The sequence below is a fragment of the Delphinus delphis genome, chromosome 8 (genome assembly GCF_949987515.2).
Source record: "Delphinus delphis chromosome 8, mDelDel1.2, whole genome shotgun sequence".
In the NCBI taxonomy this organism is placed as follows: Eukaryota; Metazoa; Chordata; class Mammalia; order Artiodactyla; family Delphinidae; genus Delphinus; species Delphinus delphis.
The window spans coordinates 39,983,249-40,055,337 of NC_082690.1; the positions used below are offsets into that span (position 1 = coordinate 39,983,249).

Below are 72,089 nucleotides of genomic sequence, written 5' to 3' on the forward strand. Positions count from 1 at the left end.
TCCGACTTTTGGGGAACCCTCAAATAGGAGAGAGAAACTGATCAAACTTAATCTCTGTGACTCATTAATGTGAAAGTACTTGTTGAAAAGCAAAGATTTATTACCTGCAATTTGGCAAGATCCTAAAGATGGTCCTGCAGTGGCATCCAGAAAAGGCGCCGTGACTCACAGGAAGTAAATTCAGATCTCCTGGGTCCCAGGAGCGCCCTCCCCTTTGACCAGCCTGCTGATTCCTCACTCCTGGAACTTTCACTTCCCTGGAAGTTTCCTTCTAAATGCCATGAAGAGGATACACCTGGATATGCCTCATTAACAAATAGCTTGGGAAATCAGAGACTTGAGACAACCTCCAGAATCATAATCCCAGGAGCTGCTGTCTGGTGTTCTTGAAGACAGTGACTCAGGCCCGGGCTGACGGCAGGCCCGGGCTATCCTCCCATTGGCAGGCTGCCGGGGAGGTCTGGGTGTTTCCGCCGGTTCTCAGAGACTCCCCTGGGACTTTTCACTCTCTGGCACCCATTTCTTGTTCAGCTCTTATTATTTATTACTCATATGGTGTCTTCTTTTTAATGCCTAATATTTCAGGGACTCGGCTTACTCATATGGGAGGAAAGCAAACAGGCATGACGTGAGTGCAGAGCAGTCTACTGAAGACGGATTTCACTGACTTTAAGAACATGGGACTTGGGCTTCCCTGGTGGTGCAGTGGTTAAGAATCTGCCTGCCAATGCAGGGGACACGGGTTCAAGCCCTGGTCCACGAAGATCCCACATGCCACAGAGCAACTAAGCCCCTGTGCCACAACTAGTTAGCCTGTGCTCTAGAGCCTGAGAGCCACAACTACTGAGCCACGTGCCACAACTACTGAAGCCCGTGCATGCTCTGCCACAAGAGAAGCCACCGCGCTGAGAAGCCCATGCACCGCAACGAAGGGTAGCCCGCACTCACAGAAACTAGAGAAAGCCCGCGCGCAGCAACGAAGACCCAGTGCAGCCAAAAATAAATAAAATAAGTAAATTAAAAAAAAAAAGAACGTATGACTTAAGGATAGACAAGAGGCAGAATTCTGAGGACCTGAAGTTCAGAGCCTTATCAGGGCATCGTGTACAACGCTTACCGTCAAACCCAATTTTTGGCTAAGCCATGTACACTTTCTGGATAACTGCTTTAATTTTCATTTGTGTCTACTCACCTTTTTAAAAAAAGAACTATACACTGATTTTTCAGAAAAAAGAACCAAACCTGGAGCCTTCTATAATAATAAATCTTTATATTTCTGTGATACTTTATAGCTTACAAAGCATATTATCTCATTTGATTCTTTTTTTTTTTTTTTTTTTGGCCTCGCCTCGCGGCTTGCAAGGATCTTAGTTCCTGGACCAGGGATTAAATCCCGGCCCTCGGCAGTGAAAGCGCCGAGTCCTAACCCCTGGACCACCAGGGAATTCCCCTCATTTGCTTCTTACATAAACCTTTTGAGGTTGATACTTTTATTATCCACATTTTACAGATAAGGAATTAAATTTCACAGAAGTTTGGAGACTTTCCCAAAAGTGTCGTAGGAGAACTAAAAGTTGAACCCGGGTCTACAGAATCCAGAGTGCAGGCTTACAAACAAACAACAAACAAAACCAACCCCAAGCCCTATACCGTAACTCTTTGTGGAAGCACTGAAGTGCAGAATTCAGGGCAAATTTGATCTGGAGCTCCTTGTTTTTCTTCCAAAGATGCCTGAAATCCTGGAAGCTCTTGTTAGGACATGGCCTCTCCTATAACACGGAGTCTTCAGGATGGTTCTAGATAGTGATGTTCCAAATCAGGGTAGCACTGATCCATACAGTACTGGATGGAACTTCTCTCTGCACCCATAAAGTAAAAAGTAAATAAATAAACCTAAAAAACTTTTTTTTTTAACTGAATATTGTTCCATCTTAGCAAGTGTGCCCTTTCCTATCCAAAAGAGAAATACTCCCTAAGGAACTCTAGACTCCTGCTGTCAAAGTCTAGACGACTGTGGGTACACCTGTCGATACTCCAGTGTATGCAATGTTTGGGAATATCAGACAAATCCCTGCAGATGAAAGTACCTCTGAAAACTCTAGGGTTCTATGTAGGTGAGTCTGCCACCTTCACATGAAAAGAAAACCAATAAACTTGTTTAGATGGGCAAGGAGTGTCCAAACTTATACTTGTATTTAGGAAGGACTTATAGACATACATGAGAATCTTAATGAGAGCTGGTTTGAAACATCTCTAGGTATCACCTTATCCCAACCACCACCAAATTATTTTACTCTCAAAGCCCTTTTCATTAAGCATGAATTACATTTTTCTATACTTTTTTTTATTTCTCAAAGCTATTATTTATTCTGTACAAAGTTCCACTATACATCACACATTCCTCTCCTCTTGCTTACAGAGTAAACAAGTGTACACCAGCCCTTTGGATCAGGTTCACAGGTCTTCCCTGGAGAAGGGTGTCAGGCCAGTTCGACTCATATAAGTTTAGCTCTGGGTTGTTGCATGAGCCAAAGCCCTTTTGTTACCCTCATGAACCTCTCCCACTGCTCAGGAGCCTTCAGGTTGTGTAAGTGCCCATGAGGCAGGACCCCTCCTGGCTAGGGCTGCCCGAGGAACTGTCCATCGGAAGGCGCTCTGGTTGGAAAAGTGATCTCGCTGGGGATGTAACTAGATCAAGATCAAATGAAGGAAGACTGGTCCTGAAGGGTCAAATCTTAGAAACTCGGAAGGTACCTAATATGTGCATCAGTTACAGCAGGAGGCGGAGGGATGAAAAGATACCTGGCAAAGTGGTCAGGAAGAGGGGTGGAACTTGCCAGTGAAAAGGGTGGTTCAGGAGCTAAGTCCACAAGCTCTGGGCATCTGCCAGCATGACCCTTCTAATTTTAATGTTTGAACCAGAGTGATCCATTAAGTGGGCCAAGTTAGGACACAGAGAATAAGTAGACCTCTTATAATTTCTTAATTATTTATCAAAATTATCTTTTGGTTCATTTAATTAGTATGGAGTCTTCTTTATAAAAATAATCTCATTTTTGAAAGGTATGCCATCTTCAGAGAGAGCATGCAGTTTTATATCATACTCAAGCCTCCAAAGTACGAACGTGTTGTCAGCATCTGCTTTGGATGGGATGAGATCACCCAAGGATGGCACTGAGGCTGACAGGCAGGGCCTCTTGGAGGCTGTACCTGGCGAGAGCGAGTTGGTGGAGGAAGGAGGGTGGTCATTCTAGTGCAAGGTCTAAGGATTAACTATGAGGGCCCAGAAATTCTATCCAATCAATACTCCAGGATCAGTTAGTCTTCGGGCACTAATTCATAATGTCTTAACTCATAAGAGGCTGAAGAATAAATAGTATTGACTATTTACAGGGAGGGTCATCATCCTTTTCAGCCGCGAATGTGTACATGCTCTCTGTCTAGTTAACTCTCTTCCAAGTAATAGTGTTCTTGGGAAGCTGAGTCTGTTATAAAACTATGGACTTAGCAAGGAAGGGTCTGGAGGGGAAATGCTTCTCTACTCCAGAGACAGACCAGAAATGCTCATGCCTCCCTTCCTGAATAGGTGCTAAAAAACATGCAGAGTTCCTGTTCTCAGAATCTCCTTTCTCTAGACTCTAGGTCCAGCCGTCACCTGTCTCTTCAGGTATCTTGACACCACTGAGGCTCTGGATTCCTTCATTTGCATTCATAACCTCAACTCCCAGACCGTACTTTAACCCTTCCAGCTCTGATCTAGAAACATCCTGAGGTCTAAGGCAACTTCATCATTTCATCCAAGGTGTATGGATATTATGACCAATAGCTGTATCGACAACAGTTAACATTTACTGGGCACTCGCCATGTGACAGGCATGGGGATAAATGTTTTATCTTCATTAACTCATTGAATTTTCATAACAACTCTCTGAGGTAGGTACTAATAATTAGCCCCATTGCATAGACAAGGAAGCTAAAGCTTTGGGTGGTAACTTGCCCAATATCACATGGTTGTTGAGCAGGGAAGCCAGGATTCAAGCCTAAGTCATTTGGACTCCAGAGCCTGCGCTCTTAACCATTAGGCAACACGGCCTCCAGGAGTGACCTTGATCCCCTCCTGAGAGCATCTCTCTGTGAATTCCTAGTCACTGCATACAATCAATGAAGACAAGTGGTCATGAGTGCTTTCTTTGTTGAAATTTAAGCTTAAAAGCAATAGGTTTGGAGTGTAATTATTAGAAATCAAGCCATAATCTGGGAGCAAATAACAACAGAAAGAGACAATGAGAATTCTGTCTTGAGAACCCATTTATAAAGGTCAAGGAGTCCACACTATATGGTTCATAGTGTAACATTTTGAAAAGCTCGTACTGTGATGAGTTTAGGTGAAATGCTGAACAAGACACAGAATCACACATAAGACCCTGCCCACACTGGGAAGGCAGCCAAGAATTCCTGCCACCTCCACCCCAAGGTTGGGTGCCCTAATAAAGGCCACAGAGAGGACCACCTCCCTCCAGAGACTGCTTGTCATTTCTCACACTGGTGGGGGGGGGGGTGTTTCCTAATGAATAAACAAATCAGAGTGTTTCTATAACTTGCTATGTGATTCAGAGTCAGTGAAGCAATAAGCCCCGGGTGCTTCAAATATTTCATGTTCCAGATAGTTTTTCAGAGAAACAACATGGAAAAGAAGTTCTAGGGCTTGTTTCACTGATCTAACCTTCTCTGTTTTCTCACATATGATTCAAAATTTAAAAAAAAATCCAGATGGGAGTGGAAACAGCTTGAGTTAATGTTGATCAAGAAGAAAATGGGAAAAAAATTAAAATCACAGATAACCCCCCAAACCTCATTACAGCCATCAGGATTCTCCCCCTTTAGATATCTTCCAGAATGGTTGATGCATGGTCAACAATTACTTTATTGAGCATTGTAAGGTGCACAGCATTGTACATAGCTTTAAAATGTCAAATTGACTTTTGTCACACCCTCTGTAAAGGATTCCCCAGTGTCCACGGTTTCGTGGTCTTTCCTGCTGTGCTTCAGGTTCATGCTGTTAGTACCATTGCAGGCTTCCCATGATGTGGTACATGGATCAGCTGCACCATGTCCTCACCACTAGATGTGTGAACTCCTCAAACATGGGGTCCGTGTATCGTCGACCTCTGCAACTTTGCTGTCCAAATACACGTTTGATGGATGAATGACTGAACGAATGACCAGGGTTTCACTCTAGTTCCTTCTCCTGACACCGTCGTCTGCATTTAGGGGCAAGTGCTGATGCCGAGAAGCAAACACTCAAAAGGCACAATGGAAAAGAAAAGTGTCCAAAGACATGTCTGATCCAGACTAGAAAATCAGCTCCATAGTGATGAAGAGTTGGCTGACGTCCCCAAAGGCCTGAGAATATAAAGGAGCCACAGAAAAATCTTCAAGCCAGAGATGGGGCTCGTCAACCCAAACTCCCACCCCAAAGCCCAAAGTAGATCACTGGGAACAGGCCAGCAGTCCAGCCACCTGCTGGAGCCAGTGAACCAGAGGCACAGCCAATACCAGTGGTCCAGAGCAAAGGGTCTCAGCCACCTAAACTCAGGGATATTTTTTCCTTTCCAGATTTCAAAAAAGGCCACACCATAATAAATAAATAAGACGCTAAACAACTGGAACTGAAAAGGAAGACATTTTCAAATGGTTCTCAAGCAGCAGTTCAAATACCTTGCTCCATCCATGGTGCCAAGGGACTCAAGCTACCATGGATGCCCTCTTTGGGTCTTTCAGTATGCAAATAAGTACTCTGAGGGGATATCGAGTCCATGGGAGGCAGTGAGCATGACGTTATGCATGGATGGCTAGCTGTTTCATCATATAGGCCAAACCCATTTGATCCATCAGAGCCTAGTCTGTTTGACGGATGATGGAGAAAACTCTGCCCTGGCCCAGGCAGGCAGCTGGACCACAGATCTGACATCCCAGGTGTGATGGGACATATGCAGAAGACCTTGGCTCCTGATATGCCATCAGCTAGCATCAGGCCTCAGCTTCCTCATCAAATGAGGCTTTGCTCAGACCATCTCGCTGGTCCCTTCTGAAATTCCCTTTCTTTCATCCAGCAGGATTCCTGACCCATCAGTACCAAGGCAAACCCTTGCTCCTCGTGTACTTTCATGCTGCTAAAACGAAGGAAAGTCCGACTACAGGTTTTTATGCTAACAGAAGTGTTGGTAAAATACTGCTTCAGAGTCTTAGGTAATCTGGTGCATAGCTCCCTATGACACGTTCGCAGTCTGGTGTCATACTACCTTACCTTGCATCACAAATTGATCAGGATGGCAGCTTGCTCTTCCACTCTGGGTCCAATTCAATTATTTTTCTACAAAATGTAACTCTCACTACAGTCACATTTCTTGTCCACCGACTTGATGCAAATGGTTGACCCACCCTTCTCTCCTTGTTGCCTTTCTGGACCCCAAGTTTCTGCATCAAACTTTCAGATGCATGGTGGCCTGCAATCCCCAAATCAGTAGTTTACCCTTGGTCCTTTTCTATTATACCCCACAGCAATTCTTTAGAAAACTCAGAAAAATCCAGGTGATTCCATCTCAGCTGTGGAAGGCAGAGCAAAGTCTGGGAGCTTCAGTTTCTTCCCGTCAATCATTTTCAGTGCAAGATTTAAAATGACAAGTGCTTAATCAAAAAATTGGGGATTAGCTCTCACATAGAACTTGAATTAATGGGAGAGTTATGTTTTCTAGCCTCAAACACACTAAAAAATAATTTCCTGAGATAATGATTCTGAATCAAGGTTATCCATATGTAAACTTATATATATGTATATGGATTTTTTTTTTCCGAGATGGCCAGAAAAGTTTTTAGTTGGGGGCTCTTTTTTATACCTTTATACCAAAGCAATCATTTAAGGACAGAAGTCAGAGTGTTTTACTACTTTCTACTTTTGGTATTGGGTACTCGTTTGAAGTGTAAGAAAGAATGATCTAGTATGTTGCAGAATATGAATTTTCATATTAGCTTAACATGTAGGTCTTTGAGCTCTGTCTTCTCAGCCAGAGATTTAATATATGTCAAGTTAATCCAAGCTTGGCTAAGGATATCCTCGGACCTACAGCACCTACTCAGAGCAGGGGTCTGACCTATGCACTCCCTTTTTCTTTACCTGGGAGGGCTGTACTAAAGCATTCAAGGGGCAAACAACCTCAGTCCTTGCATTCAGAATTTGTTATGCCACGTTTGCCATAAAATGCTTATCATTACCTAAAAGAAAAAGTGCAGTGAAATTCAACTTTGAAGGAAAAAAACAAAACAACCTTACAGGTCCTTGGGAGCCATGGAAAGCTAAGAGATATAGCAGATTCTATGTCCTAAGAAAGTTATTTCAACAGGGAAGCATGTCTTTACCTCACCAGGTCAGCTGAGTTGGGGAGAAAAAGAAGCAAAATGATAACAAATTGGCCAGGAATATTTATATCAGTTTTGCCTTAAGTCTCAGAGATTAATAGGAGGAACAAGACTCCTTTCTACTTTTCTTGGAAAGCCTTTGGTTTAAAGTTGTCCTCCTTTCCTGTAATTTTTAATTATCACAGATGAACACCTGAGTCTCTCACATGGTCACCTGTATCAGAGTGAATAACTGAAGGTGATGGCTTAGAAGTTCACCCACATCACAGCAGGTGACCTACACATAATCTCACCTTGAACACTTCTCTTGGGTGAAGTCAAAATTGTATCATCTTCCTTTGCAAAAACAGGCAGACACCCCCCACCAAAGGCCAAAATATTACAATAATTGACAGTGAACAGAAACCCATTATATAGGCAAAATATTCCAGCTTTCTCTATTAAAAAAACAAATCAAATTCACTGTGACTGGGCACTCAGTTTTTTTTTTTTTTTTCTATAATTCCCCAGGATTGTCAAAAGTAATCTTGTAGCCAATCTGCTTGCCAACAGTAAAAATGACCTGAAATAGGCCACCCATGGTGCCAAAAGCAGTGTCAAAGAACAGAGAGATGATGCCACCAAGGCCCATTGCAATGTCCCTGCACACAATTGGAACTGCGCCTATGGTGTACACAGGAAAAGTGGCCACGTCCACAAGGACTCGGACAGGGATGCCCACGATACGGCAAACAACCTTCAGCAGGCAACAAAGGATCCGGAGAATGGCCCTGGTGATCCTGACCATGACTTTGAGTACCTTCCAGGGAATGCTGGCCAGCTCCTCCCCAATGGTCAAGAAGTAGGAGACGGTGGCTGACCCCAGGCGGTAAAGACAACTTTCTAGACCACAAGTCACCTGTTTGGTGACATACCACAGGAAATACACAAGGTACTTCAGGATTCTGACTGCAAGGAAATAAATTAATTGGCAAAGCTTGATGAATGGGGTAGCAGCGAAGCCCAAGAGTTTTCTCAAAAGGCTACTCCTTTCCCCAGATGCCTCTGGAGGCAGCAGAGTGGACCTGGTACTCCTCGTGCTGGAGAGGGTCCCAGCGTCCCCTTCAGAGTCTACCCTTCGCTCCTCATCCTGGACTTGGTTGACCATTTCCAGGATTTTTTTCATCTTCTCTGTGTCTTGTTCACTTTCCCCACAGTTGTTCTGGAACAGCTGAGGCGTGAATGGAAGCAGTTTCTCAAGTTCTTTCACCATCACATCTTCTATGACCTCCCGGTCCCCGGTGTGCTTGACAAAGCCCATGGCCCAGCCTCCTCCAGGGACAGCACAACAGGCTGCCAGCCAAACAAACTCCGGGATGGTCACTTTGTCGTTGACCTTGAGGTCTGAAGGCACGGCACCTGCGATGATGTAGAGCTCTTCCCCATCGCCACACTGTGGGCTCAGGGCCCGGTCCATTAGGCTGTTGAGATTCACGTACCACCGTTTCTGGAAGGATGGGGTCATTGGAGCTGCATTTGTGAGAGTGAACGTGGCCGTGTCGGGGTCACTGCTGAGGGAGAACGGGTACAGCTGTCCTGTCTGGTATTCAGAACCCAGGTAATCTGCATGCAAGGCTTGCTTGCTTCCCAGATTGTTCACAGAGCTGATGGCATCAGCCTCGTCCATCACCTCCTCAAGGCTGCTGTTGGGGTCATCAATCTGAAAGAAGAAAGAGAGGTTGAGATGCGTCCCTGTTCACAGCAGACAGGGTGTCCTTGGATCATTCTGCCAAGATGCGAGCAAAGTTCCTATCACACCAACACTTGCAAGGCTTAGGTTTGGAAGGGTACACACACTTCATTTGAATATCCCACAATCCTGGTGTCTGAAAACATCTTTCAAATGGGCTGTTTCCTATTTCACTCTCTGTGTACACTCCACTCCTGCCCTGCAGTAATACCCCATCACACACTCACAAATACACCATCAGGACATTGGTTTTCAGCCTGCTGTGGTTTTATAAATTTCATAGCCCTTTTTGGGAATATTTTTCCATGAGATTCAAATCGATTTTAAAAATGAAAACAAGGGGAAAAGTAAATCTCAGCAGGCCCATAAAAATCATAACTGTAATTCAGATAGTCAACCACCAATGTTAGCTGCAATTTAAAGAACATATTCTTAAATGAAATTTACATACTTTGAGATATACGAAAAGCATTCAACTCTAATCAGAGCATTTAAATCAGATGCGGTGGGGGGGGGGGGGGGCTTCCCTGGTGGCGCAGTGGTTAAGAATCTGCCTGCCAATGCAGGGGACACAGGTTCAAGCCTTGGTCCGGGAAGATCCCACATGCTGCGGAGCAACTAAGCCCGTGCGCCACAACTACTGAGCCTGCGCTCTAGAGCCCGTGAGCCACAACTACTGAGCCTGCACACCTAAAGCCTGTGTTCTGGAACAAGAGAAGCCACTGCAATGAGAAGCCCATGCACCGCAATAAAGAGTAGCCCCCGCCCGCCCCGACTAGCGAAAGCCCGCACGCAGCAACAAAGACCCAATGCAGCCAAAAATAAATAAATTTAAAATAAATAAATTTTAAAAATAAATAAATAAATCAAACAGGGGAAAATGTATAGATTATTGTCAGTTATTAGATACTTCCCAGGCCAAGCTAAAATTAGACCAAGTTCTCTTTGAATTTCATCTCCTCATAATATTTGCTATCATTAACAATGCATCTTCTGTCCAGGCCAATCTAGCTACGTGTTATATATCAATAATGATCAATATATACATCCCTCTTGGTTCTGGTTTTTTTTTCTTTTCTTTTAAAATTCAGCAGTATAATACATATTTTCACTTTGCCAATCTGAAAAGATGAAAGGAAGGAGCTCAGGATTAACCTAGAACTCTATTTTTTGCTCCCAAACGAGACTGTAAATTCCTTGACACCAGGGACCCTGTATATAGGACGCAGTCAAGGACTGACACCTACTAGGATCTCAAGGCACTCTTGTTCATCCGAGATGGTCATCAGAGCAGTATTTATAATAGCAGGAAGTTGAATCAACCTACATTTTCAGAAACTGGGAACAGTTAAATAAATGGTGTTATATCCATTAAAGAAATATCTCAAAGCCATTAAAAAGCACTTGTAATAATGGGGAAATATGTGCTATAATGTTGAAAGGAAAAGGCAGATTATAAAATTAAATGATAACAATTTTTTTAATTCTAAAAATAGGCATGAAAAAACTTTGGAAGGAAACACATGAAAATGTCCACAATGGTTGTTTGACTCCTGAGGGTGAAAGTGATACTTTTTTTTCCCCCTATTTTCTTGTTTCTCTCCCTGTACCTCTCCTACCCACATCAACCCACAAATTATTTATATGTTATTTTCAAAAGGAAAAAGAACAAAAAAGAAACTAATTAAAATAAGTAAATTCTTACTAATTGATTCCCTAGGTTTAGACTCGCTAAACCTGTCTCTAAACCTAAGGGAGTCCAGGTCATGTGATCGTTGCACCTCCTGTCAGGAGGGCAACCAACTCTGCATTTCTCCAGCTCTGCAATGGCAAAGGTAGGCATGCTCATGCATGTCTGTGTAGGGTTAGCAGGGCAACAGATGAGCAAGTTGGTATAAAAGCAGGAATATTCACTGAAGTCTAATGATGAAGTAAGCCAGAGCCTCACCCTTCAAGGTTGTTCTGTCCCTTCCCCCAGTCTTAGAAGTAGAAACGCTCCTGGACGGTCTCCACTCCTACCACATCCTCACAGGACAGAAATAAGAAGCACATTCATTTTGCAGAGCGGCTGCCGCTGCTCTTCTATAGCTGAAAGATACACCCCATGGAAAGATCAACTTCATTCCTGAATCATGAGATCGAGATATGGCAGAGCCAAGATTATGGAGTCTTGGGTGGAAGGTCAGGAATTTTAGGATGCATGCTTCTCCATGGTTACTAGGGAACTGTGTCTGCATTTAGCCTGGTGTAGCTGCTTTATTCCATCTAGCGGAAGTCTGGAGCTGGTTTTTTCATTGGCAGCTGTGTGACAGAGCACAGGTCAACACAGTGGTTCGCCTTCTGCCCGAGAGCCACCCAGGGATGAAATAATGCCTACAAGGACAGAAGGTAGGCTGGAACACGAGAAAAGAGAGATTCTTGGATGAGCAAGGGGAAGGAACAAAAGAGAGTCAGGCAGGAAGAGAAAAGGGGAGGGAAAAAAGACAGGGGGAAGACAAAAAGAAAGAGAGAGAGACTCGTGTGTGTGTGTGTGTGTGTGTGTGTGTGTGTGTGTGTGTGTAAGAGACAACACAATATCCTGCTCTTAGGCAGAAACCAGGACTGTGGGTTGATTTACTCCCAAACTTCAGAGCACGGTCTCCCAGCTGCCAAGGTCAGAGGAGACTGAGCTGGTTGCTTCTGCGTCTTCTCATGCCACTTGAGTTCAAGGGGCTGCCGTGGTTAAGCCTTTTCTGCCCACAGTTCGCAGGTACATGGGAAATGGGCCAGTATGAACTGAAGTGGTTAGGAAGGCCAGGGCCCAATTCCACAACGGGCCCTGTGCACCTCCCTGCCCTGGGCCTCCCTAGGCAAAGCAGAAACTAAACAATAAGCTCTGGATGTGCAGGCAGAAGAGAGCACATCTTCCCTCCCCTTCCCCTTGCTTTCTTCAGAACCCCATATCCATGGTCACTGTATTCTTATGAACCCCAAATTTGGCCCTATGGTTTGATGACAAGGTAGACTATAGTGTTTGAAATCAAGACAGAATGCTTGAATTCTGTACCTACATAGTGATATAACAGGAGGTCAAGAACTAATTTTTTTTTTTAACTGCCAAGTAAATGCTTTCAATATAACATTCTACAGAAGGTATTTTTTAGCTGATTTTACAAACGGGGAAACTAAAACACGGAAAGATGAAGTAACTTTTCAAAAGATATCCAATAATTAGCAGGACAGGATCTGAACAGAGGTCAGTCTTTTTATTCCTAAGGTACATGTTCTTTATTACTAAGCCATATTTTCACCCATCTTAAAGAACACTGCTGTACCAGTTTTCTCCAGCAGAGAGTAAAAAATAACCACTGAAGTCTCCTTTTCTCTCTGTGTCACAGAATAAATGAAGTTCCTTAAGGTTGCAGGGAGATAAGCTGATGTGTGAGCCCCTGGAATTGCAGTCCCCAGAATGGAGAGAGAGTGGAAAGGAGAAGGTAAAAGGGAACATGTACAGGCTGGCCCTCATGCTTCCTTTCTGCCTTTGCCCGGAGCACATGGAAGCTGAGCCTCTAGCTTCACAGTCTAAGAAATGTGGCAGCACAGGCAGCAGGCAACTGGCCAGAGTAGTTTCCAGAGTACTACTACCCTTAGAAACTGGTCAGCTGGCTGGTTCCCCCAGAAGCACTGTTCCTGTTAGCACCTCACTTGGCTACTTGCTGTTTTTCTCTACATCAGCAGCTGTAACAGAGAACAGTAAACACAGCAAAAGTTCATGGAGGAAGACTGTGTCAGGCATTCTAGGCTTGTCTTGTCTGGCCATAGTTCAATACACTAATGTATATAATGTATATAAATTAGTATGGATGCTACCAGTCAAAATTAAAACATAAAATAAATAATAGAGAAACTTCCCAAGGCTTGCCTAATACAGTCTTAAATCTCTGACAAAAATACCAAAGAAGGTTTTATGAGACCACATATTGATCTTCAATGAACCCTCTATTCTCTCCTTTGAGGATCCAATTACATCAAAGCCTCTCCTTCTATCCTTTTTTGTGATTTATGTTCTTTTTCATACTTTATACCTTACTAACTTTGTATATTGCATTCCAGGTGAGTCCCTAGATCTATCTTCCAATTCACTAAATCTCTCTTTAGCTATGTTTAGTTTACTGCCTACTTTGTTGAGGTGTTTTTGTTTTTCATTTCAATGAATCTTATTTTCTTTTCTAGCATTTCTATTTGGTTCTATTTCATAGTCTCCTTTTTTATTTATTTTTCCTCTCTTGAGGAATTCTTTTTTATCTTTCAATAGTTTAGACATTCTTAAAGTCCCTTTAAGATCTGTCTATTTTATTTGGTTTTTCAGTTTATTTTGTTGCTTCTATTGGTTGACTTCAAGGTGGTATGTATACTTAAGTGCTTAGCAGTTTTTGCTCATAAGCTTGTCTTCATAAGAGGTCCATGATGTTTTGTTGAAAAAAAAAAAAGGCAAAAATGAAAACAAAAACAAATCTAATAGGATTGCTTTCACAGTTGCCTCTGCCAGAGCCCTAAAGAGTTCAATGATTCTGGACTAGTTTCTGAGTTATTTTCTCAGTTCAGGGTTTCCACATGGAGAAAGCAGTGCACATTTGGACCCATACAAAAGAAAGATGATGGCTTTAAGCTTATTTCTGGAGGGTGACTATTTCCACTAATGACATGATGTGGGCAGCTACTCCCTATAACAACTTGCAGGTAGTTTTCATGCCTGGTTCACCAGTGCAGCAACAGTTTGCCAGCCCCCAGCTTTACCTGGTGAGCCTAGTTCCAGACCCATGTCATGAAGAGGTTATGTAATCTTGATTCCTGTCCCCAGGCAGGTTAGCGCCCTAGTCCCTACCATCCCTGTGGCTTCCCACATATAGCTTTGGCTATTGATTTCTTATATATTTCTGGCACCTGAAAATTCTTCTTACTTTTTTGCTGAAATATGAATTTAATTTAAATACATACATATAATATTTTTTAATACAACATTTCTATGTGTTTGTAGTGGAAGGAGAGGCATTCCACATCTGCCCAGAAACTTGGTTTTTCCCCATCTAAGGTTTATAAAGTTTCTCCTAAAGTATGCCTTGTTTCCTTTTATAACTTATTATGGATTTATCATACCCAAATTTACTTACTTCGCTTAAATCTCCTTTTTTCTATTTAGACCACCTACTGGATACCTGTTTGGTGTAAGTAGAACAGTATCTTCCAACACGTTTACTGATGTGTCAAGAACTTTACAGGCTGAAATCTCTCACTAAGAATAGGATATAGGGACTCCCAGATCTTTGCCAAATGACATCAGCCAGCGTACAAACAATCTGATTCTGTCTGGTTTTTCTTTGTTTATTTTTACCAATTCCTTTGCATTATCTATCACCTATAATTCTCTTGTCTGTTCATGTAGGCATTTCTGTCTTACTGAAATTTATTTCCATTGATTTTGTATTTGCAACTTACAGTCATTAAAAAAATGGATATTCCATTATGAAATCACTTTACCATATAATTTATAAAACATATTAAATCCCAGGCCCTTATAATAGTCTGCTAACTGATCTCCACTGAGAGAAATGCCCATGATGATTTCCACTTCCACCAGTTTTTTAACTTATGACAAAACTTTCTTTTGATCTCAAGATGACTAATGTTCTAATGTCATTTGTTAAAGAGTCATCTGAAAATCTAAATAAAATTGGTATAACAGCTCCCCCTCATCATCATGCTTCCTAACTCTACAAAACAACCATTATGTCTTGGTAGGCTCTCACTTTCTGAAGGAATGGCAAAGTGTGTCTGTAACTAAAATACCTGATTCGTGTATGGAACACTGTACTAAAAATAATAAGAATATTTGATTTAAAAGTCTAATATATTCTTTGAGACACTGTCACATAAAGGGCAGGTGTTTTTTTTTTCCATGCTCTCTGCAGACATAGTTTAAGGATCTGGTTATAGTAATTACAGTAAGTTACCGACAACACTGCTCCCTAAAGACAAAAATACAACTATGATGTAAGATGTAATTTCAGATTACAATTTCTGGGTTGCACTTGCCCTTTTGCAAGCACCACTAATCTTCTCTTTGGTTTCCCAGCGGAATCGCTGGATGAAGGGACAGGCACAAAGCTCTCTGTGTAATCCACCTCCCTGTGGACCTAGTCCTCCGGGGCTGCCGATATAATCTGATACAGTTCCTGGGTTTAATGGAAAATTTTTTTTCCTAATCACAGCATGCTAGGTAGGTTTTAGAAGAATGAGTGCTCCCCAGCCACCAGCATCCTGCCCCATAAATAATCTTATAAAAAATTCCTCTTCAAATTTAGTACCAAAAAACAAAACAAAACAAAACAAAACTGTTTCTCTCTCTCAACGAGTTGGTTTGTTTCCTTTAGCCAGACAGCCAAAGCTATTTAAACCCATGGGATTTCTTTTTTGCTTTGGAATTAAATGAAAGGAGACTTTCAATTTTCCTGCTAATATGCATGTAAGAAAAGTGGACTAATAGAAAATTGAAGAGAGCTGGAGGGAAAGTAGGCACCCATTCAACAATATGTATTAAGCATATTTATGTGTGATCACTACTGTAGGAGAAAGCAGTAGGACTGGTAATAATAACACCACCAACACTTATCAGGTACTATATGCCAGGCCCTATTCTAAGAATTTCACTTGTACTAAATCAGTAAGAGGCTGCACTAAGTATTCACTCATCTAAACTCATGAAAACTAGGTACTTTTATTGTCACATTTTGACAGGTGGAGAAACTGAGGCACGTGAAGATTAAGTAGCTTACTCAAGGTCACACAGTTAGTGAGTGGTGATGTCATGGCATGAACTCAGGAAGTCCATCCCCACAGCTGCTGCTCTTAATCACTGCTTCACATGCCTCAAAATAGGCCTCCACATCAAGAAACTCACGCTCAACTTAAGGAAACAAGATACGGATACATACGAAGTTAAGTAGGAAACCAAGAAAAAACAACAGTGCAACGCAGACAAAGTTAAGTGCCAAATAAATGTGATGAAGAAAAAGAGCAAAATCGGATCCAGAGGAAGGAAGGGCACAATAAATGAGGTCAAAGAAGATATCTTACTTTTTGGAGAAAACAAAAGCTGAGGCAGGGTTAGAAGGATGTGCAAGATTTTGATAAACTCAGAAAAATAGAAAGGTTAGTAAGGCTTCACGAGACGTCTACACAAAGGCTTGAGGGCAGAGACGAGCAGCCTGTGAAAATGCGACTCTGAGTAAGGAAAAGTGAAAGGTTTAATTGGAAGGGATAGCCGGGGGCCAGACTATAAATGATCTGACATAACAGATAACTAATCATAGGATAATTATAACTGCGACTCATAGAGCGCTCTCTATGTAGCAGGCACTATGGTAAGTGTTTTACAGAACATATCTTTTTAAATCCTAACAGGAGCCCTATGACCTCCTTTGTAGAACAGGTAACTGAGGCTCAGTCCTTGAGTAGCGTGAGGATGTCACACTTTCGGTGAGGGAGGGTGAGGTCGCAAACCCACATGGTGTGACCTCAGCGACCTTAACGCACTACTGCTCCGTTCTGCTTTCTGTGTGTTTTCAATGCTATGCTTTCAAGTCTAAACTTGACCTGTACACAGGGGACATTCCCTGATGGCTTCTGAGGCTGGAGCGTCATTAGGGATGTATAATTCCAGGGAGATATACACCTGCTGGCACTGGCCAGGAAAGCCTGGACCACAAGGCAGCTGAGGGAATGGATAGGGAAGGACATGTGCAAGATTCTGGAAGGAAGGAGCGTCGGGATGTGAAGGCTGATGCAGGAGAGTCCGTGGAAGGTAAAAGATGATGTCCAAGGCTGGATCCAAGGTCACCCGGAAATGAGGGGCAGTGGAGGGAAACTGGACAGGCTGATCTTTAGAGGAGACTACATTGACAGGCAGAAATATTTGATAGCAGCTGGAGATACAGAACTGGAGCTTGGGCACAAAGGTGAGATTGGCCACAGAGGAGTTACAAAGGCTCAACCTGATGCACACGCTTTCTGGGGTCCAGGCACTGTGGTGTGACTCACATGAGATTTGCACTGTAGGGGACTTCCCTGGTGGTCCAGTGGGTAAGACATGCTCCCAATGCAGGGGGCCTGGGTTCGATCCCTGGTTGGGGAACTAGATCCCACATGACACAACTAAGAATCCACGTGCCACAACTAAGAAGTCTGCATGCCGCAACTAAAAGATCCCATGTGGGACTTCCCTGGTGGCACAGTGGTTAAGAATCCGCCTGCCCATGCAGGGGACACGGGTTCGAACCCAGGTGTGGGAAGATCCCACATGTTGCGGAGCAACCAAGCCCAAGAGCCACAACTACTGAGCCCGCGTGCCACAACTACTGAAGCCCACATGCCTAGAGCCCGAGCATCGCAATGAAGAGTAGCCCCTGCTCACCGCAACTAGAGAAAGCCTGCACGTAGCAACGAAGACCCAATGCGGCCAAAAAAAAAAAAAAAAAAAAAAGTCCCGTGTGCCTCAACAAAGATCCTGCATGCCACAACTAAGACCTGGCACAGCCAAAATAAATAAATAGGTAAAAATAAATAAATCTTAAAAAAAAAAAAAAAAGACTTGCACTGCAGTGCATGTAACCCCATGGTGCCTTGTGGACAATGAGAAGTGAACCAATGGATGTTTCTATTGATATTTTAATAGTTATGCATTTATGTTTAACGTGTTCTGGGAAAGATATAACCAGCATTTCCTACACATGATTTCATGGATATGATTATTTAGGATAAGACTAAATTTATTTTCCAATGAGTTGATTTAAAGTCAATGCAAAGACCAAATTTCAAGTAAATGCTAGTATAGGATGACTCTTGTGAAGCAGGTCTGCAAATGACTATCATTTAGAAAACACTGCACTGCTGCATCCCATTGGCTCTTCATACAACCCTATCACGTAAGTATTATCATCATCTCCATTTTACACACGGGAAAATTAAAACTCAGGTAAGTGACAGCTACAAGCTCACCCAATTCATAAGTGGCAGAGCCAAGCCTATGCCCAGCATCATCACAGAATCAAAAGCTCCTAGCCCTGCCCATGCCTCTAAGTGAAGAAGAGAGGCCAAAAGCCACAGGGAAGCCAGGCTAGAGGATGGGGGGGAGGGGAGGGAGGGGATGAAGGGGCAACTGGGAAACTGATGGAGCCTAGGAGAATTAATCTTCTAGTGTCACATGAAAGTCAAGGGAGGACAAAGCTTCTCCGAGAGGAGGATCAGTGTGTGGCAGCTGCTCGGAGAGGAAAGGGAAGGATGGAGACAAAGCCTGGGGGCCCTGATGATTAAAGTGTCATTAGTGAGGCTTCAAAGGGCGATTTCCACAGGGGGCTCAGGAAGGAAGACAGGTGGTGGAAGTGACTGGATATGGGCAAGAGGAGGCTGCAGACAGACCTCCGTTTGAGAAGTTTTTACGTGAAGGCAGCCTTAGCTGGAGAAGCAGGGCTTACAGGTTTAAGCGAAGATTGTCCTCCAGCCCCCCACCTGCATCCAAGGAAGAGGGGGCATCGGGAGGGTGGGGCTACCTAGGTCTCCGTACAAGGGAGCATCTTGGGGCTTGAGAGCATCTCACAGGGACGATGACAAGGTGACGGGCTGGAGGGGCAGGGGGCCAGTGAACAGAAGCCCCTGTCCCTGAGGGTTCCTGGGCTGCGAAATCCACACACACCTCAGGGACCAATGTCACCTGGTACAGATTTGCAATGGGGGAATTTGTCACTGGTTGGGGAGGGGGAAAGGAAGCTGCTGTGGACAGGGGCAGTGCTCTGCAGGACACAAACATGAAGCTTCGGCACTTGTCGGTGTCCGGATGGGACGGGGCCAAGGGTTGCAGGTGACAGCTAATGGCCCTGCTGATGTGAGGGGACCAAGCAAGTGCAGTGAGAAGCAAGTCTGGCTCGGGGAGAAGACTGGGTGCGTTGTGTCAGCAGCTGGCAGGTGCAGGGGTCGAGGGGGGCCCTGCTGCTGATGAGCGGCTGCCAGGAGTGCGGACAGTGCTGAGGACTGTGGAACATGAGGGAACCATCCTGTTGGGCAGGCTGATCTCCAAAGACAAAGTGGGGAAGGGTCTGCCCTTTACACCAGTGAGCTAATTGCGACACATTGAAAGAATTATCTCCCTTGAGCTCCACAATAACCTACACATGAACATATGATTTCCTCCAATTTGCAGACAAGAAAAGAGGGGCTCCAGAGAAAATGGACTGTCCTCTAGTTCTGCTCCAGGATTTCCCCCTGGGAAAGTTGGTCCTCAAGAAGGATGATCAAAATGGTGGTGAGGGGCTTCCCTGGTGGCGCAGTGGTTGAGGGTCTGCCTGCCGATGCAGGGGACACGGGTTCGTGCCCCGGTCCGGGAAGATCCCACATGCCGCGGAGAGGCTGGGCCCGTGAGCCATGGCCGCTGAGCCTGCGCGTCCAGAGCCTGTGCTCCGCAACGGGAGAGGCCACAACAGTGAGAGGCCTGCGTACCGCAAAAAAAAAAAAAAAATGGTGGTGAAACTTTGCACTGATTCGCCCTGGGAAGGGTGGAGTTTCCTTCCTCAGCAGAATCTTAGGCTGCAGCTAGATAAGCACATGCTGGGAATGATTCAGACAAGATCCTGTGATGGGGGAGACCTAGTGAGCTCCCATCCAACTCTGTGGGGACAGAGAGGCTATTCCCTTTGGGGTCTGTTTTATTTTTCAACCAGAGTTAAATCATTAGACGAGTGGAACAGCGGGTGTTCCAATTTTGTTTCTGCTGTGTGAACTGTGATACACACACACACAGACATTTAAGAGTTGCTGTCACCCTGTTGCCCATCACCAGGTGGGTCAGAGGGCCCCCCCTTACAAGGAACTAAAACTGCAGCTGAAATCGGAACATCAGATAATCTTATCAGAGCTGGAGCTGGACGCTGCAGACAGGCCCTCTGCACACTCCCACAAGTAAGAATGAACTAGATCTGAGGACCCACCACGAAAAATACCCAGCTTGGGAAAGAGCTGCCTTTCAGAAAAGAAACAAGAGGCCAGAGGGGCCACAAGAGCCGCGGAAGGACGTTTGGGGAGGAATAAACCACCAGGCCTTTCAGCTCTCAGGAAAGAAGTAAGCAGAGTTCCGACCCACCCATTTCAGAAAAAAAAAAAAAAAAAAAAATCCTCCCTGCTTGGCATCTAAAATATTCTTTATCCTCTTAGGAACAGAAACAGCTTTAGAAGAATTAGAAGGATGCTTTTTCCTTTTTTTTTTTTTTAATAAGGAATGAGAAATGCAGGGCTTTCCATTTCCTGAACAGCCTTCCTCCCCCTGAATCACCCTTCCTCTGGGCTCCCCAAGCTGCCCACACACCTCCCTGCCTTTGGGGAGGAGGAAGCGTCTCCAGCTGTCCTTGTGCTGCGCACATCGTAGGCGCGTGGCGCATGTCTGTGTGGGGTGAACCGTGCAGAAGGGAGACAAAGGGCCTAAGAGTTCTCTCCTCCTAAGTCGGAAGGTGGTGTAACAGAGGAGGGAATGAAAGGATGCTGCACTTCCATTTCAGACCTTCCTCTGTCTTCAGAATTTGAAAAAATAAAAATGAAAGGGGGGAGGTTCAAAAAAAATGCCCCAATCCTAAACTGGCACTGGGTACAGGCAAGGGAGGCCTGAGAAGAGGCCAGGGGGCGGCCTCGAGAGCAAACAAATTCCCGCGGAGCACCTCCAGTTGCTCCTCCCGGGAGCCTGAGAAAGTGCGCGGGCGCCTTTAAGACCTCTCCAGACCTCCGGTACCTTCTCAAGTTACAACACCCCTGGTCATCTTCCTCTTCACTCACTGAAGCCAGTTTTCCATTCTGTGCTCTTGTTTTCTTTTCCAGAGCAATTATTCTTAGCATTTGACAATGTGTTACAGAATTCAAACAAGTCAGTTAAACTGAGACATCTCCACTTCTAATTTTTTCCACCTTCTGTGTTCAGAGATCAGAGGTTCTTAGAATCACCTGGAAGCTTTAAAAAGCTTAAGGTGGGGGGGGGGGTAGTGCTTGGAGATCAGCACAATGTGGTTTTTTTTGTTTTTGTTTTTGTTTTTGCGGTACGCAAGCCTCTCACTGTTGTGGCCTCTCCCGTTGCAGAGCACAGGCTCCGGACGCGCAGGCTCAGCGGCCATGGCTCACGGGCCCAGCCGCTCCGAGGCATGTGGGATCTTCCCGGCATGTGGGATCTTCCTGGACCGGGGCAGGAACCCGTGTCCCCTGCATCGGCAGGCGGACTCTCAACCACTGCGCCACCAGGGAAGCCCCACGATGTTTTTTAAAAAGTTTTCCAGGTGATTCTAAATGGAGAACCCCTGGTCTGGATCCCTATCAGATTCTCCTTTGTGTCTGGTGGAATTAAGCCCCTGCCTGGACAGCTATTACAACAAATTAGTGATATTTCCTTAAATCTAGAGTTCTCCAAATTCAATCTGTATTAGAAGCAACTTGGTCCCTGGTCGGAGAACTAAGATCCCTCATGCTGCGCAGCGCGGCCAAAAAATAAAAAATAAATCATTTAAAAACGTAGATTTGTGTACTTCACACCAGAGGTGTATTCTGTAGGCCTGGGGTGGGGCTCAAAAGTGCATTTAAAAAAAGTTTTTTATTTTTATTTATTTTATTTTTGGCTGTGTTGGGTCTTTATTGGTGCGCAAGGGCTTTTCTCTGATTGCGGCGAGCGGGGGCTACTCTTCGTTGCGGTGCACGGGCTTCTCACTGCGGTGGCTTCTCTTGTTTCGGAGCACGGGCTCTAGGTACGCAGGCTTCAGTAGTTGTGGCACACAGGCTCAGTAGTTGTGGCTTGCGGGCTCTAGACTGCAGGCTCAGTAGTTGTGGTGCACGGGCTTAGTTGCTACGCGGCATGTGGGATCTTCCCGGACCAGGGCTCGAACCCGTGTCCCCTGCATTGGCACGTGGATTCTTAACCACTGTGCCACCAGGGAAGGCCCAAAAGTGCATTTTTAACCACCACCCCAAGTGATGCTGATGCAGGGGGCCCATGGACAGCAGTGAAACACAATTGCTTACTACATCCTTTCTGGCAGTGGCCCAGCTGGGCTTAATTTATTCACAGGCTATTAATACTTTCCAAGAGGTATTATCCACAAAGCACAAGAGCTGGGATGATAATGCCAAGAAAGAGAATAAAGTACTACAGGGCCATTTGGATCCTGCACCCATCAGAGCAGCTAATATTCTGATCCCCAAGATGGATAACCATGAATTTCCTGCCTTATTCCTATGTGAAGTGAGAAGTCTCTTTTTGCTGATTTATACTTTTCGGGTCATACCTCACTGCTCTTTCTAACATCTTCAGTAGCATCCTATACTTCCGGGTTAAATGACAAACTAGCATAGTCATGACTCCCCCCACCCCCAATTTCTCCAACCTCCTCTCTCAAGTCTTCCCTTACATTCAACCAGAAAAGGACAATCCCTGTCCCCCAGCCGAGTCAGTTACATGGTTGTGATGTAAATGCTGCCCTGCTTCCCTCTGTACTGCTGCCCCTGTCAACGCTGGTGGAGGGGGGCCTTCACCATTCCACTCCGCTACTTATATGCTAGCTGGGTGCCCGGGCCCAGCTCCAACCTCACCGCTCCTGTGTTGGGTGGTCTCCTTTGGCCCCCCCAGATCCACTCTCCACTCTCCTGTGCTCTGCTCTGTGTCCCAGGAGGCTGATTTCTCGGGACCACATCATCTGAGCTCTCTGGCCCTCTGGCTTCTGACTGGGGCAGCCCGTGGGAGCAGGGAAGAGAGAGGATGTATTCCCTTGCTCCCTTCCCACCTGGTTGCTGTGGTCCTGGCTCTGGCTGAGTTCCTCTGCAGTCACAGCTCTCCCCAGCTCCCCGCTGACCCCACAGGCCTGGGATGGTGACAGCTTCCTGCAACGGCTAGGCCCTGGGTACTTCACCATATCTTGTCGCCTCCCTTAATTCTCGGCAAATAGTTTCTTCATTCAATTCTGTCAGTTAAACTACTTTGAGAGTTCCACCTGTTTCCTTCCCAGACCCTGGCTGATATAGCCTCAGTAAGAGCCTTCCCAAAACCCCAGCTCACCCAGTCCTAGGAGATCACACCCACCCCGGGGCCTTTCGTAGCATGAATTACACACATGGTTGGTATGCAGAATGGGTTCTGTTGAGTAGTGAGGGTCCCTTGAGTAGTCTAATCTGGCTGCCCACTCTGGGCTCTCCCAGCCAACCACCAGGTATGCCTACCCTGTCAGCCAATGCACCACATTCAACCCCTACTTCTAAATTAACCAAGTACTTCTGACACTATCTCTAAAAGAGTGGTATTTCTTAGCACATGACCCTCTCCTACCCACCTCCTTGCCAGGCATAACCAAGGGACAGCCAGCCTGGTAGGGACAGCAGCCTACCAGATGGCTCTCTTGGGTTCTCGATACAAGAAGCTCAAAGCCTGACAACAGTCAGGGTGTGAAGGTTGCTAGATGGACGTTAGGACTGGCAGCCAGCCTGACCCATGGGAAAGCAGAAGAACTCGTTAAGAGAGAAAAGACAGAGGAGGGTGGGAGAAAGATCCTGAAGACTCTGTGGGGCTGTTTGATTTCTAGAAGCTTCCCTGTTCTGGATCCTTTGAGGCCTGTTCCTGTGCCTGTGAATTTACCAGTGATCTCGTACAACGGTCCTGCCCTTCACCCGGATAAGCCTGGGTAAGCTTATGATTCATGGATCAAAAAGCCTGACGGGCTTCCCTGGTGGCGCAGTGGTTGAGAGTCCGCCTGCCGATGCAGGGGACGCGGGTTCGTGCCCCGGTCCAGGAAGATCCCACATGCCGCGGAGCGGCTGGGCCCGTGAGCCATGGCCGCTGAGCCTGCGCGTCCGGAGCCTGTGCTCCACAACGGGAGAGACCACAACAGTGAGGGGCCCACGTACCGCAAAAAAAAAAAAAAAAAAAAAAAAAAAAAGCCTGAAACCTCAGGAGTCTTACTCTTATGAGAACCCAAGTGAATCGGGGCAGGGACTTTGCAGGCCAGGAACCGAACCATCTAGACACCTGGATTAAATCTCGGGCACAAAGGAAGAGACACGTGTGCCTTGGTTGCAGAAGATCTGGAACAGATCAGAGGGGCACCCGGGGACTGAGAGAAGGCACTTCTACTAAATTCTTCAACAGAGAGTATCAATGGGAAAAGGAACACAGATGATAGTGCAGGAACAGCTGAACTCAGAAAAAGTGGAGACCTGTCACAGGCAAGGCAGCAATGAAGCAGGAGTACGGGGGAAGTAAGGGCATTTCAGCAATAACACTGGGTCAGACCTAAGGGCACGGTAACCCTCATCCTGGTTGTCTCCAAGGCAGGCGCTGGCTGGGAAGCAAAGGTTACTTATTCATTCCACATGCTTAACATACACGTATTGAGAGTGTAGACACAGCGCAATCATACTGAACCGCCCTAACTCATCCACAGGGTAGGAATGATTTATGAGCTCCAGGCCACAGATGAGGACTGAATCCATGAGATTCAGTAACATTTCCAAGGTCAACCAGCTGGTAACTGACAGAGCTGGGACTCAGCCCAGTTTTGTCTCACTATAAAACCAATCTTCTTAACAACTCCATATGCCCAATCCTCGCCCCTTCAGGCCTAAGAGTCTGGTGGGAAAGAGTTCAGTAAACCACTTCTTATGCCTGGTCTGCCTTCCCGACTACGTTAACAAGACACCTGAGGGCAGGGCACATCGTGGGTTCCTATTTCTGGGCTTAGACCCAAGAACTCAATAAATGGTTGTGATGCTGACGACAATAACAACACTGATAAAAGGATCAACAAGCAGCCGAGGTCTGGGGACTCAGCCTTTGCAACGCTAACATTCTCCCCCTGCTGCCCCGGAATGAATAAAGGGATGAACAGATAATAAACAGGGTGAGCTTGTTTCTGCCCCTGAAGATCCCTCTAATTGCATGCCTACCTCTTAAACCCCAATTCATTGACAGAGAAGAGAACAAATTGATGATGAACTCTTGTTGCTGATTGGCTGTGACCACATTTATGATGTAAATAAGTGAAAGGAAACTCCTAGGCTCTGACTGGCCTGGGGCAGGAAGCCCCAGGAGCAGAAGGGCATCCGATATGGAAGCAGAAAAGCAAGGGCAGTGACAAGCCTGGTCAAAGAGCTCCCTGGGTGCAGAACGGCAGCCTATGAGGTACCACTCACTATCAACTCAGTTATGCATCACCCTCATCTGAAAACTGGGGAAGGCGCATAGATAATCTCCACACAAGATAGTAACTAACTATAAGACATGGCCCTTCTCCAAAGCCAACAGGCAAAACGTACCCTTCATCTTAAAGATCATTAGAGAAGGGGACTTGATAGCCCTTGGACCCTTTTCCACAGCATCATAGCTCTCATGTCAGGAAATGATTTATTTGCATCCAACCTCAATCCTCCTCAAGCTGTTGAAGCTTAAGACCTCTTGTCTTTAGCACAAAAGAGACAGCATCTGCTTCTCAATGTTGTGTCACACATATCCTCAGAGGCTAGTAAATCTGCCCCCAGGCAAAATCATTTCCATTTCTTTGACCTCTTCTCTTGGGTTTCGTGAGCTTTTCAAGTTCCTGTAAAGGTGAGACTACTTGGCAGCAGGGTTTAGTGACCGAACAGAATACCAGATTAGAAATGAGGAGATCTGTCAGCTCTGTCACTTACTGGCCTTGTGACCTCGGGCAGACCAGTGACTCCCCGGGCCCCCGTCTCTTCTATAAGAGGAGAAGGATAACACCTCCTGTGCTCAGGAATGAGGAGAGGGGGAAGAAAGCAGGATTATTTCAGGCCATCAGTCAGTTATACATGATACAGACTTGAGAGAAAAAGCTGATGAAATAGACTTTGCATTTCAAGTCCCCAGGCCTTCTATTTCTAGCGAAAATGCTTAATGAGACCAATTGTTTATGTTTCTGTGCAGACTTGCTCATCAAAAAGTGTGCTGTTTGAGAGGCTCGTTAGATGTGGCTTCACAGAGTCCAAAAGGGTGCTAAGCCTTGACTACAATAAAGGATGTGAGAGTGCACATCTCTCTATATGTAATGGAAATTTCTGGAATGTTACACACACACATACACCCAAACACACAAACTGTGAAGATTGGCTATCTGTGAAAAGCGGATCTTTTTCTTTATATACTTCCAAAATGCTCAGAAGAATCTTTTTACCATAAGCACATATTACTTTTATAATCCTAAAAAAAAACCCCTAAATATGATAAAGAACCACCACCAGCACCCCATTAAAAAGGTTCAAGGAAACTGTCTGTAGGTCTAGATCTAAGGCTGCCATGCCATGATAGGAATAAGACTGCAAAGCTTTCAGATTTCACCGCTGGTGTTCAACCCATATCTGCTGGATGCTCACAACTCAACAACATTTATTAAGCACTTACTCAGTGCTGGCATCATGCTAGACCAGGAGTTGGCAAACTACAGCCTGTGCACCAAAGCCGACCCACCACCTGTTGCATAAATAAAGTTTTCTTGGAACATAGTCACACCTACTCATTTACGCATCGTCTGCAGCTGCTTTTGTGCTAGAACAGCTGGGTTGAATAGTTGCAGAAGAGACCATATGGCCCCAAAGTCTAAACTATTTACTATTTGGCCCTTTACAGAAAAGGTTGCTGGCCAGTGTGTTAAGCAATGAGGATGCGATGGTGAGTATGACAGGCCTGAGCCCTGCACTCATGGAACTTACAGTCTAATCGGGGGCACTCAATCAGTCACGCAACAAATGTATTACTGTACCACACTAGCAAAGAAACGTGTGTTTGGTAGAGAGTATTATGGGCAGTTGACCTAGGTGGGAATATCACGGAAGACAAAAAAGCCCAGCGGGTACAAGGGTCCTATGATGGGAGAGAACATAGAAATAAAAAAACAACAAAAACAAAAACAAAATAGAAAGAAGCCAAAGTGGCAGGAGGTTAAGGCCTGGCAATGTGTGACGCCAGATAAGGCCAGAAGGGGAATGGGAGACCAACCACGCAGGACTCTGGAGACCCTGATAAGGACTTGTCTTTATCTGAAGAGAAATGGGGAGCCCTGAAGCGTTTCCAGTGAGGCCACTGGAGATACAATGAGATGAATGTTTTGAATTTCTCTGGCTTCCAGGTGGAGACCTAGGTGGGATGCGTTAGCCAGTCAGGAAGCTGTTTTGCAGAGGCCTGGATGAAGATGGTCGCAGCTTGGATCTCAGGGTGCAGACGGTAGGGATTAGAGGGGTGAAGTCTGTCAACGGAGGAGCAGAAGCAAGACCATCAACCACCCCGAACGGTCCACTTGGTTGTGAAGGAGGTGTCCAATGTTATCATGGGTTCCATGGTTCCAGATACAACACAAATATCCAAGAATGACAAAAGATCTTTTTCTGGTTCATAAACCCAGTTTTCCTTTCCCTGTGTTTCCGTGTGTCCTGAGACTATGATGGATGCCCAGTCTTTCAGATACATAAACAGTGGCCATTTCCTTACATGGTCCCTGTTCAATCATGCATCCTGGGCAATTCAACCGCACCTTGCAAGTCAACTGGAACATGTAATCTAATTTATGTTTTCAAATCCTATTTCATCCAACTATTTACTCTGCAAAAGGTGAAGTACTCATATTTTCAGTTTTGATTAAAAATATTAAATGCCCTCATTTGACCTCCTTTGAATGAGCCACACGTCTGTCAGGCACTGGGTAAATAAAAGCATGACTGGACTACTAAATGGTGCTTCTATTTTGGGTTCACCCTATGAGTTAGTTTCTTTTTTGTTTCTCCTTCCTTTCAGTGGCCAAATAGATATGTCAGCAGGCAAGGAATTATTGCTGCCATAGATGTCAAGTTCTACTAACCAAAAGGGTACGTGACCACTCAGGAGACATGATACACAACATGAAGGAAAAACATTTTTGAACTAACAGGAATTCTAGGAGCGAGATCAGATCACTGGCAGTGAAAGCTACTGGCAAACGGGAGGACTTATTTTCTCATATTTCCGCTTGTACAGCTGACAGTTTAAAAGGAAGAGGAATTAAAGCCCAACAAATAAAATCTTTATCCCTCAAGGAATGCTCCATTCAATCACCATGAGCTATAACTGAGATTTCCAGGATGGTGTGTTAGAAGCCAAGCCAGACATCATCCAAAGAACTGGATTAGTTCAGTAAAATAAAAATAAAATAACAGGGCTTCCCTGGTGGCGCAGTGGTTGAGAGTCCGCCTGCCGATGCAGGGGACACGGGTTCGTGCCCTGGTCCGGGAGGATCCCACATGCCACGGAGCGGCTAGGCCCGTGAGCCATGGCCGCTGAGCCTGCGCGTCCGGAGCCTGTGCTCTGCGACGGGAGAGGCCACAACAGTGAGAGGCCCGCGTACCACATTAAAAAAATAATAATAATAAAATAAAATAACAAATCAGTCAATTTGGAATCCGGAGAGAAAATACTGATATTGTCAGTGGAAAGCAGCATGGTACAGCAGAAAGAGAGCTAAGAGCTCTGGAGTGGGACAGCCATAAGCTCCAATCCAGACTTTGCCATCTAGCAGCTTTGTGACCTTGGATAAGTTATTTAACAATGCTGAACCTCAGTTTCCTAAACTATAAACCATGGGTCATAGGACCTAGAGTTGTTCTGTGAATGAGTTAATTTGTGAAGATCCTTGCACACAGTAAGGGATGAGTAAATGATAGTTCCTTTCCTGGATTGTCCAAATTTAAGTCTGGGCTGAAAGAATGGTGCACAGCTCCATCACCACTAGACTGTTCCAGGACAAAACATCACTAAAATGTTCTGCCGATACAGGGCAAGTACCCTAACTCGCTTCTGAGAATGACCACGAATCAGATGGAAACACTAAATTCAAAGATGAAGAAAAAGCCAGAAAAGGAGAAAAATGGAGTGAAGGGTAGCATGTATGACTGCTGTTTTTACTATCTGCACTCCAGTAAGGAAGAAATTGTGAGCAATTGATTTTGGAACCATCCCTGTGAGCCCGGCGCTTCCTGGCCCTCCTCGGGCTTAGCAGAGTAGGCTGGAATGCAATTGCTCACTGTTCGTCTTATGACAACACCCCTCTTGGTTGCTCAGGTCTAGGAGGGTGGAGGTGCCTCTGGCACCTGTTTTGTTTTTGTTTTTCCAATCACCTAAATCCATCTACCCATCCACCTGTCCATTCCATCGTCCATTCATTCAATCTCTCACCATGTACCTTCTGAGCACCTATCATGTGAATGTGGGACATATACCGAGCATTTGAGAAGATACACAGTTGGATGTTTTAGGTTGTTGGCGAGATCTGTGGAATTGCAGGAGTTGCCTATCTAATCCAACATTGCATTCATGTGTGCGTGTTTAACATCTATTAGAGTAAGACCTTACTAGTGTACACATTACTATTTATTAAGACCTCACCATATTACAGGTTCTATGCTGCGTGCTTATGTGTGTTATCTCGTTTATGTGTCACGACCACTCTGTGAAGTCAACACTGTTATCATCTTTAATGAACAGATCAGAAAAATAGGACTGGAAGAATCTGATCACACAGATTGTAAGTGGCAGAGCAGGGATCTGAAGTCATGTTTTTTTTCTTTGTTTTTTTTTTGTTTTTGTTTTCGTTTTTTTTTGCGGTATGCGGCCTCTCACTCTTGTGGCCTCTCCTGTTGCGGAGCACAGGCTCCGGACGCGCAGGCTCAGCGGCCGTGGCTCACGGACCCAGGCACTACGCGGCATGTGGGATCTTCCCGGAGCCGGGCACGAACCCGTGTTCCCTGCATCGGCAGGTGGACTCTCAACCACTGCGCCACCAGGGAAGCCCCTAAAGTCACGTTTCTTAACGAGGAAGGAAGAATCAGAATTGTCCTGTTTGCTGTGTCCCTTACCCAGAGATGTGTATGATATCTTCTTTATATCTGTTCTCTGACACAATTAAAAGAGGGCTGATGTTAGAACAAATGAAACAGTGTGTCAAACAGTTTCAGGAAGTGCAAGCAAGAAGCCACTGATGGAAATTAAAAATTAAGGACTTAATCGAGGTTCTAGCTGTGACAACTGTTCACATACATTTACTAAGATTTGAAATATGACTTCATTGGGCCCTTTAGGAAAATACTTTTGCCGTTAGCAGGACTATCTGCTTCTCTCCGGAGCCACTGACACCTAAGCAACATTCACGTGGCCAGATATGTGCTCTGACTTGTCCTACGACTGTTGGGAAAGAGAAATGGAGTAGAAATTAAGATTTCCATATAAAAGATGAGAATTGAAGTCCTATGACCATTAATGCAGTGGATCCATGGGAAGTCAAAGATCTCCATGGTTCATCAAAAGAGCTCCGGACTAGGAGCAACTAGTCATGAGTTCAAATCCAAGCTGTGTGGCCTTGGGCACAACAATTAACCTCTCTGAGCCAGTTTCCTCATTTCTACAATGAAGAGAATAAGATCTACCTCACAGTATTTTTGTAAGATTAAAGAAGTATAAGCAGAATATAAAACCAGTTCCTTCCAATATTCACGTTTACAAAATGACAGGGTCTTGAGGACTTCCCTGGCGGTCCAGTGGTTAAGACTCTGCACTCCCCCGGCAGGGGGCACGGGTTTGATCCCTGGTCGGGATACTAAGATCCCACATGCCACATGGCATGGCCCCCCCAAAAAAAAACTTTTTTAAAAATGACAGGGTCTTATACGTTCGCTTCTAGCGTGAACTGACAACATCCTTCGCAAAGGCATCACTAGTACCTTATCCAAAAATTCTTCCATTAAACAGAAATGAGCTGAGCAACTAAAAGGTTTGAGGCTCCCTGTACTAAGCCAGAACCCAGTTCTCAATTTTGACTGCAAACCCTCCGGACCATCTCTGTCCTGCTAATAGGGACACACTGTCTCATCTCTTTCTTGCCTTCTCCCCATTCTCAATTTAAAGGTGACCACATTCCACATAAAACCCACAACAGCCCTCTGTCTCCTCTGTTTTCTTTTTTAAAAATTTTTTTTGATGTGGACCATTTTTAAAGTCTTTATTGAATTTGTTACAATAGTGCTTCTGTTTTATGTTTTGGTTTTTTGGTCAGGAGGCATGTGGGATCTCGGCTCCCCGACCAGGGATTGAACCTGCACCCCCCTGCACTGGAAGGCAAAGTCTTAACCACTGGACCTCCAGGGAAGTCCCTCCGCTTCCTTTTAAAGTTCTCATTATGTCCTTCAGAAGGCCCCTCAGATGCAGGATCCTGTCATCTGATGCTAAAGAGATCGAAATCATCTGGGGTAGTTCCAAAGGCTGGAGCTAGAACAGGTGGGGTGGATTTAGAGGAAGGTTCCAGCTCTGCATATGGAATATGTTTGGAACAGTGGCTGCTGGTTAGCTGGGAGGCAAGCTTCTAAAGCAGGCAGCTCTCCACCAAGGAAGCCCAAGCAGAATATCTCACCCACTGCTGCCTGACTGAACCTCCGAACATCAAATGATTTTATTCAACACTTACTGAGTGCTTTCTATGTCCTAGGCACTAGAAATGCAAGCCCTCAGTCTCTCCGCTGGAGAGACGGACCCACAAGCAGGTAGGTATAAAACAGTGTGGTAAGTAAAAAACTAGAGAAATTACAGGGAGCACTGTGGGGTGGACCTAACTCAGGAAGTGGACCTCACTCAGGTGGGCTCTTCCTTCTGGAGGAGGTGACACCTCGGCAGTCTTAAAGGATGGAGTAGGGAGGCAGTGAGGGGCAAGACGGGGGCAGTGTAGAAAGGGCATTTGGGGCAAAAGGAATCAGCGTGAGCAAAGGAACAAATGTGACCAACAGAATGGTTTATGAGAGGCACTCCAGGCAGCTAGATAATGCTAGAACAGTACATGAGGGTGGGGAGGGGTAGGAGACAGGCTGGAACTACAGACAGGAGCCAGGGCATGGGGCCCCTGTAAACTGCATTCTGCAGGGTGGAAGTCTGGGTCCCTGTGTTTTTAAGCACAAGAGTGCTTACAACACCCTAAAGGTTTTACGCACGAGTGACTTCAGTTTCTATCATCTTCGATTCAGGAGGTTTTCGGTTGTTGTTGTTTTTCTCTCCCCAAAAGGAAACTGCAGGACAGCCTTGCAAGCTGCCTTAATTGAGCCTCAGGAGCTTCAGGGTCAGAACAGCCCTACCTGACTAACTACGGAAGGCAAGCACCCAGCTCCTTTGGTCCCCTGCCTCTTCCTCTATCTGCTGGGCCTCTTGGTAACACTAACTTCCTAAAGAGGTGATGTGGGCACAAGGTGACTCAGCATTACAGAGTGCTTGGAAGCAGCCAGAAGTCCACGTTGAGCCCTGAGCATCTTTCTGCAGTGGGCACACTGGCTGGGAGGCAGGCCTCGGGGGGGGGGGGGGGGGGGCAGGTTTGCTGCAGTGTGCTCCAGAGCCTGCCAGCATGGCAATCTGGCGGCTTCTCCCCCCCTCTCTCCTTCCTTGCCTCCTTCCTAATAGCCCCTGGCTCCTGGCTGACTTGACTGGACACTGCAGTGGGAAGGGACGGGCAGCACAAAGCTGTCTTGCAGAGAAAAGCATCCTTCCAGTTGTGCTCAGCCACTGGGCCCTTCCCACCTCCCCAGTCGGGAACTCTGGTCTCCTGTGCTTTTCTGAACCACTGTACCTCTCACCTCTGGAGCTGCCATTTGGAATTATTCCCTCCCACCCCACCAGCTCCTTCCTCCTTCCGCATCCTATTTTACCTCTCCAGTCCTATCCCTCATTACCAGGGCCCACGGTCTCCACTGCCTATGTGAAGTTCTGTCTGTTTCCTCTCTGCTGAATGAGTCATGCTCCTTCGGGCTCCTTCAATAAGTGCATAAATGGCTCTGCTCCACACCCCGGCCCCAAACCTTCCTTGATCACTCCTTCATACCCGACCCCTCCCTTCCATCACTCCTCTTTATTCTGAGCACTTTAGTCATCTGCTCACTGAGTCATCTACTCACTTGTACTGGTTTAGCTGCTCCAACCACTCCCCACACACTAATCCCTGACTCAGCCATGCGTTTCTCACACAGCATGTCCCCTCTGCTGGGAATGTCTTTGTCCTTGTCTCCCTTCTGAACTCCGCCTCATCCTTTCAGGTAAAGCACAAACGTCACCCTGACCCAAAGGCTTACCCCGTCACCTCCAAGACGGATTAAATCTAATAAGACTTCTTCTACCCTTTTAAACTGAGGATGTTTTGCTTATGTCATAATAACAGCTAGGACTGATATACCAGGCACGAGAACCTTATATGGAGTAATTCATTCAATCCTCAAAATCACCCTGTTATTACCTCTAAGTCAACCAGCCCAAGTTTACAGCAAGTCAGTGGAAGAACTGAGGCTTAAACCCATGCAGCGTGGCTCTAATCAGAGGTGTTACCACCTCGTCACCCAGCAGACCAGGAAGCCTTTGAGTCCCAGAGCTACACTCTGTTCCCCTGGCACCCCAAGTGCCTGGCACACAGTGGGTGATTACTAAATGTGGTAGTTCTGGATTTAACTGAAATTTGTTCAGCATGCATCCCACGTCTTCCTCACATGTGCGTTCTGTCTCCCCAAGCCATCCATGAGATCCTCGGTGAGAAAGGACCAGGTCATCTATTTTCCTCACAGGTCTGCAATCACATGCATACTGGGGAACTGGGGGAAACACAGAGAGCTCTAGGGGTGCAGATGGGGGCAAACTAACTTTAGGTTACTATATGCCTTAAGTGTGTATACTTTACAAAGGCTTTTTCACATGCCTGATCTCAAAGGTTCTGACATCAACAGGCTGTGGAGAAGGTAAAGAGACGGAGGTGCAGATGGCCTGAGAGCTGGTCAAGGTCTTAGAGCCAGAAATAACTGAATGATACTATAGAAATTACAACCCAGGGCTCTGAATAAAACAGCTGAACGCCAGTCCCCTGCTCACAATGCCTAGGCAGCTGTGGCCATCAAGAATGGGCAGGCTGATGTAAGTCAACTATATTTCAATTAAAAAAAGTAAAACAAGAAAAGATCAAGGTCAACCAGTTCTTAAAAAAAAAAGAATGGGTGGGCTGAGTGTTCAGCTCCTCCCCCAGATCGGGTGTCCTTGGTTGCTGGGACAGGGGAGCCTGGCAGGGTGTTCTCCACAGGAGGCTGGCTGCGCAGACCTAGGGCAGGGTGTGTGAAGGCAGCTTCAGCAGGACCTCTGGGAGCCTCTTGGAGTGTCTGCTCACTCTCACCAGACAAAACAGAAAACCCTGAGAGATGACACAATTTCCAAGTGGTCTGATAATATAGATATGAAGAGCCAGGAGAAACAGGTTTGTTCTTCCCATTAGTAGGAGGTAGTCAATGTCCCTACTATTTGTAACTATCCCATCGCATTTCTAAAAATCCATACCTTTATTTCATTGTCCTAACCCAACATTAACTTCAGATCGAATTTACTCAATGTCCTGTGCAGAAGGGAAGGCTTTTCAGGCTCAGGTGGCCTCTGCAGAAGAAAAGCTTTTTCCTAGTAGGAAGGGCAGTGAACTTCTAGCCAAAAGACCTGCCCCATCTTTATGCAAGTCTCATCGCCCCGCTGAGCCTTGATCTCCTCTTCTGTAAAATGGGCATGAAAATGCCCACTCACCCACCCATCCCACAGAATTGTGGCAACGACCTGTGCGCTCCCAGCCTAGGCATCCCGAAGATTTGAGTGGTCTCTTGGGTCTCCGTCTCACTGTCCTCATTATTCAGGAAGTGAATGAGACACTGCAGATGTCTCCTCTGAAGTGCAGAGAGAACCACCTCCCACTGGGGGCCTCGGACCCCTGAGGCTTAAGCCAAGGCTCACAGATCGCCCAGCTCTGGCCGTGGCTTTGACAGGGGACGAGGCAGTCTGTAACTCCGGGGGCGCGGTGGGGCGGGTGGAAACCCGGGTTTCCCGACGCTGGCACCGAAGGCTGGGGCTGCCCTTCCCCGCCCTACCGCTCACGGTGTCTGCAAAGTGCCCTGGGAGGCCAGCCCAACGGCCGGGCTTGGGAAGCGCCTCGCTTACCTGCGGCTCCACTAGCCAGCGCTGCTCGGCTCCCAGGGGCGCGGGGCGCGCGGCGCGGAACGCCGAGTACACAGGGATACGGTCCCAGGTGCTGTACAGGGTGGCGAAGCGCTCGGCGCCCTCGGAGCGCTGACAGATCTTCACGTGGGCAGCGGCCGCCAGCCCCGCGGGCGGGGTCCCGGCATAGAAGAATCGGTCGCATTCGCCGAAGCCGGCTTCCCGCTCGCTCACGAGCCGGCCCTCCAACAGCCCCGCCAGAGCGAGGAGGCCGCCCAGCGCCAAACAGCGCGCGGGGCCCATGGCGCGTCTGCGGGCCGGGCGGAGAGAGCGCGAGGCCGCCGAGCGGGGCCGCGGGGAAGTCGGAAGCCGGGGGCGGCGCGGCTGAGCTAGCGCTCTGCGGGCCGAGCTGGGCGGCCCCGGCGGCAGGGGCGGGTCCGCGTCCCGAGGCCGCGCCTCCCTCTCACCCTCCTCCCTGAAGATGGCTGCGCAGGCCCGGCGCCGGGCGCGGGGATGCACCCGGACTTGCACCGCCTGGTTTCTGCAGTCTGCGCTCGCAGGCTCGGGGACGCGCGCTCCCAAGACTGAAGGGTATGAACCGGGTCCGCTTAATCGGAGGAAACGGGAAGTAACCGTCCCTGGGGCTGGGAGCCTAGAAGCCTCCTGAGCCAGCGCGCCCCAGGGATCCTCAAGGATGCAAAGAGGCGGCAGGAGATGCCCACAGAACTGTGGCTCTTTGGCTCTGATGGGCAGGGACCCCCAGTGACATCCGACGGAAATCAGTCTCCCCCTTCCCAACGAAATGCTCATCCGCCAACACACGGACACAACTTTGATGAAGTTTCAGCAGATCAGAAGCCAGGAGACCCAAGTTAAAAATCCTCTTCTAGGAAATTCCTAACCTAGGGAAATAGGACAGCTCTTGTGGTTTACTTGGTGCTGCGAGGCTTAGAATCAAAACCAAGAAAGAAACGAGACCGGCCAACATCACTGGTTGGTAGGTCGGTTGATTCATATTTCTTTCTTGAGTGCCTATGTGCCAACCTGGGTTCAGCGACTGGGTACAGTGGTAAACAAGAATAGGGTCCCTGCGGTCCTGCAGACGAAAACTAGTGGGGAAGCTTGTCGTTAATCAAAGAAACAAGCTATTAAAGGAATAATGACACACACTGAACGTGGAGCTCTGAGAACCTGCCCCTCCGGGGATTCAGGGCGTGTTTGCCTGAAGAGTGTTGTCTGGTCTGAGACCAAGATGTTGACATGAACTAGGCAAAGAGGAAAGCAGCATGGGCTAAGGGGTCTCCCAGCAGAAGGGAACATGATATGTTGGAGGAATTTAAGGAAGTTGGGTGTGGGTAGAGAACAGAGACCTGGGAGAAGGTTATGAGAAATAGGGCTAAAGGAGGCAGGAGACACAGCATTCAGGGGATCATAGGCTAGAGGCCGTCAAACATTTTTCAGCAGGACACGGACCCATATTGAGAAAACAAGCTTCATGTAATAATCCTTATGCTTAAAACTGACATTGCAATCTAGTATTTCTGCTGTGTTCTATTTTGTTCCCCTTTAAAAAACATGCTGCTGGTAACCCACAAAGTTGTTTCTATGACCCACTAATGGCTCATGTCCTGCAGTTTGGAAAGAAATATTATATAAATCATGTTGAGGATTTTAATCTTTCAATGGCGTAGACACAATCACATTTGCTTTCTGGGCAGAAATGGGCAAACTGGAGTGGCCCAGAATGAATGAAGCAAAACATTTATAAAGATCCAGATGAGAGATGGTAGCTTGAACTGGAGTGGTGGCTGAGACAGAAGCAGAGAGCCTACTAGGGTGCCTTCACTCACATCTTATTATTTAATCTTATATCCTCAGTGTGCCACGTGGGGTACTGGACCAGAGCGTTCAGATGCTTGTCCAAGAGGGCATAATCAGTGAGTCCTGAGCCAGAATTGAACCAGGCCCGTCTGCTTCCTAAGCCTGGCCTTTCCTCTAAGTCACAGCAAATCCATGAGGTGAACCAATAAAATAGGAGAGAAATTGTCAGAAGAGCACATTTTGGAGCTTAAGAACCAGTTCCTTGGAGGCTTCAATACTTGAAAAGTTTGCCTATGTTTGGCCCCTGAAATGAAACCTAAATTTATTTCTTAAAAAAAAAAAGACACATGCAGTGTGATGTCACAGTAACAACTAGACTTGGAGTCACATGTTCCTTCTGCATGCAAACTATCATTTTCAATTTCCAAAATTTATTCTGAGTTTGGCCACTTCTGTGCATTCTCAACACTATGGCCTAAGTCAGTAACCATCGATTCTCACCTGTATTACTTAGATGTTCTACCTACTTCTCCTGCCCCCAAGGGGTCCACAGAACAATTAAGGTGATTAGTTAAATATGCAAATTATATCGTGTCAAGTGCTGTTTTAAACTTCCAATGCCTTCTCATTTCAAGTTGAAAAATCTCAAATATTTAACATGAGCTACAAGATCCTGCCTCTCCCTTCTCTAGCCCCAGATACAAATGAACTTCCTCTCTATACACACAAAAGCACCAAGCTCTATGTTAGGGCTGTTACACTTGTTGTTTTATCCAAGTGGACATCAGCTCTGGACCTTCCTTCTTGTCATTTGGGACTCAGAAAGGTCTCCTGCTTTATGAAGTATCCCCTGACCACCGGAACCACACCGTCCATTCTGCACTATCACTCCATCCCCTTTAATCTTTTCACAGAACATATGCCCACTTGAAATTGTCTTGTTCATTTATTTGTGGATTTGTTTATTGGGATGTATCAATGACTTAACCATGTGAAATGTACGTAGAGCATTGAGAAGGCAGTGGAGACTTGGAGAGAAGATTTTCACATGCTGGCACTTTTTGCCCTGTGTTTGCTCATCTCTCCTAGCAACCTGGATCAGCCAAGTGCCAGGTGATTTCCTCCAAGTCTCCCTTCAGATAGGGCTGCAAACCAAATCCCCCAACACAGCCAGCCAGCTGGAACCCAACAATCAACCCCAAACTCACTCACCAACATCACACAAGGCAACAACCTCAGAAAAATAAGTTTTGCTTGAAATGTGTTGATATAATTATTAAGAAAAGTGCAAGAAAAGCGACCAACTCTCAGTTGACTGAATGAACAACACAAAATAAAGTCAGATTTTAATATTCCAGTTACCTTTAATATATTTAGTAAAGTCAGATTTTATCATTCTGGTTACCATACTGGCAGAGAACACATTTTAAATACATCAAAGACTCAGAAAGATTATCAATTATTATCTGAGTCTCTACTGACCTAACTGGTCACAAGGGCCTAGTTTGGCAAGAAAAGCGGGAAGGGAAGGGGGAAGAGGAAAAGGAGGGAGACTGGAGGCTAATCAAAGCCCAGGATTCTTTAGAAGTTGAGCAGCATCCAGAGCTGGCCCACGGGATGGGAGTCTGAGGTAGATTGGGCTCTGGCGACCTCAGCAGGACCTAGTTTCCAGAGACACTAGAGTGTCCAGTGCATGAATCCTCAGTTCGTGACACAGGAGTTAGCAGTGTCCAAAGATTCCAGGGTCTGGAAGGAAGAACAAACTTTGGCGAATTTGGTAAGCACCACGGACCCAGCAGGTCCAGCGGCAGCACACTAGGGACTCATGCAAGACTAGTGACGTTCAAATAGCCAATGCTCTGAAATGTCAATGCGACCAGTCTCAAAGGATCCCCACGCAAGAGCAGTGGGGTAGAAAGGCATCCCCTGGGCTTAGGGGACAGGGCCACAACCACACCCAGAAGCCTTGGCGGGATACTGGAGCCCTGGGCTCAGCGGATCAGCGTTGTCCGGCGACGGTGCATCCACAGGCAGGGGCTGAGCCTCTGGGTCCTGAGCAATGTCCAAGGAAAGCCTCCTTTTAGCCCTGGGGGGAGCAGTTGGCTCCTGAGTCCCCTGTTTCCAAGGACAACGACGAGGGCCACATCTTCCAGCTGGGTGGCGATTCGGGGCAGATGGACCTGGGGTCGACGGCTGGGTCGGGCAGGGCTCCCCGCAGGGGCAGGTGGCCTCAGCCTCGAACTGGGCGGCCGAGCAAGAACCCCGGGCCGGCGAGGAGCGCCGGGACACAGCACTCACAGGGACTCGGTGGCGGGTCTCACCGTCTGCGGCTACAGGCCTACGGGGGCGCCGAGCGCGGCGTGGCTGGTGGTGCCTCAGGCCCAGAGCGGCTCCCCAGGGCGCGGGGACCTCCCTCCAGGCGTCCAGGCCCTGGCTGCTGGGCTCCGTGGGCTGCGTGTGGTCCACCACGGTCTGGTCCTGCCCGCGCTTCCACAGCTCGTAGCGCTCCGGTTGCAGGATGCGCACGAAGACGTCCATGGAGAAGGCGACACGGCCTTCCCCGCAGCTGCACTGCGACGCCACTTTGCCATAATCGATCCAGCGCGGGGAGGCGAAATTGATGGCTTCGGCGCACTTGAAGCCATGGTTGAAGCCAGAGTGGTAGCCATAGGGAAACGTCACCATGAACTCTCCAGCCTCCTGAGTGACCCGACCGAAGGGGATGCCGTTGTCCTTGAGGACCGTGGGCGAGATGAGAGCCACCTTGTGCCGCAGGAAGGCCTCACAGTCCCGCGAGCTGCCCGGGAAAAGCTCCCTGGCCAGGAGTTCCAGGCGCCGGCCATGCTCCGGGGGCACCGCGTACCAAGTCTTGGGCTCCCCGAAGTGCAGGTAGTTGATGCTGTAAAGGTCCATGTCCTCCGTGTGCCAGGCAAAGGCGGTCTTCCACATGCCAAAGTAAAGGTAGGGGGTGTTGACGCCTTCGATGACCACTCCGCACTCCTGTTCCAGCAGGTCCTGAATGGTTCCCAGGTGTCCAAGGTTCCACTGCTTCGTGTTTTCATCGAATAAGGAGCCACTGACGTCAGCCCCATATACTGGTGAACCATAGGGGCGTGTTTTCCAGTATTTTCGCTCCAGGTCCTTAAAATCCAAGTGTGGTGGAGTCCCATATTTTTCACTCTTTGCTAAGTGGCGGTACTCACCCACGGTCATGGCCTTCTTATTTCTGTGGTATTGAGTAAACACTCCTGTTTGCCCAGAAATCACCTGCTGGAGGGGAGCGGCTATTAAGATGTCATCGATATCATCATAGGTCTCTCTGGCTTTCCAGTCCTTGGGTGGAATTACCTTGGCCAGGCCTGCTCGGTGTGCACCTTGGGATTCCATATAAGCAATGTATGTATCGAAATCATTAAACTCTTCCTTGGTTGGATGAAATACCATTATGCTACAACTTGGGTTCTGGGCCCAGTTGGACTTAGACTTCATAGCTTTTATTAATAAGGAAGAAACTCCCAAGTTTTTACTTATGTTCTGGATAGGTGAGGATGCTGGAAAACACTACTTTTTCAAAAATGGGTTGGAGTATATCAGCAGGAACCCCCAGTAGACTTTAATGCAATGAGTTGATAATATTTCTTAGGCTTGCTGATTCTGCAGGGGACTCCACGCTGGGCAGAAGCCTTGCTCAGGACTGATGCTGGCTGAGCCTGCAAGTCTGTGATGTCCTTGGTCGACACTTGGCTCTGGCCTCTTGAGGTCTAGTGAATCACCCAGCCCTGGGTGGGTATCCCAAATGTCGTGTCTTCAGGTCAGTATTGAAAACAAAACCTAAGAAAAAATACAATAGAGACAGGTTTCAAACTAATGTTTGGAAATAGTTACTAGGTAGCTACAAATAAAACACCACCATGGAATATAATTGCATATTCAAAGAAAGGCTAAAATTTCATAAGAGTGACAATACAATAAATGTTGTTGTGAACAGTGGAAATTCTTGTACTCTGGTAAGGAGAATGGGAATCATTACATTCAGTTTGAAAAACTATTTAGACAGAATCCACTAAAACTGAACTTACCCATGTGCTTTGATTCATGCCTAGGATATGTGTGTGTCTGTGCAATGAAAGTCAAGTCCAAGAATGTTCAGAACAACATTATTTCAGTAGCCAAACACTGGAAACAACTCAAATGCCAGTCAACATTAGAATGGTTAAGTACACTATAGTGTATTCATACAATGGAATACAATACAGCAATGAAGATAAATAAGAACTACATGAAAATATAAGAATAATTCTATAAACGGAATAGTGAGCAAAATTACCCAGACCCAAAAGAATGCCTATTCTTTGCTTCCATTTATATAAAGAGAAAAAGGAGGCAACGTAATCTATGTTAGAAGTCAGAGTAGTGGTTACTTTTGTGAGAGAGACAGGTTGTGAGTGGGGGGTGTGAGGAAGTCTCTAGAATAATGTGAATATTCTATCCTGAAGGCAGGTGCTGGTTACACAGCCATCAGAATGGCTCACTGTCATAAATCATCAAGTTATGATTTTTACAAATTTCTGTGAAATAATTTTTTTAATTTATTTAAATTATTTAAATAAATTTTGAAATATAGTTTAGGGTTAAAAGCATTTAAAGGAGACAGATATCTTTCATCATACCAAAAGGAAAAGGAAGGGTGATTGAAAATATATGAACTAAACATTCAATTGAAGAAGCTACAATATAGAAGAAGAGAAAGAAGAGGTAGGAGTAAAACAATAACAAAGAATAAAGACAAAGTTAATGAAAGAAAACACATACAACACCAAACACTGATGACCAAAATTATTCTTGGAAGAAATTAATGATAGCAGTAAACCATGGGTATAACTGAGCCTAAGAAAGAAGGGGAAAATAAACCACTAGGAATGAAATAGTGCACAAAAGAATTTTTTAAATCTCAAAAGAGAATCTTAGGAGAAACTTGACAGCAAGATTTTCAAAAGATAAGAGAAAAGAATAATTTTCTGGAGAGGAAACATATCCAAAATGGATCCAAGAAACACCAGAAATCTTGAATAATACCCCAGTATAAGAAGCTGGTTCAAAGTATGACCCCTGAAAGTCCAGGAGACACATCATTTTATGTGTGAATCTAGAAAAGTTGCAAGAAACAGTTAACTCTTATTGTGCAAATTGTCTCAGAGTATGGAAGAAGTTGGGAAGCTACTCAGATGAGGCTATTCTGATCTCTGATAGCAAAACGAAAAAAGGACAATAAAAAATAAAGCTACAGGCCTTCTTTGTTTATAAGCATAGATGAAAACCAAAAATGGAACGTTTTCCAATGAAATACAGCAATATAATAAAAGAATAATACGTCATGACCAAATAGAATGGAAGCATGATTCAACATTGGAAAATTTACTGATATAATCAGAATATTAACAAAGTAAATGAAAAATGCCATCATCTTATAGGTACCAAAAAAGCATTTGATGAAATGCAAAATCCATTCATGATTTTACAATTCTTACTTGAAAAGCATCAAGAGAAACTTGTTTTGTAAGATAAAGAATTTCAAGGTAAAAAATAGCAAGGATCATTCTTAACAGTGAAACAAAAGTAACATTCGCATTAAAGTTAGGAAAAGGAGATGCATCAATATGGAAAGCTGCTCAACATCACTAATTATTAGAGAAATGCAAATCAAAACTACAATGAGGTATCACCTCACACCAGTTAGAATGGGCATCATCAGAAAATCTACATACAACAAATGCTGGAGAGGGTGTGGAGAAAAGGGAACGCTCTTGCACTGTTGGTTGGAATGTAAGTTGATAGAGCCACTATGGAGAACAGTATGGAGGTTCCTTAAAAAACTAAAAATAGAATTACTATATGACCCAGCAATCCCATGACTGAGCATATACCCAGCGAAAACCATAATTCTAAAAGAACCATGCACCCCAATATTTATGGCAACACTGTTTACAATAAGCAGGTCATGGAAGCAACCTAAATGCCCATTGACAGATGAATGGATAAAAAAGTAGTGGTACACATATACAATGGAATATTACTCATCCATAAAAAGGAACGAAATTGAGTCATTTGTTGAGACATGGATGGATCTAGAGACTGTCATACAGAATGAAGTTAGTTGAAAGAGAAAAACAAATATCGTATATTAACGCATGCATGTGGAACCTAGAAAAATGGTACAGATGAACCGGTTTGCAGGGCATAAGTTCAGACACAGATGTAGAGAACAAATGTATGGACACCAAGTGAGGAAAACTGCGGTGGGGTGGGGATGGTGGTGTGCTAAATTGGGCAATTGGGATTGACATGTATACAGTGATGTGTATAAAATTGATGACTAATAAGAACACGCAGTATAAACAAACAAAAAAACAGCTAATACTAAACTTTCTTTAGGTTATTTGTATGGAAATACGTTAAAATAAATGTTTCAGACATTACACGAAATTTCTAAAATACTTATATGTTCTGGTATAATGTTATAAGTCATAATACTCGTTATTACTTTAAAATGTATATCTCAGAAATAACTAAATTTCCCTGTCAATTTCATTATTATGAACTTTCATCAAATCTTTAACTGTGGTCATTTTTAAGTCTTTTGTCATTTACAGAGAGTGCTGCGTGTACTCTGATGCTTTTGCAAAAATGTTCCTATGAAAGGGTTTCATCTTCAAGGAATTCATGGAAAACACTCTGACAAGTACAGGTTTTTGGTAACTGACTATACTGTGTAACTGAACGAATAAGCATTTTCAGAACTCTAATGGCAAACTGATGAATTCATAAAAGTGTCTTACAAAACATCAAGAAGAAAAAATAGTTACTTACATGGGAATGAGTGAACTGATGAGGATGATTATAATATTTGTGACTTTCTGTTTGAATTAAAAAAAAAATCCCACAGGAACTCTGAGGCAAAAAATATACAAGTCAATTTTCACTGCAAAGTAAAGGAGCTGTTACAGCGGAAGATTACTGGATTGAATGTCACTATTATGACATAGTATGAGTGTGGTTCGTGTTTGGTTATTGCAATCATTGTTGATTTCTTGTGATCATCCATTTACAATGCTTTGTGTCAGTTTATTTATCACTTGTAAAAATAAAATACAGTGTGTGTGTGTGTGAAAAAAAAACATATTGAAAACAATGTCAAAAATAAATTTCACTATGTATACTCCATGTTCAACTTGAACTCTATGGAGCATATGTAATAGTTATAATTTTAGGACAGAAAATATATGTGTACAAATAAACAAAGAAAAAAAAACAAAGCAAACTATCTTATTAACCCAATTTCAAGTGCTTCCGTAATACTGTTTCCTAATCCTCTTAAGCTCCCCTCATTTCCACCATTCAAATATTCTCTTTCACTTTGCCCTGTCCTCAAACTTCAGGCACACCTATTCCACCCCACTTAGAATCCTTCAAATATCCTAAAAGACCCTAAGTGATCTGGCCCACCATCACCTCTTGACCTCACCCCTTTCTACCCTGCTCCTTGCTCTCTCCTTCCAAACACATGCCTGCCTGTGTCTCAAAAAAGGCCGGTATACTCTTGTCTGATGATCTTAGCACCCAGGCAACTCTCAAGCCTCAGCCCAAATATCACCTTTTCAGTGAAGTCTCTCTCCTCTGATCCCCTTGCTTTGGGTACAAGTAGAGAAAATTTTCCTTCGAAGAAAACAGGTACTCTCTCAGAAAACAGTTTCAAGTGAAACTTGAACTGATGGCCAGTATCCATGTAACTCTTCCAGATTCTACTCAAATCAGCCCCACCCTAACTGCATCATTCCTGATGCCATCACAATTGAATGGAATCAGCTCTTCCAACTGTCTAGTAAAAGGCCTCATTTTTAAAGTTATCAGTGCACAAAACACAGGTATTTTGCCTGAAATTTTTCCTTTAAGATTTCTTACAAGAAAATATATGGCATCTAAAGGTTATACAAATTTCAGGGTCCTTTTAGGTACAGAGGGATTTCCCTGGGAAAGCTGCCAGAATGGGCGGAGCTAGCACAGTGCTCAGGGCATTAAACACCACTAGTATCTGGTCAGCACAAGAACCAGGGAGAGGAGAAGAAAACCACGCTAAAGAAATTGGTGAGGAAGAGCTCAACTGCCTTTAGACAACAAAGGCATTTAACATTCCTCACCCTGTAGTCTCCCCAATAAGACTAAGATCAGCTGGCCTGCCATTGTTCCAAGTATAAGAAACTCCCCACATCTCCTGTGGTCTGCAAGAGGTGCCAGAGATCCCTATATGTTATCTGGGGTCCATTCAAGACAAGAAGAAGCTGGGGCCCAATCCTCTACCACCTCTCTCCCCAAAGAGGTCACCACTATTTGGCTTAAACATAAAACCTTTATCCTTTGGGTCTGGGATCAGGGACAAAATAATAGCCAAGGAAGGGCTTGCTCTCTGTGATCCCTGCTGGTAGCTTTTGTAAGAGTGCATCAAATGCAAGAGGGAAGAGAGATATGGGAACATATGCATATGTATAACTGATTCACTTTGTTATAAAGCAGAAAGTGGCACACCATTGTAAAGCAATTATACTCCAATAAAGATTAAAAAAAAAAAGAGTACATAAAACGAATGTTTCCTGCAGACCCGAATACTGATGGCAGGGGCCCTTTGAGTGAGCAGCAGTAGCTCTTTATACCTCTGCCCTGGAGCCTCATGCACCATGGAATATGCAGAAGGTAGGTAATGGAGGATCAATACTCTCTTCTCCTTTTCTAACTTTAATGTCAACGATAGAAGAAACAATCTCGAGTTCTCTATAGAATGTATTGGTAATAAATGGTGGGGAGGGGAAGTGGTTGACAATCTAGCTCACCCCTGAGGGAGTATGACAAATGCAGTTAACTTAGCCTCTAAAGATTGGGTGGAAGTCAAATAATATCTCTCTTCCTATTCGAGAAACACCTGATGAGCACTCAAGGGTATTGGGGATAGATTGTCATGAAGGAGAAGCATTGTTCAAAAATGACCCTAGATGTTCATCCTAAGATGCCTGAACAGTAGGCTAGCCTAGACTCCTTCCATGACTGGACGGCTATAGCATCCAAAAGGGCCCAAAGTCCCCAGGTGCCTCCAAACGAACAGGGCTGCTGGCTTTCCAAGACAGCTCCTGTAAATGGCTGGCATGATATCTAGGCAGCTTAATTCCCCAAGCAGTCTGAAGGTCCCTTTCCTAATAAAGTGGCTGTCATCAAAGCCCTATATGAAGGAAGAGCAATGGGGAAGGGGCTTCCACTAGAACAAAACCCTCCTCCACATGGGATGCCTCTTCACGTAGATGCTGAAGAAGTGCAGAGGCTTATGTGTGCCTTGCTCTGGATGTGTTTCCTGAACTCATATTGTATGACTTTGTGGAATTTTCCTCCATGCAGAAGGGGACTCAAAAGATGGGAAGAAAGCAAATAGTAAGGTTTCATCAGGGTTAGGGTTTTCCAGCCATGTGTATCTCAAGGAGAGAGGACCAAGTGTCTTGATGGATTGGATGGAGGGATAAGAGAGTGATTAAAATGATGGGCCAGTAAATTTATCTTGGGTAAAAAAGGAAATGAGAACATAAGGGCAATGATGGAGAATGAAACAGTGTTTGATTCATGGGCTGAATGTCTCCATTAGGTCAAACACTTCTATTAGAACACTGGGAAATGTAAGCTAGAAAGAGAATGGGATGCTTGAAACATAGGTGGTACTCTCATTATTCCCATTTTATGGAGGAAGAAACTGAGGTGTAGAAAAATTTGTATTTAAGTTAATAGCTTGTGTTCTCAATCTCTAGAGTTATTTTTGTACTTGACTTATCTTCCATATAAAACTACTTTGAGGGCTTCCCTGGTGGCACAGTGGTTGAGAGTCTGCCTGCCAATGCAGGGGACACGGGTTCGTGCCCCGGTCCGGGAAGATCCCACATGCCGCGGGGCGGCTGGGCCCCTGAGCCATGGGCACTGAGCCTGCGCGTCCGGAGCCTGTGCTCCGCAACGGGAGAGGCCACAGTGGTGAGAGGCCCGCATACCGCAAAAAAAAAAAACAAAAAAAAACAAACAAAAAAAACTACTTTGAGAGCACTGTCTAGGACTTTTTCGTCATCATATTTTCCAAGGGATCTTGGTACTTTATATAGTGCACACTCCAAAAATGTTTATTAAAAAAATAAATAACTAAAATCATTTGGCGCCCACTGCAGTCTCTCTCCTCTTGGTTACACCCCATCTTTCTTCCTACTCTCCTGTCTCAGGAGAAGAGAAGATACTCCCCCTCTCCAGAGCTAATCTTGTCATTTAAACTCCTTAAATTGACACCTCCCATGCATTCCAAAACTGTGGTCAATTAAATGATCACTATCAACTCTGTAAAGAGTTGAATCATCAGTCATCAGTCTGTTTCCTGATTTAAGCTGCATCCATTCTCTTTCCTTCATTTCAATACCTAACATGTCAAAACAGAAACAAAAATAATCTACGTGTACAAAAGCATTTCCTCATCTCTCTCGGCTTCTGATTCTGACCCCACTTCTCCACTGAAATTCATCTCTGTAAATCATCACATCGTCTCCCAAGTGCTGCTCCATGGGTTACACTTTATCTCTCTACATCATTGATTCATGGCGCGCCTCCTTCCTCCTAAAATGTCTCTGGCCTCCAGGGTACTGATAGTCTTCTCCGGTTCTTTTCTTTCTCCTTCGTTACACTTCTTTTTCTACTATACAAATGCAGTCTTATTTCAAAGCTAATTTCTCATCTCTCTTTGAACTCTTTTTATTTTTCCCCTTAAATTTCCTTTTTATGTTCACGGCATTCTTTAGTATCACACTCTCCCTCTCTTTAAAGGTATTATTTATTGCCATAACTTTCTCGAATAGCACTGACTTTCTCCTGCGCTTCTGATTTGCTTTTCCTTCTTGACTGGCCACTGAGCCCCTGAAAATCAACTTGTTTAGTAGAAATTGATCATCTTTCTCCTGAAATTCACTTCCTCCTTTAGAAATCTTTTTTTCTAAGGATGGGAATACAGTATCCCAGTTACCGTTCGTTCTTACATCTCCCTCTCCCTAGTCATATAATCGGTGAGGTCAGGGGATCCCAGGACAGTCTACTGTGAGTCCCCAGCGACATCTGTATACCCCAGGGAGGCTCCCTGTGCTCTCCTTCCTTATATAAGGAGCCAAGGATCCAGCTTGCCTTCCTCTCCTACTTATAGCTGTCACCACTCAAGCCAGACCCTGAGGATCTACAAGTAGCAGTCACCTGTATCATGTGATAATCTGCCCATCTCACCCTAATTTTTAATCTTAAAAATTCTTCTACAATGATTTTATTTAAAACTATATAGGGCTTCCCTGGTGGCGCAGTGGTTGAGAGTCCGCCTGCCAATGCAGGGGACACGGGTTCGTGTCCCGGTCCGGGAAGATCCCACATGCCGCGGAGCGGCTGGGCCCGTGAGCCATGGCCGCGAGGCCTGCGCGTCTGGAGCCTGTGCTCCGCCACAGGAGAGGCCACAACAGTGAGAGGCCCGCATACCGCAAAAAAAAAAAAAAGAAAAGAAAAGAAAAAAAAAACTATATAAATATATAATGAAATTTTTCATTCTATATGAACACTTCCTCAAAGAAATGAAAAGAGAAGAGTGAAATAATTTAGAAGGAAAGTTAATGTCAAAAATTTAAATACCGTGCTAAGGGTCTTTCCCCTAATACACCATAAAATGCTGATTATGAATATCACAGAGGCCCTTATTTCCCACTGAATTATTAATAGACAACTAAAACAAGGTTAGAGTTGCATATTTGTTTCTGTCTTTGTTTTTGTTAGCTTTGCCACGTGGCATGTGGGATCTTAGTTCCCTGACCAGGGATCAAACCCGTCCCCCTGCAGTGGAAGCAGAGAGTCCTAACCACTGGACTGCCAGGGAAGTCCCCTGTATTTGTTTTATAAACTAAATTATTTCCTTCTTACATTTCTAAGGATCCTAGGAGGAATGAGGCCGGGCTTCCATCTATACAAAATAAATAATCTAGATACACATCAGTCTTCAGATATTGAGCATCCAACTGAAACACTCTGATTTTGTAAGTGTAACTCTGTGCGCAAATCAAAACTTCTCAGAATTTGCCGATTACAATTATGGTGATCCTTCAGTGCTCCAGACAAATGTCTTCTCTATGGGTCTCAGATGGTTGCTTTTACTGTGAAACCGCCTCCATGAATTCTTTCAATTGGAGCCACAGGTACTAGCTGAGAATAAGTACCCTTTCGTTTCAGTTACTCTTCCATTTTACCCTTATTCATGGTATCCCCAGTAACACAGAAATTTGTCATCTAAGGAAAGTTGACAATTCTCACAATTGAAGAAAAGTATTTTTAGCACAATGATTAGACTTGATGGATTTCCGGAAATTAGGAGTCTTTCAAAAATAATTCCTCCAAGCTTTCCTGGTGTGTGTGTGTGTGTGTGTGTGTGTGTGTGTGTGTGTGTGTGTGTGTGTGTGTGTGTGTGTGTGTGTGTGTGTGTGTGTGTGTGTGTGTGTGTGTGTGTGTGTGTGTGTGTGTGTGTGTGTGTGTGTTTTAAACTGGGGAAGGTAAGAAGTGAAGTCAGTTTAATAAATCCTCTCACTGTGGCCATTGTCCTGTTTGCTTATTGTACAGATTGCTCAACAATTTCAAGACAGCAGGAAAGCCTTCTCGTCTTTTATGTTCCGTGCATATTTCAAAGCTATTATTTCAAATGAGGATTGTTGACAGAATGCCTCAGACGTTAGCCATTGTTTCTGCTGACAGCCAATATCTAAATGCTGTGTTTACTAAATTTCTTCTGAAGTTAGAAAGTCTACTCACTGTTTATTGAAAATAATTATAACCATAATATTTGATGGCTAAATAAATTCTATTTGATGAAGATAAGTGACTCAAAGTTTCCCCTATTACTGGAGAGTCATTTTGTTTTTTACTTTTCCACAAGTATTACTAATCCCTTATAAATATCCTATACTTCAGTAAGGAGATCAGTTTATTTGGTAAAACATTAGTGAAATAATTAAATTCCTTGGATTAGATATCTAGAAATGGAATTACTGCATTGCAAGACTTAAACATTAAAAATACTTATAATGTATCACCAAAACTTTCCAGAAACATATCAGTTTACATCATCACCATTAACTTTACTCTGAAAAACAATCTTTAATAATTTGTTAAGAAAATTATTGTGAAAAATTTTGGTGAAAAACTGTAGCTCAAGTTTTAATTTATACTTCTTAAATTACAACTAAGATTGACTTTTTCTTCTTCAGTGAATCTAGCCGTTTGTATTGGTTCATATCCTTTGCCCATTTTTCTCTAATATGGTTCTAGTGTTATTTCTCATTTACTTACAAGAATATTTTATATATTATGTGAATATTTCGCATATTTTACACAGTATATGCACATTTTACGAATTGCTTATGTGAATACTTTACATGTTAAACCCTTTGTTTAATCTGTTCATAGTTTTTTCCAGTTTGCTCTTTCTTTAATTTATATTTAATTTTAAATGGTTTTGGCATATATTTCATTTTAATATATTAAAATGTTGAGTGGGTCTTTTCCTTTGTAATGCCTTTCATGGCCTTTATGTTTAGAAACTTAGAAAGTTATTTGCCCCTGCAGAGACAGATAAATATTATCTTATGGGGTTTTTCCTTTTTATATGTTAATTGTACTTTTAATTTGGATTTTAGTTATACCTTTAATTCTAACTGGGGTTTGGGGGTTTGTTCTATTAATTTTTTATTGTTTTGCAAGTATGATATGAAGAATAAGGGAGATGTAAGTATGATTCCTAGTCCTAGTTTGTTGTGTTCCTCTCTATTAGTTTATAGGAGCATTTCTTTTTCTCAGTGCTCTTAAGTTTGTTCCGTCTCAAAATTCTGGTTGTTTAGTTTTATGAAAACTTTTTAGTTCCTTCTGTGACAACTTCCTCTAGTTTTTCCCCCTGTACATTATCTCCTGTATTTGGATATCAGACCTCATGGACTGGACCTCCAATTTTTGTGTCTTTTCTTCTTCCAATTTTCTCTCTCTTTATCACTATGCTTTATCTTCTGAAAATTTTTCTCATCCTTATCTTGTAAACCAACTTCTACTGACTTTTTCATTTCTTCTATCAAACTTTTAATATTTAACAGCTCATTTCTGTCCCCTTAGCTTTTTCAAGTGTATTTAGCTTCCTTACCTGCCCCCCACCATTGTCCTATTTTTATTTCACAGGTGCACTTATTTCTTCTCTCAGAAAATACTAAAACCCGGACCCATATTGAGAAAACAAGCTTCATGTAACAATCCTTATGCTTAAAATTAACATTGCAATCTAGTATTTCTGTTGTGTTCTATTGTGTTCCCGTTTAAAAAATATGCTGCTGGTAACCCACAATGTCGTTTCTATGACCCAGTAATGACTCATGTCCTGGAGTTTGGAAAGAAATATTATAAAAATCATGGTGAGGCTTTTGATCTTTCAATGGCGGAGACACAATCACATTTGTCTTCTGGGAAGAAATGGACAGACTGCAGTGGCCCAGAATAAATGAAGACAAACATTTATAAAGATCCAGATGAGAGATGGTACCTTTACTGCGGTGGTGGTAGAGACAGAAGCAGAGAGCCTACTAGGGTGCATTCACTCACATCTTATTATTTAGTCATATTTCCTCAGCGTGCCACGTGGGGAACTGGACCAGAGCGTTCAGATGCTTGTCCAAGATGGCATAATCAGTGAGTCCTGAGCCAGATTTGAGCCAGGTCTGTCTGTTTCCTAAGCCTGGCCTTTCCTCTAGGTCACAGCAAATCCATGAGGTGAGCCTATAAAATAGGAGAGAAATTGTCAGAAGAGCACATTTTGGAGCTTCGGAACCAATTCCTTGGAGGCTTCAATACCTGAAAAGGTTGACTATGTTTGGCCCCTGAAATGAAACCTAAATTTATTTCTTAATTAAAAAAAGGCACATACAGTGTGATGTCACAGTAACAACCTGACTTGGAGTCCCCTTTGATCTTGGAGTTGATGACCCTGGTCACGTGGTACTTGTCCCTCAGACAGGTCATCCTTACCCTTGTACACCTCTGCCATGTTCTCCATGCGAGGCTGTGAGGATTAGGGTTTTCATGGGATGGTTTAATATTTATATTACTATCTAGGATTATACATGTTCCCCAAAGTCGATTCATGTTGTCAACTCTAAACACAATTAAACAACTAGAAATCAATCCCTCTCTTTCTCATGTTCTTTATACATGCTCTATTATGCTACTTGTCATGTAAGGATATTAATCATTCCTCTGTCTGTCTTCTCTAGTAGATCATGTACTTTGGGGGACAGGGTTGTACCTCCTTAGTCTCTGGGTCCCATTGGCTACCACAGATTCTGGAGTAATAGATGTCAAATTTGATAATTATGTTGTTTCAAAAAATGCAGAATATATAAATAAATTTTCAGTTTTTATGACTAAAGCATTTATATGATTTTAATTCACTGTTTTTCAAACTTTCTTGATGCCTGCCCCCCCCCCTTTGATAAGCATAACTATCTCTGCCACTACTCCCCCACCGCCTTCGGCAAATTCTACTTTTTCCCAAGACCCCTGTCAGTGACCAACACGCACATAGCACAGAACATTTGCACATCCCACAGCCAGGCTGATTTTGTCTACTTTAGTTCCTTTTAGTTTATAGTACAAACGAGATAGCTTCTTTTTGTTAGCTTGTTTTCCAAAGACAAGTTATATGATGATATTGAGTTTACTTTTGCAAATTACAGATGTCCTCACCCCAAGATCCTAGAACACAGTACGTCATGGGAGTATCTTGATCTAATTAAAGTTTTACTGACAGCTCATTCTAGGGGAAGCCTGTCTTTCCCAGCATCTTTATGAGCGATAATTCGCTGTCTCCATTTGATCACCTCTGGTCCCTTTTCTTTGCCACTGACTCTCTTCTCCTGGGGACGAGGTTTCAACCCAGATCCTCTTAGGCCTCTGCACTCACACCCATGCCAATCCAACATGTGTCAACAGCTGTCAGCAAAGACCTGAAGGGGAAGAATAATGGCTGATGTGGAATAAAATGACATTCTACTTGGATTTCAGTGGTTTGCTTGATTCTTTTCCAAGCTGTTTGAAGACATGATTCAAACTGGACCCTTCTCCAGCCCTGCAGTCCTCACCACCTCATCTCTCATACCCAGTTTTGAATCCCTTCATCCCCACCAATCCATTCTGCAGCTGGAGTGACTTCCTAAAATAAATCTGATGACATCATCCTACTCTAACAGCCCGTCAATTGGTCTCCATTTGCCTTAGGATGAAACCCTGCTCCCTACCTGACCCCCAAAACCACTGACATCTGATCCCTTCCTCTTGGGCCTCACCACTGGCCTGTGCCACCTTGCCATCAATGCTCTGAGCTGTACTATTCAACTTCCTGCCGTTTCTACCACAGAGAGTACACTCTCTTGTCCCTGAGACTTTGCATCATAAAATACTACCCTTGGCCTGGAATTCTCACCTTGTATTCCCATCCCTTCATCTCTTTCATTTACTTTTTCTTTTTTAAACACAATCCAGCTAAACATTAGGTCCTCAAGCCATCCATCTTCCTAACAAGCATGTCCTCACTCACCCCTTGCCCTCCTCCTGACATATGTGATGTTAAGGGCCCTTTCTGATTGTGCCTTTTTTTTTTTTTTTTTTTTTTTTTGCGGTATGCGGGCCTCTCACTGTTGTGGCCTCTCCCATTGCGGAGCACAGGCTCCAGGCGCGCAGGCTCAGCGGCCATGGCGTATGGGCCCAGCAGCTCTGCAGCATGTGGGATCTTCCCGGACCGGGACATGAACCAGTGTCCCCTGCAGCGGCAGGTGGCCTCCCAACCACTGCGCCACCAGGGAAGCCCGTGCCTTTGTTTTTTTTTTGTTTTGTTTTTTTTTTTTGCAGCATTTGGGACCTTAGTTCCCTGACCAGGGATCGAACCCAGGCCCCTTCAGTGGAAGCACGGAGTCCTAATCACTGGACCACCAGAGAACTCCCTGATTGATCCCAGTATTTCCCCTGCCTATTGATCCCAGTATTTCCCCTGTATCTAATTGCTACCTTGCCCCTCAGACATAAACATAGTGCCTGCTATACAGTAAGTATTCAATACACTGAGTAAATAAATGAATAAAAGTAAGGGAGAAAGCCCATAAAATTTCATTTGGAGTCTCATGGCTCTGGTTCATTCATTCATTTTCAAAAGGTTTTTAAAACCTCTACCATGAGCACTGGCTAGATGCCCACTATTCAGGGAGGAATGAGGTTTGACTTTGTCCCTGCTCTCATGCCAGCACCTCGCAGGGCTCCATGGGTAACCAGAAAAGAAAGCAGAAGTTAACTGATGCTCTGCCTTAGACAGGGAAGGGCAATGCTGAGGAATTTTCACGTCCCCAGTGAGTTCTCTAATGTGCAGTTTATGCTGTGTCACCTCTAGTCCAGTGCAAGACAGATACAGAACTTTGTACCACAGAACCGAAGTAGGTAGGGAAGACAGACAGACAGACAAGGAGTTCCGATACAGTGTGAGAAGTGCTCTTTAAGAGAGCTATGTGCTATGAGGGCAGAGAAGGGTCGCTGAAGCTAATCTGGGGAGAAGTAGCTCTGGAAAGACAGAAGCAATGGTGTAAAATCATACTTAATGATGAGATATGTTGAAACTGTGGCTTGTAAACTAGAATAATGATTAAATTTCTAGCTCCCTGAAGCTACTTCTTTGTCACTCGTCTCTGTTGAGTGTCAAACCCTTGTATGAAATTGACAGGTAGTGAGGAAATTAACCACATTTGCATTATGAGGAGAGGCAAGGAGGCTGAGGAGTAGCTCCGATTTGGGTGAGGATGCCTGATTCATTTTCCTCATCATGACTAAACCTAAGAAAGGACACTAGGCTCAACCCTCAAGTGAGAAGCAGAAGCCCTCAGAGTCAAAAGTGGTGGCTGACACCCAAGGCAACAGGAGGCTGAATCACGCTCTCCTGAAACTGTGGGCAGAACGGTCTTCTTTCTGGCAAAGCTAAACCTTGGATGATGTCTAGAAGTAACACTAGACAACCTCAGTCCTCACAGAAGCAGCCATGTGTCCACATGCACGCTCTCACCCCATGAGCTTGCACTAAAATGGACATATGGTCCATAGAACTCCTTGCACTTCCGGATTGCTCAGCTTTTGGATATAGATCCAGATGTTAGGGGACAACTGCAGACAGGAATAACTTTGAGTCTCCTCATGCAGAGAAATATTTAAAATAACTTTTCTGAAACTTTTCTTTTTCGGCTTTCCTTGTCTGCAGGGAGAACAGTGTAGTGGTTATGTCCTGGGCCCTGGAGTTAGACTGTCTGGGTGCAAATGCAGTGTGCTCCTGGGCATATTGTGAAACCTCTCTATGCCTCAGTTTCCTCATCTACAAAATGAGGATAATGATAGAACCTACCTCCTAGAGTTGTTTTAATTATGACAACATGCATTAATATACCATGTGTCATTGATTCTAGGACATGCATTTTTCACATTTTAACATGTCTGAAATTGAGGTGCAATTTACAGTCAATAGCATAGCAGTGTTTAGTTGCCTCAGTGGTAGGAAAAATAATGGTGTAGCTTATAATCAGTGGCATCTTAGATGTGATGAAATTCAGGATACAAGGAGCTTAGAAAAATACATAGCACATAAACAGTACTAAATGAATATTTAATAGATGATACAGATATAAAATAAATATATAGGTCTTCTAACTTCATCAGAGCCAAGCTATATAGCTCATTTTTAAACCAATGTCCAAGATATCAATGGCAAATGATAACATGACTGACCCATTTCCCAGGAAAGAGAGAAGCTGCACTTCATACTTAGCCTGGAGTTTGGGGAAGCATCTGGTACACATCCCTTTATCTTAGCCAGGAACTCAGAAAGGTGATATAACTGAGACCCACTGAGATGTGGATACCTTGGACAGGTAAAAGCTTTATGGCTCTTTAGGTCAACATTCTTTTCCTAATCATTTATTAGAGCGACTGGTACTCTGAGACACAGCAGAGAAGTAGGAGCTCTGACATTGAGGCTCAGAAATCCAGCTCTCACCCCAAACCTGCATACAGCAGGGAACAAATCCAAAGCCCTAAGTTAACCAACTTCTCCTCTTAAGAGGATAGTGATCCTTGGACTACCATTCCCCAAGTGACTAATGAAAGTCTTGTTTTCCAATTATAGACCCCGCTATCCCTAAGAGAAGATGCAATAAACACATTTTTTAAATACCAGCAAATTTCCAGTGATGCTCTAGTGCACCTTGGAGACTGGTTCTATAAGCAACTCCTAAGCCTCCCCGACCAACATTAATTCAGCTCAACTCTGGGCCCCAAAAGGAGTTTATTCAGATGGCAGACACGCAGACTGAGTGAATATTATACATTTAGACAGGGGATCAAAAGGAGCTTCCCTGGCCTTCTGTTTCTTGCTGATTGCGTGTCCCCTTTAAAATGTATTTGACTGTCAACGGGACAAAGCAGAACATTCTGTTTTAAACTTCCATATTTTAAATTTTCTTCATTTTGAATATCTGTGTATCTTTCATCTGTATTGTTTTTTTTAACTGGAAAAAACATATTTTGCCTTTGCATTATGGAAGTTTTTTTTACTTGCCAGGAACAAAGGAAAATGAAGTTCTATCAATATGTTTATATTAGAAAGAATAATTAGAAAAGTAGAATAAAAAATATATGCATGGTATGATCACAGTGTGTGAACATACGCAAAGGATAATAAAAGACTGAGAAAAGCTCAATAACTGGCTTTGCACCATAGGTAAGTAAAATTATTTTGTTTTATTTTTCCGTATTTAAAATTTTATACAGAAAAACTTATAAGTGGGAAAATGAAATTCGTTTTCAAAGCAAATAGTATTAAATTCAGTTGAAGTTTGGAAACCACTGTAGGTTCCATAAATATACATTTTTAAAAAACTCACAGGAGTATTTCATTTTCACTAGTTGTTCATAGATCACCAAGGCCCTGAGTCATTTTATAATACAAACAGGAAATGGAGGTTCTGATGAAGCAAGATGACCAAAATCCACCTTCTCCAGATATGGATAAACTGCTTGGCTTGGCTCTCTTGCCTAACCCCTGTTAAAATTATTTAGTATTTTCATGGTCCTTTCAGGATGATATAACAAAATATCATAGTGGCTTAGAAACAAGCATTTATTTCTCACTGTTCTGGAGGCCGGGAAGTCAAAGATCAAGGGGCAAGCAGAGGCAGTGTCTGGTGAGAACCAACTTCCTGGTTCATAGATGGCCGTCTTTTTGCTGTATACACACATGGCAGAAGGGGCAAGCAAGCTCTCTGTGGTCTCCTTCTAGAGGCACTAATCCCTTTCATGAGGGCTCTCCTCTAATGACCTAATCACCTCCCCAAAGCTCCACTTCCAAATACCATCACTTAAGTTTCAACGCATGAACTTTGGAGGGAGACAAACAGTCTATGGCAGTAATGTTGAAGACAACAGTCTGTTCAGTGGGTGAAGGAGGACCATTTGACTTAAGTAGATGGTGTCATTTTTCCAAATATTGATGTGGATACAGGAAACACTTATTTATTCATTCAGCAGACACTGAGTGCCTTCCTCCCCACTGTGGGCTAGGCTCAGGGCTAATTGCAGGAGACAAAGAGTGTATAAAACATGGTCTCTGCTGTCCTGGAACTCACAATCTCAGCTTTCTACCAGGTCATCTTGATTTTCAACATGGAACTTTAAACACTTATTTCAGAAATCTATATGCCTAAGTATCTATTCCATTATAACTACTTATGAATTTAAAATAATTGCTGTTTATTTTTAACACTGCAAAAAACATTAAGGCAAACATTCAGTCCTATCTCTGTCTATATGTGTCTGTCTTAGTCTGAATAGAACAGCATCTGGCAATTGCAAAAGGACTCCAGAAGTGCAGATAAATGGGAAAAGCAGAGGTCTGGGTATCAGGAGACTTTGATTTAAATCTAAGCTCTGCCATTTATAAGCTTTTTGAGCTCTCTGAGCCTTATGTCCCTCATTTGTAAAATTGGAATTATAATACCTACGTGATATTTTGGACATGAGAATGAAATGAACTAAACAATGTGAAACACTTAAACTATAGCAAAACTGAGTAAACGCTAGTTTGTTCCTTCCATATAGTTTCACTGTAGGTAGGTGGCCAGTCTTTCACTTAGGGGGAAAAAAATGCAATTATAAAAATCTGGATTTTACAAGACAGGTATTTTTAGGGCTCTTGTTTTCTTTTCAGAAAGATTAAACTCAGATTATAAACAGGTTAGCTGCAGGATTCACCTTGACAATTCAATTCCAAATCAAGAGAGCACAGAACCTTTGCAGCACAACCCTCCAGAGGCCGAAAAACCCTTGATCCACTGGCCCTGACCAAGTCTCAGGTAGCCTTCCGGGGCACTAGCGCTGGGATCACTGTGGGCAGGAAGTGCTCATTAGGACAATGCCTGCTAGTGTGTGGGCCCGTGTAGCAGGCGAGACAATGAGGCGCGCTCTCCACCTCGCTGTGCAACAGTAATTTTGCCAAGGTTCACGCAACTAAAAAAAAATCGGAAAAAAAAAAAAAAAAAACCCACGTTCAGCAGATATTGAAAAACACAACACAGGGTGAGGACGGGGAGTGTGGGATTAGCAGCTGCTAACTATTTTGTATAGAATGGATCACAACAAGAGCCTACTGTAGAGCACAGGGAAGTATGTGCAATATCCTGGGATACAACATAATGGACAAAATATGAAAAATAATCTATATATATATAACTGAATCTCCTTTCTGTACAGAAGAAATTAAAGCAACATTGTAGAGATAAATCTACTATACTATAATAAAATAAAGATAAAACACAAATTATCTTGCAATAAGAAGATGAGGGAAGGGCAAGAAAAGTCCCAGTGGTCCATGCTAAGATCCAGGAGGTACATGGTAGGTGACCACCCTCCTCTGATCTGTCTTAAAAGGCTTTTTTGAGAAAAATGGAAAGCAGCAAAAAGAACCACGAGATTGGCCATGTACACTGAACTATCTACTGTCTCCCTAGATTTATTACCTGGTTCCCCTGTCTCCTAATTTTGTCCACCAGTGGTGACTAGATGACCTGTCATTTTAACCACATTACTCTTTGTCTCCACATGCGGATGCCTCTTCTTGATGCTTTATGCTCCCTGCCCGTTTACCCCAAGAGCTCTGCCTACAATTCCAATGGCATTTAGACTGTGGTCGCAATTCCTGTTCTCTCACAGGCCTGTCCGATTACCGTGCCGAACACAGTGTAAGGCCCCAGTCCCTTGCGGCAAATTCTGCTCTAAAAGTCACTGAGTATTTGAGGCCTTTGTCTCTGCATTATTAATCTGCTCCACATGGACCGAGGGCCCAACAATGGGGGCATCTGTTACAGATATAATTTTAGCAACAAACACAAGTCACATCATCTTGTATAAAGACAATACTGAGGGAGAAACATTCGGTCACTAGCAGAGACGTGGCAGCGTTAAACAAGGGGCTCTGTCAAATGCTGGGGCTGTCTGTCATTCAAGGAGGGCAGAAAAGAGGGGAGGGAGAAGATTGGAGAGTGTAACCCGTCCTTTCTTTCGTTCCGTATTGCTGTCCTAGGGAAATACAACTGCCCTGCACAACTCCTACCATATCTGGCCTCAGGTTAGGCAGAGAGGTCCCCTGTCCCCCTAGGAAGACATATAGAGGCCTTAGATGTGAGTGTGAGAAACAGCCATGCTTAGGCCTAAGGAAGACGTGCCTTCAGCAGAGGGGCTACCAAACTAACAAGTCACTGGATTAAAAACCTTTGGCCACGTGGCTTAGGGGATTCCGGGTATCTCCCCTTTTCTACCAGCTCCAAAGGTCCAGCGAGATCATTTGGATTAGCCTCCATGGCTTGTGGAATCTTTGCAATCCAAATGGGCTCTTTAGAACAGGGGGCAAGTCTGAGCTCTGGAAATGTTTTGTTTGGCTATCAGGACTTGGAAGTTTTTTTTTAACTAGCTGTCAACATTTACATGATTTTTTTCATAAAATCCCAAGTTGTTAGCTTCTCTGGAAAATTCAGAAAATGACACCCCCATGACCCTCATTCCCACAAAACAATAGTAGACTGGCCCCCAGGAGAGTCCTTGGCTTTACGATGGGGCATGAGCAGCCCTCCTCACAGCAACAGTCACTGAGATAACTGGCCTGAGCCGGGTGGCAATGGGAATTTTCTACCAGGGGTCAAGGGTCTCACAGGAAAGGTCTGCAGGCTCTGGGTGTTCTGAGAAGTTGGCAGGAGTGGATGAAGGAAGGAGATGAACCCATTTCAAGGAAATACGAACTCTCACCACCGAAAAGCCAAGCCCCAGGTACACGGGCCTGACAGATAGACTGCCAGCCAGCAGAGCTGGACACTGTGAACAGCAACCAGAGAAACAGAAACATTGGCCAAGAAGCCTGCACAGAGCCTTGTCACGTGTCCATAGTTGGAATGAAGACGGGAACGGCGGGGGCGGGAGAGAAGAATGTGTTCTCTCCGTGTCCCTCCATCCTTCCACTGGGCATTTCGAGAAAAAAACAAACAAACCCTCTCACTGGCACTTGCTGAAGAAACTAAACTCCCATCGACCCCTGCAGCCTAACTGCCCATGGACCAAAAGATAGATGGGTGGGTGTCAAGCATGACTGCACAGCAGTTCTAACATTTGTACTGCAGCCAATGGAGCTGGAATTTTGGGGTGGTGAGAGGATGGGGGGAGGATCTAGACATCAGTGTGTTTCCAGCACACCGGAGCAGTGCCTCTCCACCTTGAACATGCCCCTGACTCACCTGGGATCTAGTTTAACATGCAGACTCTGAGTCGTAGGTCTGCGGCCAAAGTCTGAGCTCCTGAACTTCACCGAAGTCAAAGGCAATGTCCGTGCTGTGAATCCTGGCCACGCTTTGATTGATAAGAAGCTACAGCCTTTTCCAAGAGGCACAGGAAAAGATGTTCAACATCGCTAATTATTAGAGAAATGCAAATCAAAACTACAGTGAGATATCACATCACACCAGTCAGAAAGGCTATCATCAAAAAACCCACATTTAATAAATGCTAGAGAGGGTGTGGAGAAAAAGGAACTCTCCTACATCGTTGGTGGGAAAGTAAATTGGTATAGTCACTGTGGAGAACAGTATGGACGTTCCTTAAAAAACTATAACTAGGGGGCTTCCCTGGTGGCGCAGTGGTTGAGAGTCCACCTGCCAACTCAGGGGACACGGGTTCATACCCTGGAGCGGGAGGATCCCACATGCCACAGAGCGGATGGCCCCGTGAGCCATGGCCACTGAGCCTGCGTGTCTGGAGCCTGTGCTCCGCAACGGGAGAGGCCACAACAGTGAGAGGCCTGCGTACCACAAGAAAAAAAAAAAACTATAAATAGAGCAACCATATGATCCCACAATCACAGTACTGGGCATATATCCGGAGAAAAACATGGTCTGAAAGGATACATGCACCCTAATATTCACTGCAACACTGTTTACAATAGCCAAGACATGGAAGCAACCTAAATGTCCAACAACAGGGGAATGGATAAAGAAGATGTGGGACATATATACAATGGAATATTACTCAGCCATTAAAAAGAATGAAATAATGTCATTTGCAGCAACATGGATGGACCTAGAGATTGTCATAATGACTGAAGTAAGTCAGACAAAGACAAGTATTGTATGATATCGCTTATATGTGGAATCTAAAAAGAATGATACATATGAACATATTTACAAAACAGAAACAGACTTAGAGAACAAACGTACAGTTACTGGGGGGAATGTGGGAAGGGATAGTTAGGGAGTTTGGAATTAACACGTACACATTGCTATATTTAAAATGGATAACCAACAAGGACCTACTGCATAGCACAGGGAACTCTGTTCAATATTATCTAGCAACCTAAATGGGGAAAGAATTTGAAAACGAATAGATACATGTATATGCATAACTGAAACACTTTGCTGTGCACCTGGAACTAACACAACATTGTTGATCACCTATACTCCAATATAAAATAAAAAGTTAATAAAAAGGAAGAAGAAGCTAGAGTCTTTTCCTTTGTCATTCTCCTTTCAAGTACTTTAGCAGGGACAACCCCACGTCTGTCACCTCTAAGTCTGAAACTAATAATAGTAATGAATAATATTATTAAAGTAATACAAAATAAGTAATAATAATAACTTCAATAATGGCTGGACTTTGTTGTGTGCTTCTCGTCAAACACTGTGCTGAAATCACACTTTTTAAAAAAAATATCTTCAACTAGATGTGAAATAATAGCTTGTTTTTCCTCAAGCTAGTTACTACTCTAAGTCTCTTACTTATATTAAGTCAGCTGAGCTTCACAACCATCCTATTGTTGTGAGTTCTGTTATTATCATGTCCAGAAGCAGCCTGCCGAGGTCCCATGGTTTTATGAGCGCAGCCCTTGTGTTTGGACACAGGGTGTGTGCTGGGCCCCGCTGGCTCTCCCAGGAGCAGGGGCCTCGGAGTGCTGAGTCACTTGCCAGTCACCCTAGCAAAAGGCAGAGCTGGGCTTCCAGTCTCCATCTGCCCGACTCTACAGACTGAGCTTCCGGAAAGAAAAGTGCACGATGTATACAAATTAGAAGTCAGGGCTCTTGGCACATTGTAGACCCTCATAATATGGTAGCCACGTTTCCTGTCTCTAGCCTACTTATTTTTACCTTTCTCCTAGAGTAGCCAGTGTGAACTGCAGACAAGCAGTTACGGGGGTGTCTTTATCCATTTGGGCTGCTATCACAAGATACCATACAGTGGGGGGACTGAGCACCATTTTCTTTTCACAGTTCTGGAGGCAGGAAGCCCAAGACTAGGGTGCCAGCATGGTCAGGTTCTTGGTGGGGGTTCTCTTCCTGGTTTACGGACAGCCACCTTCTTGCTGCATCCTCACATGCTGAAGAGAATAATCTTCTCTCTTTTTAGAAGGGCATTAATCTCATTCATGAGGGCTCCATCCTCATGATCTAATTACTTCCCAATGGCCCCACCTGCAAATCCCTAACTGGAGATTAAGGTGTCAACATATGAACTTAAGGAGGACACATTCGGTCCATAGCAAGGGGGGAGATGGTGGGAAAACGGAATGGAACACAGGAAATGGCATTGAAATGACCAGGCTCCCTAAAGGAGCCAAGGAATATCAATGTCATGAGTGGAGGAAGGGAGGGATTTGACAGTAAGCCACACTCACTTCCTAGAGTGAAGCAATCAGTGGGAGCATTCAAAGCCATTCCCATCCCCCTGCACACGTGGTAAAAAAGGAATGCCCGGAGTAGCCATCATTCTCCCAAAAAGGTGACCTGTGCCCATTTGTCAGGTACGATTGAGAAAAGTGAACAAGAGAGCTGCCATGAGACCGAGAACAGACTGAAACAGCTCTGAGAGCCCCAAGAGTCTTTGGTCCTGAACTTGAGGCTGACTGTTCCCAGTAAAAGACACCTTTTCTCAGAGACTCTAAAACCAGCAGTTTGGGGGAGAGCCTGGCTATGGTTACGGTAGCTGGGAAGAAGCTGTGGCTTTGCGAAACTGCCTAACTGCCTGTCTGTCTCCAAGCAGATCATAAACGTCATACTATGTTTCCTTAGCATGTAGGACCAGCCTGGCACGGTGAGGGTGCTTAATATTTGTGGAGTCAATGAATGAAGGTCTCATATTGGAATAAGACAAACAGAGATTATTATCTGGCTCTGTAAGTTATTTCAAACCCCAGCTTAGAACTGGATATCTTATTTTAAAAGACAATTAACATGAAAGCAATTATGCTGTAATAGGAATTATTTATTTATTTTAGGTGTTTCTTATGATACTAGCTCTTTTTTTCATTTCTATCGGTGGTTTCAAGTCATTCACTCAATCGACAATATTCATTGAGTCCTCACTAAACAGAGAAAGCCAAGAAAGATAATTATCTACTGTTGTAATCTGGTTCAATGCATGAGCTAAATCATAGGTTAATGAAGTACTCAGGGTCCTAGAGGGTCGTGTGTAAGTACAGTCAAGGTGATATACCACGAGAGAGCTGAGGTTAGGTCACCTGGTTACTAAGGAGTTTCTCAGGAAAAAGAAACTTATGCAATAGACCCTTGACATTCCCAGGGAATGGATCCTAAGCTCTTTCTTTGCAAATTCTTAATCCTAGCTCTTTCCTAAAAATTATCCGTCTCTGGCGCCAGGATTTCCCATGCATAGCCTCAAATTCTAAATCTATAGCCCGTTCAACTCTCACACCTCCTCTCTCCCCTGGTAGCTGGTTTTCCAGAGGATGTCTCCTGAAGTCTCCTGAGGAGATGCCTTCACTGCCCTCCACATTATGTGAATGTGGGCCTCAGCACAATTCCAAAATACTGACTGCATTGATTTGCTGCTGCTCATACATAGCTGAGATGGCTATTGTCAACTTAGTGAATGTCAGTGATCTGCTGGCTCTGTTAAAGTCCCACCTAATGCAATACAAGTCAGAAACGTGACATGTCAGCTGGTACAGCAGGAAACGAGAACATACAGACATTCCGCTCTCAGGATTTGCATCTGGTAGGAACGATAGAGCCATTTCCAGGGATGGCTGTGAATTATCCGTGCTTTCAAAGACTCTGTGGCCCCCAAATTTCTCCACCCCCAGGTCACCTAAAACACCAATGGCCCCAATCACACAGTGGGAGGAGTTTGCATTCACTGAGTTATGACATTTTATGCCTTCCCCCCGCCACAGCTCCCGCCGCCTCTCTCCTGCTCTCCAGCCACTTTGCTAATCTGTGAGCCCCTTAAGGGTGCCCCCACCGCAGGTATTTGCATGTGTTGTCCCTCTGCCTAGGGTGATGCTCTCACTCCCTTGTCCACAGTGCGCATTCGAAGACCACACTCCCAAGAGGCCACCCTCTCCGACATAGCAGTCCTGTCACTCTCTAACCCCTTACTCTGCTTTATTTTTTCTCCTAGCCCTTATGACTGCTTGACTTGTTATGTCTCTCTTTATAATGAGAATATAAGCTCCAGGAGAACTGAAACTTTGCCTTTTTCACTGTTGTGTCCCCAATTCCAAAAACAGTGCCTGGTACACGGTAAGTGCTTAGCAAACATGTGCTGAATGAATGAATTAAATAATAAGAGAGTGAGTGAACGAGCACTGAAATATATAGACACCATGTGAAGCTTTTGAGAAGAGGCTCTCTGAGAGATGGGACAAAGAAAAGATGCTCTCTGAGGTCTACAGGCCTGGACGTAGCTCTTTTTTAGGCAGAGGGGCCTGAACATTTAGGGCACGAGGATACTGGATGCCAGGATCCTAGAAAAATCCAGAAACCCGGCCACACAAATGTTGCATTTTCATTGAGTGGCACCTCCAACATGTTACCCATGCCCAACAGGGCTCAGTTCTGCCCTTCCTCTGTCCTCCCTGAAACTGCTTATCCCCCTAACCCCCACCACTTGCTGAGGAACCGTGAGAAGGGTCTCACTGTTACCCTGTAATCACTGCAGGTCAATGACAAGGAGCTTGGGAGGCATTTCAGTTTGAGCAGCTGGTGAGCAGAGCGGGATGGGCAAGGGCTGCTCCTCACCAGGATCTGCTCAACTCAGATCAGTGTCCATTCCACTTATCTCGGTAGCCAATTCCTACCAACTGTTTGTGCTTTCCTATTTAAAGTGATGAAAGGTAACACAAACATTGGGGCAAAAAGCGACTTCAAGGCCCATATATGGTCACAACCTAACGACATAAATATCATGGTGAAGTTATTTCCAAATATCTGGAAAGGAATCCTTACACACACGGAAACTGAATTGGTGTAATTGTTAATGTCTACGAATAATTCATTGTGGCCAGGTAGTCAGACAGATCCATAACTGACCTTTTATACAAATCTTACAGGAGTCCCAAGACCCGAACTCCAACCTCTATGGGATACGTTTAAGTACAGGTTCTAATGTCCATCTTACAACTTTGGGCTCCTAAGTAATAGTGATAATAGGTAATATTTATTTAGTACAAATTATGTTTGCCCTGATCTGAACTTGTTATGTGCAAACTCTAGCAGAGGTGCAATGTGGCTAAGAGCTCACTTTTCCTAAACTGGCAAGTGGAGAGCCATCGAAACCTGATTTGTTGAAAGACTACTAAACAAGCTGGGGTAGGAGTCTGAATAAAGGCTGGGTCCTCTGGCTCTTGACTGATTGTGAAATCTTTACCTTGACTTTGTAACACTGCAACAAGGACAAATACGACAAGGAGTGGAATTTCCAAATGGATATGTGTGACCTTTTGTGCAAACATGCAGTAGATCATGAGCAAAAAAAAGTATCAGTTTTCTACCGGTAAAAATAATTGGCAGGGCTTCCCTGGTGGCGCAGTGGTTGAGAGTCTGCCTGCCGATACAGGGGACACAGGTTCGTGCCCCGGTCCAGGAAGATCCCACATGCCGCGGAGCGGCTGGGTCCGTGAGCCATGGCCGCTGAGCCTGCGCGTCCGGAGCCTGTGCTCCTCAACGGGAGAGGCCAAAGCAGTGAGAGGCCCGCGTACCGCAAAAAAAAAAAAAAAAAAAAAAAAAAAAATTAGCACTTTCTTCCAAAACTAAGTATAGTCTCACCATACAATCCAGCAGTCACACTCTTTGTATTTACTCAGATGAGCTGAAAACTTACATCCACACCAAAACCTGCACACAAAGGTTTATAGCAGTTGGATTCATAATTGCAGAAAAAATTGGAAGCAACCAAGATGTCCTTCAGCACGTGAGTGGATAAATAAAGGGTCATACATCATACAATGGAATATTATTCACCAATACAAGGAAATGAGCTATAAAACCACTAAACGTGGAGGAAACTTAAAGGCATATTACTACGTGAAAGAAATCATCTGGAAAAGACAAAGCTATGGAAGCGGTAAAATGATCAGTGGTTGTCAGGGGGGGAGGGGGGATGATTAGGCAGAGCACAGAGGATTTTTAGGCAATGAAACTATTCTGTATGGTATTATAAGTGTAGATACATGTCATTATACATTGGTCAAATCCATAGACCGTACAACACCAAGAGTGAATAAATTAAACTAAGGACTCTGGGTGATAAAGAGGTGTCAGTGCAGGTTCTTTGATTGTAACAAATGTTCCTTTCTGGTGTGGATGCTGGTGGAGGAGCCTGGGAACGAGTATGTTGGAATCCTCTGTATTTTTCACTTAGTTTTGTTGCGAAGTACTCTGCAAATTAAAGTCTATTAATTAAAAGAAAAGTAACGTGTAAGCCTGGGGGTGTGGTGAGGAAAACAGTAGAACTGAGCATCAGAGAAAGAATACGAGCGGATGTCCTAGGCATTGGGCTGGCCCTAGAGGCCAGGAGAGTGTCTGAATGCACATCAAATTAACTGAGCACCTCTTACATGCCTGTCACATTTACATCCCCAGTATCTTCACAAAATTCTCGCACTGTAATTCTGGCTCAGAGAATATCAATGATTTGTTTGCTGAAGGTCCCACGACTAGAAAGTAGCAAAGCGCAGGTTTGAATGCCATTTCTGCTGACTCTAAGTCCAGTTCTCCCCTCTAAGTAACTGCTGGAAAGCTCAAAGCAGTGACTACCGAAAAGTTTGCTTTACAAAAGACATCACGCTTCAGGTTCAACTTTGAACATACGCATACAGAGGGGGTCCATGGATGGACTAACTTTGTGGATGGAGGGACAACACAAAACCACATCAACAGCATCACATTTATTTACTTCACCATTAAAAGAAAAATAAGAGGCTGCAGGGGAGGTGATAGGGAAGGAGAACTGAATAGAGAATTGTTATTACTATCCAGAGTAATAGCCTTTCTGGCATTTCCCATACCAAGGACAAAACTTCATAATGGACAGAGTCAGCTTCCCCTGGGGGTCACCCTCTCATCCATGATGGGGAAGGAAAGCTTCTGCAGCTCTGGAGAGGGGCCCGGGAAGGGGGCCTCACAGTCTGGTGACAATGCAGACCTCCCCAAGTCTCCTTTCTTCTCTACAGTGCATGCCAGGGACACGGCCCATCTTCCTCACCTCTTCATGCCCACACTCATCTTATTGTTCCATCTCCAAGCCTGGCTGGAAAGGAAGATAAAGCCTCCCCACCTTCCTATTTCCGTGCTGCTCCAAGAAAACAAAGTCTGCATTCCATATTGCTTCAGGAAACAGAAGACACACACACACACACACACACACACACACACACACACACACACACAATTTCAGTACCTTACAGGTCTCTGGTCTTAATGTTACTATTCTGACATCCAACTCCCTTCGCAGCTGGTAATTATAGGTCCCTTTTATAGGACATTCCAATTAGGTCCCTAATTTATAGGTCCCTTTTAGAGTCCCCACCCAACCACCCATTTTTAATATCCTAAAGGTGCTCACCTGAAATCTCCCTTATTCTGACGAAGATCTTTCCAAAGGCCATGCAGAGCCCTATTCCCAGGCCACTTTGCCATAATCGATCCAGCGCTGGGTGGCAAAATTGATGGCTTCCGCCCAGTTGAAGCCAGAGTGGTAGCCATAGGGAAACGTCACTATGAACTCTCCAGCCTCCTGAGTGACCCGACCGAAGGGGATGCCGTTGTCCTTGAGGACCGTGGGCGAGATGACAGCCACCCTGTGCCGCAGGAAGGCCTCACAGCCCAGCAAGCTGCCTGGGAAAAGCTCCCTGGCCAGGCGTTCCAGGCGCCGGCCGTGCTCCGGGGGCACCGCGTACCAAGTCTTGGGCTCCCCGAAGTGCAGGTAGCTGATGCTGTAAAGGTCCACGTCCTCTGTGTGCCAGGTGAAGGCGGTCTTCCACATGCCAAAGTAAAGGTAGGGGGTGTTGACGCCTTCGATGACCACTCCGCACTCCTGATCCAGCTGGTCCTGAATGGTTCCCAGGTGTCCAAGGTTCCACTGCTTCAGGATTTTATCGAATAAGGAGCCACGGACGTCCGCACCATATACTGGTGAATCATAGGGACGTGTTTTCCAATATTTTCGCTCCAAATCCTGAAAATCAGAATAGAATGGAGTCTGGTGTCTTTCACTGTTTGTTAAGCGGCGATACTCGCTCATGGTCATGGCTTTCTTCTTTTTGTGGTGCTGAGTAAACACACCTGCCTGCCCAGTGGTCACCTGCTGGAGAGGAGCGGCTATTAAGATGTCATCGATATCACTGTACGTCTGTTTGGCTTTCCATCTTTTCGGTGGAATTACCTTGGCTAGGCCAGCTCGGTGTGCATCTTGCCACTCGATGTAAACAATATATTTGCTGAAATCTTCAAATTCTTCCATGGTTGGGTGGAGGATCGTAATCTTACAACTTGGGTTCTGGCTCCCAAAGTGCTTAGACTGCATGGCGGCAACAGAATAAGCAACGGACTGCCAGCTTCTTAGGTATGCTTTGGATACCTGAGAATGCTGGGGAGTAACCTCTTCCCTATACTTCCTTTATTTTTAAAGAAGTTTTGATATAGCTGAGAGGCAGGAACTCAGACTTGAACTTTTAAACAAACGAGGTGGTATCTTCTCCAGGCTTGTCAACCCACTAGAAGGACTCCACTCTTGTCAGCATTGTGGAGCCAAAGGAAATCCAGTATTTCCCAGAGGAGACGGCTCTCTGAGCCAAGTCCTGCCTCAGCCTGCAGCTCTGTGAGTTTCCTCTGTTGGGGGTATAAGTGCCTGAGACCTCTCCAGATTCCCAGGCTTGAGCGCATGGGTGGCTTCTCACCTCACTGTAGCAGAAAGTCTCTTCATGGAAGTTTCCAAGCCAAACCTAAAGAAAGTACAAAATATTGAAAATAAGTGGATGACAAAACAAACTGATTTAACATCAAGTAAAAGAAAACTGTATAGCAATCTTAATTTCAAAGTTTGAATTTAAGGGCAAAAAGTACACTCTTTTGGTAGGCACGTAAACTGGTGAAGCTATGGTGCATACTATGGAAAACAGTATGGAGGTTCCTCAAAAATTGTAAATAGAACCACCATATGATGCTGCAGTCTCACTTCTGGGCATATAGCTAAAGGAAATAAAAACAGAATATCAAGGAGATATCTGCCCTCCCACATTCACATTGGATAAGATATGGAAACAACCAACATGTCCAGCGATGGCTGAATGGATACAGAAGATGTGGTACATAGATACAATGGAATACTACTCAGCCATAAAAAGAATGAAATTTTGTCATTCGCAACAATGTGGTTGGTCTTGGAGGGTATTATGTCCAGTAAAATAAGACAGAGAAAGACAAATATGGCATGGTATCACTTATATGTGGAATGTTAAAAAAAAAAAAAAAAAGAGTAAAACTTACAGGACCAGAGTAGAAAAGTGGTTGCGGGGGAGGACAGGGAAGGGAGGGTAAAAGGGTACACAGTTAATAAAGTCTCAGGAGCTAATGTTAACCATGGTGATTATAGTTGATAACAATGTGATGTATAGTTGAAATTTTCCAGAAGAGTAGGATTTAAATGTTCTTACCAGAGAAAGTAAATATATGAAGGAAATGTGTTAATTAACTAGATGGGGGGAATCCTTTCACAATGTATACCAAATCACCACAAAGTTGACTGAATATTTTACAATTTTAAAAGTCAATTATACAGCAATCAAGCTGAAATTTAAAAATAAAGAATTAGGACAAATCATAAGACAGAAAAAGAGGAATATCTAACTGAACAGTAAGGACATTAAGCAAGCTTGAAAAGAAAGGAGTTAAGCACTCAACTCAAGAAATTAGATGGCTTAACCCAAAAGATAAATTAGGGAACGGAAAACAATGATATAAGCTGAAACAATTACAAAAGAAAACATAACACCCAATAGAAATGATGACTGAAACCAAAATGCAACTTGTAGACCATTAAAAGTGTAAAAACATAAGCATAAGAGAATAGAGAGAAAAGTACAAGCATATCACGTTATAATAAAACAGGGGACGCAGATAAAAATCTACCATTATACAAAGAATGCCTATGTAAACAAAAGCAGGAAAAAAGTACACAACACAAATAGACACATCCTTAACAAGCATTATCCTTAACGTGTAAATACTTGAAACATTCTAATTAAAATCTAATCACTAATTTGCATTGATAGACAAATTATTAGAAATATAGGGTTCACTCAAAATGGGAGAAAATATTTGCAAATGAAGCAACTGACAAAGGATTGATCTCCAAAATTTACAAGCAGCTCATGCAGCTCAACATTATAAAAACAAACAAAAATGGACAGAAGACCTAAATAGACATTTCTCCAAAGAAGATATACAGATTGCCAGCAGACACATGAAAGAATGTTGAACATCGTTTATCATTAGAGAAATGCCGATCAAAGCTACACTGAGATATCATCCCACACCGGTCAGAATGGCCATCATCAAAAAATCTACAAACAGTAAATGCTGGAGAGGGTGTAGAGAAAAGGGAACCCTCTTGTACTATTGGTGAGAATGTAAATTGATACAGCCACATGGAGAACAGTATGGTCGTTCCTTACAAAACTAAAAATAGAACTACCATACGACCCAGCAATCCCACTACTGGGCATATACCCTGAGAAAACCATAATTCAAAAAGAGTCATGTACCAAAATGTTCATTGCATTTCTATTTACAATAGCCAGGACATGGAAGCAACCAAAGTGTCCATCAACAGGATGAATGGATAAAGAAGATTTGGCACATATATACAATGGAATATTACTCAGCCATTGAAAGGAATGAAACTGAGTTATTTGTAGTGAGGTGGACGGACCTAGAGCCTGTCATATAGAGTGAAGTAAGTCAGAAAGAGAAAAACAAATACCGTATGCTAACACATATATATGGAATCTAAAAAAAAAAAATTGTCATGAAGCAC

The 72,089-nt window shown here is 44.3% G+C and overlaps 3 protein-coding genes across 3 annotated transcripts; all 3 read right to left on the bottom strand.

Moving 5' to 3' along the window:
• Positions 1-4,303: 4,303 nt before the first annotated feature.
• ENDOD1 (endonuclease domain containing 1) lies at positions 4,304-35,572 on the bottom strand. Its single transcript, XM_060018085.1, has 2 exons — positions 35,208-35,572; positions 4,304-9,115 (listed from the first exon to the last, which is right to left on the bottom strand). The coding sequence occupies exons 1-2, from the start codon at positions 35,505-35,507 to the stop codon at positions 7,913-7,915; spliced, it is 1,503 nt and encodes a 500-aa protein (XP_059874068.1). The 5' UTR covers positions 35,508-35,572; the 3' UTR covers positions 4,304-7,912.
• Positions 35,573-38,957: 3,385 nt separating this feature from the next.
• LOC132429016 (lysine-specific demethylase 4D-like) lies at positions 38,958-40,517 on the bottom strand. Its single transcript, XM_060017222.1, has one exon. It carries the CDS (start codon positions 40,512-40,514, stop codon positions 38,958-38,960), a length of 1,557 nt encoding a protein of 518 aa, XP_059873205.1. The 5' UTR covers positions 40,515-40,517.
• Positions 40,518-68,669: 28,152 nt separating this feature from the next.
• Positions 68,670-69,581, bottom strand: LOC132430230 (lysine-specific demethylase 4D-like). Its single transcript, XM_060019650.1, has one exon. The coding sequence runs from the start codon at positions 69,576-69,578 to the stop codon at positions 68,670-68,672; it is 909 nt and encodes a 302-aa protein (XP_059875633.1). The 5' UTR covers positions 69,579-69,581.
• Between the last annotated feature and the right edge of the window lie 2,508 nt (positions 69,582-72,089).

Bases quoted from the DNA above. Each gene is read 5' to 3' on its own strand.
- ENDOD1 (XM_060018085.1), bottom strand. From the start codon at position 35,507: ATGGGCCCCGCGCGCTGTTTGGCGCTGGGCGGCCTCCTCGCTCTGGCG. The intron at 9,116-35,207 runs GTAAGCGAGGCG...TTCTTCTTTCAG, and splicing joins GCTGGCTAGTGGAGCCGCAG to ATTGATGACCCCAACAGCAG.
- LOC132429016 (XM_060017222.1), bottom strand. From the start codon at position 40,514: ATGAAGTCTAAGTCCAACTGGGCCCAGAACCCAAGTTGTAGCATAATG.
- LOC132430230 (XM_060019650.1), bottom strand. From the start codon at position 69,578: ATGCAGTCTAAGCACTTTGGGAGCCAGAACCCAAGTTGTAAGATTACG.